At 48.2% G+C, this 68,825-nt stretch overlaps 3 protein-coding genes and 1 long non-coding RNA gene across 34 annotated transcripts; 2 read left to right on the top strand and 2 right to left on the bottom strand.

The window, feature by feature from the left end:
• Positions 1–11,984: 11,984 nt before the first annotated feature.
• ZNF687 (zinc finger protein 687) lies at positions 11,985–20,906 on the top strand. 7 transcript variants are annotated; one of them, XM_070607025.1, is made up of 10 exons: positions 13,663–13,753; positions 13,841–13,927; positions 15,235–17,360; positions 17,511–17,689; positions 18,103–18,279; positions 18,372–18,534; positions 18,691–19,023; positions 19,148–19,260; positions 19,478–19,619; positions 19,765–20,906. In XM_070607025.1, exons 3-10 carry the CDS (start codon positions 15,252–15,254, stop codon positions 20,254–20,256), a joined length of 3,708 nt encoding a protein of 1,235 aa, XP_070463126.1. In that variant the 5' UTR covers positions 13,663–13,753; positions 13,841–13,927; positions 15,235–15,251; the 3' UTR covers positions 20,257–20,906. The 7 variants fall into 7 exon arrangements, with proteins under 7 accessions (XP_070463124.1, XP_070463128.1, XP_070463127.1 ...); XM_070607023.1 differs by lacking the exons at positions 13,663–13,753; positions 13,841–13,927 and adding an exon at positions 11,985–12,201; XM_070607026.1 differs by lacking the exons at positions 13,663–13,753; positions 13,841–13,927 and adding an exon at positions 12,097–12,216.
• A 232-nt stretch (positions 20,907–21,138) lies between these two features.
• On the bottom strand, positions 21,139–47,717 carry PI4KB (phosphatidylinositol 4-kinase beta). 22 transcript variants are annotated; one of them, XM_008515007.2, is made up of 15 exons: positions 46,966–47,385; positions 45,864–46,060; positions 43,688–43,916; positions 43,325–43,462; positions 39,064–40,000; positions 34,272–34,316; positions 31,551–31,778; positions 30,446–30,673; positions 28,205–28,314; positions 27,563–27,667; positions 27,244–27,367; positions 26,231–26,496; positions 23,538–23,670; positions 23,154–23,274; positions 21,139–22,014 (listed from the first exon to the last, which is right to left on the bottom strand). In XM_008515007.2, exons 5-15 carry the CDS (start codon positions 39,970–39,972, stop codon positions 21,833–21,835), a joined length of 2,451 nt encoding a protein of 816 aa, XP_008513229.1. In that variant the 5' UTR covers positions 39,973–40,000; positions 43,325–43,462; positions 43,688–43,916; positions 45,864–46,060; positions 46,966–47,385; the 3' UTR covers positions 21,139–21,832. The 22 variants fall into 22 exon arrangements, with proteins under 22 accessions (XP_008513229.1, XP_070463135.1, XP_070463139.1 ...); XM_070607034.1 differs by having other exon boundaries at positions 26,231–26,481; positions 46,966–47,111; XM_070607038.1 differs by lacking the exon at positions 34,272–34,316 and having other exon boundaries at positions 46,966–47,381.
• On the top strand, positions 47,193–58,685 carry LOC139081429 (uncharacterized). 3 transcript variants are annotated; one of them, XR_011536525.1, is made up of 4 exons: positions 47,193–47,333; positions 47,846–48,042; positions 49,426–49,557; positions 58,504–58,685. It is a non-coding gene; the product is annotated as an uncharacterized lncRNA (long non-coding RNA). The 3 variants fall into 3 exon arrangements; XR_011536524.1 differs by lacking the exon at positions 58,504–58,685 and adding an exon at positions 50,217–50,423; XR_011536526.1 differs by lacking the exon at positions 58,504–58,685 and adding an exon at positions 50,204–50,418.
• RFX5 (regulatory factor X5) lies at positions 53,040–59,373 on the bottom strand. 2 transcript variants are annotated; one of them, XM_070607049.1, is made up of 10 exons: positions 59,259–59,373; positions 58,685–58,813; positions 58,401–58,434; positions 57,893–57,975; positions 57,513–57,632; positions 57,209–57,328; positions 56,987–57,068; positions 56,479–56,680; positions 56,139–56,239; positions 53,040–55,988 (listed from the first exon to the last, which is right to left on the bottom strand). In XM_070607049.1, exons 1-10 carry the CDS (start codon positions 59,303–59,305, stop codon positions 55,026–55,028), a joined length of 1,881 nt encoding a protein of 626 aa, XP_070463150.1. In that variant the 5' UTR covers positions 59,306–59,373; the 3' UTR covers positions 53,040–55,025. The 2 variants fall into 2 exon arrangements, with proteins under 2 accessions (XP_070463150.1, XP_008513217.2); XM_008514995.2 differs by lacking the exon at positions 59,259–59,373 and having other exon boundaries at positions 58,685–58,807.
• Positions 59,374–68,825: the final 9,452 nt, after the last annotated feature.

The following is a 68,825-nucleotide window of genomic DNA, read 5'->3' as shown; positions in this document are numbered from 1 at the left end:
CTTGGCTGTCTGTTCCTGCTTAAGTGTGAGGTCCAAAGGAGCTAAATGGCAGCTCCACGGAGGGGCCAGAGACCGTCAGCCGGTGGTCGCACTGTGTGGGGAGGGAGGGAGGGACCAGTCTTCAAGTTTCTGTAAACTTTTTCTCCTGGGCCAGTCATTATCCCCAAAAAGGAATTTCCCTATCCTCTTGCCACTCCTTTCAGAAGACTAAGAACTTTTAATTTTTAAGTTTTTACAAATTCTAAGGTTACAATTATTTTGTTCCTTTTTGTTTTTCCACACCTGAGCTCATGCGTAGAATGGAAAAATTCAAACTTTAGGATTTAAAACCTCACACATATGACTTTCCATTTTTCAAAATTGCATTTCTCATTTGCTCTAGTCTTCTCTCTCTTTGTCTTGGTGCTTTTCTGCTTTTTAATTTCTTTCTTTTTTTTTCCTAATAGTGTGATTTTTAAATGTTATTTACTTATTTGTTTATTTATTTTTTGAGGAAGATTAGCCCTGAGCTAACTACCGCCAATCCTCCTCTTTTTGCTGAGGAAGACTGGCTCTGAACTAACATCTGTGCCCATCTTTCCCTACTTTCTATGTGGGACGCCTACCACAGCATGCCTTTTGCCAAGTGGTGCCAGTCTGAACCCAGGATCCGAACGAGCGAACCCTGGGCCACCAAGAAGCGGAACATGCGAACTTAACCACTGTGCCACCTGGCCGGCCCTTGCTTTTTTATTTCTTTACTCTCATTTTGATGCGGTTTCTGGAGGAAGCAGAGATAAATATGTGTGCTCAATCCACCATATTTAACCAGAAGCTCCTTACTTCCTTAAGCCTCAATTACCTCCTTTTCCTAACTCATAAAGTGGTTGTGAACAATAAAGGTAGTAGTGCATGTGTGACAGGATGCTGAGAGAGATTCCTCCTGTTGTCTTGGCGTTTGAGCTGAGTCCTCAAAGAGAAAAGAGGAGCATGTAGGTACTCCACGTTGTAAAGAGAGCCTTTACTGGACAGACAAAAGAGAACAACTCCGCCAACAATGACAGTCCCTATCATCATCTTCAGCCTATACAAGATGAGACATTTGGCAGGGGAATGAGGGTCAGGGAGATAGAGTCGTTGGTCTGTTTCGGAGGGCTTTATTATTCCTCCTCCCTCATTCTTCCGGAGGTGAGCGGAGGCTACAGACCAAGTAAGAAGAGTACCAAGAGACTGGGGGTGCCTGCAAGAAACAGAGATGAGCATCATCTCACTCCTTGGCTGGATGTTTCTTGGGCAGTGGAATTTTTGTCCCAGTGCTGCCAAAGAGCACAAGCAAAGCACTATGGGAGAGTTCTGGACTAACCTGGCATGAGTTTACTGGTGTTTGGAAGATGTATATGAACACAAGGATGAGTGTCTGCTGATGGTTTGGCAACTGTGGCATGTTGGAGGTTGGCTGGAGCCAGGAGCTGGAATGGCAGTACTAGACGGCAGCCTGCACTTCCAGCATCTGGCGTGGTAAGGATGTGGAAGTTTCCCATGGACCAACAGGGCATTGTGGAAAGTACCCGGGCTTAAACTATCTGGATGGAACCCTGCCCAAGAGGGGCCCCTGCAGGGCAAGACAATCTTAATGGTAAGATGCTGTAGGGTAGAAGCTCAGGGTGTTGTGCAAGAAGTCAGCTGGAGCGTGCACTGTAAACATCAGTGAACCGTGCATCGTGGAGGGCCCTGTGCATCTCCTCAAATATCCCGCCCCTCGACAACAAAAGAAAGCCAGCACTTAGGCACCTGTCATACAGAGGGCTTTAACAGCCCCAGTCATATTAAACTTTACCCCTTTTCCTTTCTCCCACCATTCCAACCCTGGAGAAGCCAGAGGCAAGACGCAGAAGAAGATGAAAGAAGAGAGAAAAAATAGGCTACCATCCTTCGTCATTGCAGGTCTCCGTGCTGTGGGTCCAGCCTGAGCTGGGGGAGGGATGAGGCTGTGAATTGACTGCAAGACTGAAGTTTTAAAAATGGACTATTCAAGCCTTGTAATCCATGAAAATGACCAGAAACCCATGGGGTTTACTTAAGAAATGTGTTTCAGGGACGGGGAAGGTGGCACATGCAGCAGGGTTAAAGGCAGTGGTTGGTGCGGGCTGGGGTGGGGTAGCGGGGAGCTTTTTTGTACCTTATAGAGTTCAGATAATTCAATAAACCAGTTATAACTTAAAGTGCTAGGCACTCATTCAACAAGTGTTTACTGAGTGCCTATGCTGTGCTGGAAAGGCAATGCAGCTTCTGCCTTGTTTGCTGGAACACTTATGCTGGGGCCCTCTAAGTTAGCACTCCAGCTGCTCTGAGGCCACCATCTTGTGAGGAAGCCCAAGTTAGCCTACCCAGAGTACCAGTGAGAAGCCCTGAGAATATATGAAAAGAGTGAGGTGCCCAGTCAGCCCCTAGCTGCTCCAGTTCCGGCTGTGTGACTACAACCACATCAGAGACCCGAGCCTTTCTTGCTTTGGTGGGTGGACCAAAGCCTCCAGTTTTCTGTGAGAGCCTTGTCCTAGCCCAACCAGCATGGGCTCATTGGCCTGTGGCAGTGGGAGAGATCACAGACCAAAGGAAACAGTAAGGCCTCTCGCCAAACAAAGGAAGAGATCCGTGGACCACAGGATTTGGGGCAAGGGTGAAGCTTAGGTGAAATTTAATGAAGCAGTGTTCTAATAGGCTCAAAGTAAACAGGGATCTGTGTAAGGAGGTTACTATCAGGTCTGGACTGTGAAGTAAACACTGATGTGGAATACTGTGTCCAGAAACCCCTTATCTGAAGCTCTGCACCTGCGTTATAAATCAAGGGTGCTTGTCTGTCTCAACGTGACAGCGATCCTTCAGGCAAAAGGAGGATGATTCATTCTTACTGATATGCTTTCAAAGAGCAATGTTTCTTATAGTCTGTGACTTTAGAGAACAAAGTTTCTCAGTAAGAAAGCAGTAGTCACAGAAGAGGGTCGTTACAAACTTTGCTGCTCCATAACTTGGGAGAAATAGTGTTTCTTGTTAACTTTGCTGGCTTTCTGTGTCTGTTATCTCAGCTTGAAGAATGGCAGGGCAGAATTTTACTCTCCCAGTCGGAGCTGAGTTTTACGTTCTCAGGGTGTGTGGGAGACCATATTTTCGAGCGTGGGTGGGAAGCTGTTAACTATAAGGGTCTCTCTAGGATGATCTTGCCAGGGCTTCTCCTGGGGGAACCCCCAACTTCGGGATCTTTAGATCAGATTCTTTAAAGCAAACAAATTCCAGTCTCCTACTTGGAAAGTGTAGTTCTGATTGCTAGCATTCTGGGTACTCAATTGGGGAAAGGGCTGGGGTTCTCAGAATTTAGGATGTAAATTCTTTTTTTTTTTTTCTGTCTTTTTCTCCCCAAATCCCCCCAGTACCTAGTTGTATCTTTTAGTTGTGGGTCCTTCTAGTTGTGGCATGTGGGACGCCACCTCAGCATGGCCTAATGAGCAGTGCCATGTCCGTGCCCAGGATCTGAACGCTGGGCTGTGGAAGTGGAGTGCCTGGACTTAACCACTCGGCCACGGGGCGGCCCCAGGATGTAAATTCTTTTAGTCCTCCTGTTTTCAGGATATTTCTGCCCTCTCTGGAGCATAAACCTCCAGGTTTCTGCCATGGTCGGGGAGGGGCTCTCGAAGAGCTCCACGGAGTGGAGCAGGGGATCTGGGACATGACCCTCCTTACACTGATTTTCAAATAATTCTCCTATTTTTCCCTCCACCGTTATCAGCCCCTTTGGAGGCACCTGGTGTTGTTGATTCCTGATAATCATGGGGATTCTGCAGTGTAAAGAGCTTGCTTTTCAACTTTGCCCATTGACTTAGAATTCCGTTTTCTTGGGTCTATCTAGCGAACATTCATCTGCTTTCTAGCTTCCAAGATTTCACTATTGTTCTCTTTTCCATTTTTTGTTGTGAGCTTATGTCTCTTTAAAAATACCTTTATTGTCATTTCAGTATATTTCAGGAAGGAGCAAAAACAAATGAGTGTATGCGACGCACCCTCTGTACCCAAAAGTCTGTCTTGCTTTTGAAACCACATAAATTAGATATTATCATTATTGTCATATACAAGGAGTGCTGATTTAGCTTTATCCACAAGTTTACCATTTTTTCTCACCAATTCTTGCTTCACAGACCTTCTTTCTGAGATAATTTTTTTTTTAAAGATTTTATTTTTTTCCTTTTTCTCCCCAAAGCCCCTCTGGTACATAGTTGTATATTCTTCGTTGTGGGTCTTCTAGTTGTGGCATGTGGGACGCTGCCTCAGCGTGGTTTGATGAGCAGTGCCATGTCCGCGCCCAGGATTCGAACCAACGAAACACTGGGCCACCTGCAGCGGAGTGCGCGAACTTAACCACTCGGCCACGGGGCCAGCCCCTTTCTGAGATAATTTTTATCTTTCCAGAAGTAAATCCTGTAAAAGTTCTTACAGTGAAGATATGTTGGTGGTAAACTCTCTCAGTTTTTGTTGGTGTGAAAATGGGTTTATGTCACCATTATACATGCCAAGGAATGTGGACTCTGTCGTGCAGGCGACTGGAGAGGATGAAGGGTTTCAAGCATCTGAATATGATTAGTTTTGTTTTATAGGAAACATTGGGGTGGGGCAAGGATGAGGAATCTGTTGGAAAGAATATGGTGTTGGCTGGAACAAGAGTTGTGCTCGTGGGCTTGGGGGTGAATTTGAGAGATGTTGGGGAGGTGGAATTGACAGGTCTTGGTTGTCGCGGGTGATAAGGAAGAGGAATGAGTAAAAGACACTCCCAGGATTCGGTGTGTGGGTTAGTGGTGATAACTTTCCCTGAGATGCAAATCCAAGAAAAAGAGACTGTGTGGTAGAAAGCAGTGAATTTGGTTCTCGTCATGGGGCCTCGCAAGTGTCTGTGGTATTTCTGGGTGGCACTCGAATTCAGGTGGATGACCTGAGTGAGTGACACATGTGCAGAGTTGTTAGGCCAAGGTGATAAATGTCTGTGGATGAGGGCACCCAGGGAGAGGGTGCAGGTTAAAGAGGGAGTGTCGGGGTCCGAGAGTGTGAGGACTTCTAGGTTCTAAAGGGTGAGTCTACTGGATGAGAGTGCTGTGGGGTGGGGAGGACGAGGCTGAGGGGCTTGCGGCCGGACTCTGCATGCTCACATACTGGGTTTCTGCAGCTCACTGTTCCCTTAGGTGACAACAATCTAAAACCACAAGAAAGCTTTTTCCTTCTTTGTCACCACAGTCCCACCTACCCTAGAACAAGGCGGCTGCTGGGAAAGAAGAGAAATTTAAGCTCTAGGCAACAATATATGCCACCAACAGCACTGGGGACAAGCCAGATGAGTTGTAAACACAATAGCGAGGGCTTGATTGGTCAGGGTTCAGTACAAGAAACAAAATCCAATCTAGGTATTTTAAGGAGAAAGGAATTTAATTTGTTGAATCAGACGCTTACAGAGTTATTGGGAGGGCTGGAGGAGAGGGCTCTAGTCTGGGCTTCCAGGAATGATTCTCAGAATGTGGCAGAAGCGGTCTGCCAGGGAGGCTGCTATCCTTGCCACGATCAGGAAGTAGGGAGGATAGCAGGGGCTATTGGTTACTACTGGAACGATCTAGTTTAAAAGCACAATACTGGGGCTGGCCTGGTGGCATAGTGGTTAACTTTGCGCACTCTGCTTTGGCAACCGGGGATTCATGGGTGCGGATCCTGGGCATGGACCTACACAGTGCTCATCAAAGCATGCTGTGGAGGCATCCCACATACAAAATAGAGGAAGATGGGCACAGATGTTAGCTCAGTGACAGTTTTCCTCAAGCAGAAAAAAAAGAGGAAGATTGGCAACAGATGTTAGCTCAAGATCAATCTCTAGGGCCAATCTTCCTCACCAAAAAAAAAAAAAAAAAACAACACAACTTTGATCCCAAAACTCACACCATATGCAAACATTAATTCACATTAGATCATAAACCTAAATGGGAAAAGTTAAACAAATAAGCCTTCTCGAAAAAAAAGAATATCTTCTTGACCTTAACCAGGACACAAAAAGCACTAACCATGAAAGAAAAATTGATAAATTGGACTTTATTAAAATTAAGAACTTCTTGGATGAACTTTGAAAACATTCTGCTAAGTGAAAGAAGCCAGACATAAAAGGTCATATATTGTATGATTTCATTTATATGAAATATCCAGGTAGGTAAATTCACAGAGACAGAACACAGATTGGTGGTTGCCATGGGCTGGGAGGGTGGGGAATGGGAGCAACTGCTTAATGGGTACGGGGTTTCCTTCAGGGGTGATGAAAATGTTTTGGGACTAGATAGATGTGGTGGTTACACAACATTGTGAATATACTAAATGCCACTCAATTGTTAAGTTAAAATGTTAATTTTATGTTACATGAATTTCACCACTAAAAAGAAATAAGGACTTATGTTCACCAAAAAAAAATACCGTTAAAAGAGTGGAAAGGCAAGCATAGACTGGAAGAAAATATCTGGAATTAACATACGTGACAAGGGACTTGTGTCCAGAATATATAAAAAACTACAAATCAATAAGCAAACAAAACAAAACAAAACCCAAAACAACAAAACAATAAAATTCTGGGCAAAAGACTTGAACAAGCACTTTACAAAAGAGGAGATACAAGTGGCCAATAAGAATAATGAAAAAGTGCTTAACACCATTTTTAATCAGGGAAATACAAATTAAAACCACAATGAAATACCACAACATACCCATGAGAACGCCCCCAACTAAAAGGATTGACAATGCCCAGTGTTAGTGAGGATACTGTAGGGCAACTGAAGCAGTCATAAATTGCCGGTGGGAACATAAACTGGAATGCTTAGGAAAACTGCGCCTATCTACTAAAGCTCAACATACACATCCCCTATGACCCAGCTATACGCTCGAGAAAAAACAGAGTACTGTCCATCAAAATACAGGTACAAGAATGTTCATAGTAGTTACATTCACAATAGCCAAAAACTGGATACAACCAAAATGTCCATCAACAATAGAATGGATAAATTGTGGTTTATTCATAAAGTGAAAGACTCCATAGCATTAGAAAAGAATAAACTATTGCTACAACATGATTAGATCTCACAAACAAAATGTTGACAGAAAGAAGCTAGATACACAAAAATTATATATTGTATGATTTTATTTATGTCAAGTTTAAGAAGAGGCAAAAGAGGGGCCAGCCTTGTGGCCGAGGGGTTAAGTTTGAGCACTCGGCTTCGGTGGCCCAGGGCTTCACCGGTTCAAATCCTGGGTGCAGACATGGCACTGCTTGTCAGGCCATGCTGAGGCGGTGTCCCACATAGCACAACCAGAAGGACCCACGACTAAAATATGCAACTATGTACTGGGGGGATTTGGGGAGAAAAAGCAGAAAAAAAAAGAATAGGCAAAACAATCAATGATGATAAAAGCAGAATAGTAGTAACTATTGCCTCGGAAAGGCTCAGAGGGAGACTTTGGGGAGCTAGAAATGTACACATACACACACACACACACACACTCATGGAGCAGTACCTTCTGATTATACCACCCCTTCTTGCTGCACCCACCTCCGTCACTACTTCTGTACTGCTCCTATCATAATTCTTGATTTCATTATCCTTGTAAATGAGCCTTCCAACCCCCTGGCCTCTCAGTCCCTTGATCTCTCCTGGTCCATTCCTCTCTCCTGAGTGCCTGTTTCCTACCTTCTTTCTCCTCAAGTCTCTAGCTCCTCCTTCATCTTCAGTCTTAGGGGATGATCTGGTTTCTTACATTGCGAGCACAGAAGCAAGTGAAGAGATCTACAGCGCTCTCACCATGTCCTCTTCCTCTGCCTTCTCTCTTGTTATTATGGGTGAACTGTCCTTGTTCCTCCTTTTGTGAGCTAGATCCCATTCCTCACCTTTTCAAGTGTTTGGCTCCAGGAACTTTTCTCTATCTCTTTGCTGCAACATCAGTTTTTCCTTTTTACAGGATCTTTCCTACCAGTTTACTAACAGACTGCAATTTCTTCATCTTGAAATAGTCCTTTCCTGACCCCTTCCCCTCCGGTTACCACTTCATTTCTCTCCTTCTCTCCTTTGAAACAATTGTCTATAGGCACTGTCTCCTTTTTCTCCCTCTCCTCCATTCTTTTGAAACCACTACATGCAAGCTTTTCTTGCCACCAATCCACCAAATCTATCCTTATCATGATCACCCATGACCTCCATTTTGCTTAATCCATTGGTCAATTCTCAGGCTTCATCTTATTTGATCTTTTAGTGGCATCTGACAGTTTATCATTCTTTCCTCCTCCTCCTTGAGACACTTTATTTATTTAGTTTCAAGGACACAACACTCTCCTGATTGCCTCCTTCTTCTCTTTGCTATTCTTTCTCAGTCTTCTTTACTGGTTCCTCTTACCTCCCTGACTTGTAAACTTTGGAGCTCCCCATTGCTCAGTCCTGGGACTTTTCCTCTCTTGTATCCTCATACATTCCCTTGGTGATCTTAGTAATGCTGACCTGGATTTTAAATACTATCTATAAACTGATGACACCCAAATTTATATCTCCACTTAGATGCGTCATATGACTGAACATGACTGAAATTGAGCTACTGACCTCACCCCGGAACCCGCTTCTCCTGTAGTCTTCCCACTTCAGGAAATGGCGGCATCATTCTTCTATTTCCTCAGGCCCTAAGCTTTTGAGTTTCTTTTTCTCATACCCCACATCCAATCTTTTGAGACAGTAAGTCAGGCCACCATGTCATCCCACCCTGAGAATAAGCCAAAGTCCTTCCAATAGTCCCCAAAGCATCCCACGACCTGACCCTCTCCTCCCACCCCTTTACCTCTGTGGAACGCACTCCCACCTGTATTTGTTCCCTCTCCCTGGAACCTTCTTGCCCCAGATAGTTGCATAGCTCACTCACCAACTTTTGGCCTTTACTGAAATGCCACCTTCTCATAAAGACCTTTACTGCCCCCCCATCTAAAATTGCAACGTTCCCCACACTTCCTGTCCTCTTTCCCTGCTTTAGGTTTTCACTTAAAAAAAAGAACAATAGACTCTATTTCTTAGAGCAGTTTTAAGTTTATAGAAAAATTGAGCAGAAATTACAAAGTTCCCATATACTTCCCTCCCCCTAGTTTCCCCTCTTATTAACATCTCGTTACAATTAACAAACAAATATTGATTCATTGTTATTAACTAAAGTCCATAGTTCACCTTAGCGCTTTTGACAAATGTATAATGTCATGAATCCACTATTACAGTATCACACAGAACAGTTTCACTGCCCTAAAAATCCCCTGTGCTCCACCTGTTCATCCCTCCTTCCATCTGAATGCTTAGCAACCTCTTTACTTTTTATTTTTATTTATTTATTTTTTTGGAGGAAGATTAGCCCTGAGCTAACTGCTGCCAAGCCTCCTCTTTTTGCTGAGGAAGACTGTCCCTGAGCTAACATCAGTGCCCATCTTCCTCTACTTTATATGTGGGACGCCTACCACAGCATGGCTTGCCAAGCGGTGGCATGTCCACACCTGGGATCCCAACCGGGGAACCCCAGGCCGCCAAAGCTGAGCGTGGGAACTTAACCGCTGCGCCCCCGGGCCGGCTCCCTCTTTCCTTTTTAAACAGAACTTTTTACTGTCACCATAGTTTTGCCTTTTCCAGAATGTCATATAGCTGGAATCATACAGTATGTAGCCCTTTCAGATTGGCTTCTTTCACGTAGCAATGTGCATTTAAAGGTCCTCCATGTCTTTTCATTATAGCCCTGCTTTATTTGTCCCTTCAGCAATGCTCGTTTCTAACAGGCTTCCACATGCTTTACTTGTCATATTTATCGTTCACCTTCACAGGAACACGTTTCATGAGGACGGGGATTCTTGTCTGCTTTGTTCACTACTGTATCCCCAGAGCCCACAACACTGTTTTACTCAAAGATGGTGCTCAAGGGGCCTTCCGGGCGAGGGGTTGAGTTCGCGTGCTCGGCTTCCGCGGCCCGGGGTTTCACCGGTTCGGATCCTGGGCGCGGACATGGCACCGCTCATCAGGCCATGCTGAGGTGGCATCCCCCATGACACAACTAGAAGGACCCACCACTAAAAATACACAACTGAAAATACACAACAATATTGGTTGAATTAAGTTACTTCTTAAATGAACGAATAGTGCATCTAACTGAAGAACAAACTTCTCTCCAGAGCCCTCCTTGCAACGGAAACTGTGAAATACAATGGTTAACCCTCAGGACTTCAACTCCACTGCCTTTGACCTTGGATAAGTCTGCTAACCTAACCTAACCTGTCTGTGCCGTAGTTTCCTCCACAGTGAAATGGAGATAATAACAGTACCTCCCTCACAGGATTGTGGTAAAGATTAAACGAATTAATATACATAAAGTTCTTATAATCGGTCCCACACGTGTAGCTGAGTAGTAATTATTCCATACAGAAAGACTTAGAGAAGAAGGCGGGAATGGAACACCGGTTGGCTACACCGAGTACGCGACTCCCGAGTTAGTTGTTTAGAGATGGAAGAGCACTGTGAGCTGGAGTCACTGCGCGCAACCTCGAGAAAGAAGGCGGCGGAGTGGGCAGGCACTACTCTCATTTGCCCATCACTTTACTTTTACATAAACCCTTTTAATCTTCACAAAAACAATCATGTCAGGTGGGTATTATAAGCTCCACTTTACCCATGGGAGTACCGGTTCAGGGAGGTTGAGCGACTTGCCCGATGGAACCTATGGTAAGTGGTGACCCCAAGATTCCCATCCAGAAGTTGATTCACACCTCAATACAGTCGCTAGTAGCCACGCAAATTCTCAGGGCACGCGCGAGTCATGGGTGCAGGGGTCTAGTGACCCTTGGGCAGGGTACAGAACCACCTTAATAACTACATCCAGGTTGTGAGCGGCTGCGCGCGGCAGCTGCGGAAGCTCTCCGGCAGGCGAGAGTGTGCGCAAGGCGGCACACAGAGCTTGCAGATGAACTCCGCACGTGCGTGCTGATTAGAGTACCGGTGCAACTTATTTTCCGAGCAACCGCTCCCCTTCCCCCGCCTCCAGGGGGCGGGGCAACAAAGCGCGGGAAAGTCTGCCTCGACTCCACCCCCACCCCGTGCTGGGGGCGGGGAAAAGGAGAGCTCTTAAATGGGAAATAGATGCGTGCGTAAGGGCGGGGGGCGGGTTTCACCCTCCTCGTGCTTAGGAAGCCTACCGGTGTGCCGCTTTAAGATCCCTTTGGGAATGGCCCAGGCCACGCCAGCACTCCTAACGTCACCTCTCCCCTACTTCCGGTCTGTAAGCCAGTCCCAAGCTTCAGGAGCCGGTTCCCTCTACATTCCAAATCCCGCCTCCACTCCAAGCGTACCCGCAGAGGGAGGAGCTGTGGGTGACGTCACCGCCAGGAGCTGGGACCCGCGGGGACCCCATCCATCCAAATTATATGAAGGTTTAGACTGTGGGAAAAACGCGAGGAAATGGTCACCAGATGACGTAATGTTTTGAGTGACGTCCCATTCTGTGACTTTTGCACCGTATGACTGATATTGGGGTTTAGCTTGAGCAAAAAGCGCAAACCGATCTACCCATCCCAGGTCCACTCAGAGTCGGTGAGCTGCTTCTGCAAGTGTTCACCAAATAGAAGCTGAGAGTTCTTTAAATTTGCATAAGTGCACTGCAGGCTTCAAGGATCACGGCCAATAGGGGGTGAGGGGGCGGAGACGCACCTGGGATAGTCACCGCCTCCAGTAGGAAAGCAGGGAACCAGATTGGCTTCTTTCTAAACGACAGTGGCGGAGGCCAGTCGTTTTAGAGAAGCCCCAATGGGGCAAGTGGGCCCTGGCGCAACCAATGGGGAGAGGCATCTTCCGAAGGACTAGGCTCCTTGCCCAATGAGGCTGGGAAGACTGTGCGGGGTTAGTTGCGAGCGGCAGTACTTAAGGCCAACCCAGTGCGGGGTTGGGAGGGGCGCAGTCCTGAACGACGGGGGTATTGGCCAATGGCGAGTGCGAAAGCGGGCAGCTCAGACCGGGAACGCGGAGGGAGCTGAGGGAGGGGGAGGCTGAACGGGAGAGAAGCAGGAAGTAGCGGCGGCGCGGGGAGGGCGGTGGCGGCGGCGGCAGCGGCTTGAGCAGGGGAGAGAGCGCGGGGTCTCAGCCCGCACCAGGAGCGGAACGAGTAAGCGTGCCGGGGGTAAATACCCGCCCTTGGCCCCGCCCCCTGGGGGGGCGGGTAAATACCCCTGCCCCTCCCCCACTTGGTCAACTACCCCCTTCTCCGCGCCGCCCCCCTGGGGTAGCTTCTAGGGAGGCCCCGACGCCGCCGCCGCCGCCTCCATCCCTTGGGGCGGATGGCCGAAACTCCCCGCCTGTTGAAAGCACAGCCCCTAGCCGGGTAACGTGGAGGGAGGGTCGGAGTCCCCAAGTCCTGGCGCCCCCAGCCCAAGAGGCGTCCGAAGCGCGGCCGGGGACTGGAGGCTGCGGGATGTCGCGACCTAAAATGGTGTCCGTGTCCGGGGGTGGGGGCGGGGGAACTGGGCCAGGCCGGAGCGGAGTCTGCACCCCGACTGGACGCGGGTCAGCGTCCGGGCCCGGGCCGGACTCGGGCTCGCGCCCCGGGCCGCCGCGCGCCTTCTGCTCACTCCCCAGTCTCGAGAGAGCCCGGGAGTCCGCGCGAGGAGGAGGCTGCGCCGCGCGGGGAGGGCAGGGAGGAGGTGGGAGTTGGGACGGCCCCTGGCTGGACCGCTTCGAGTCACGCAGAGCCCGTCCCCTCCCCACTCTTCTTTCCACGCGCCTCCCCCGCTCCCGCGTAGTCCTGGGCCCGGAGGGGCTGCGCGGCAGCTCCCCGAAGGCCTGGCCTGGCCGAGGCCAGCCCTTCCCTTCGCATGCCGGTGGGAGAGAGAGAAGCGTCGCGCGCCTCAGTTTCCCCTCTGGCTGTTCCTGTGTACACCCCGCCCCCTCCCCACAGTCCCGGACGTGCTCCCCGCGCCGGCCCTCGGCAGATGGCAGGGACTTAATTCCGCCCGCTGCCCAGCTTGGCGGCAGCCTAATCGCCCCCGGCCGCCGGCCCCTCGCCCTTCTCTGCGCAGCAGGCCCCAGGCCAGGGAAAGGGCAGTGGGGCCTCCGCCCGACTTAGGCTAGTTCACCCTCTTCCTGTTCAGCCCCTTCCTTCGGCTTGGGGAAGAACAGAGGGAAAGGGAGGGCTGGAGCCCAAGAGACAGGGCGCAGCAGCCGCAGAAAGGCCTGGGCGGCGCGCGGGGGGGGGTGGGGGGGGCCTGGCGGCGGGGGGAGCCTCTTCTGCCTTGAGCTCTGCTGCTTGGTTGACTGCCCGCTCCTGGCTATCGGATGACCTCTAAGTCACTTGGACGCCAAAGGGGGAGTTGCTTGGGGGAGGCGAGTTTGCAGATGTTTTCTCATAGTCCCCACTGATCTGTGCTCCGCCAGCCCACTTTTCTGAAGGCCTGAGTGGAAGGTAGCTCAGGCCTCTCCAGGTCTGGAGGGAGCCAGGCAGAGGAGGGCCCTAGTGATCCATTAGGCAGAGGCAAGGAGTGGAGGGCTTTGTTTAAACCCAGAGCCTGCAGAATTAAGTAGGGGTGGGGGGAGGATGAGGGGAGGACTCCCCTTTCTTCCTCTAGTTGGTACCCTCTCCCTCCACCCCCACCTTGGTCCCAGCAATGCCAGCTGCCACCTGCTGGGACTATCTCCAGTTACAGGCTAAAGGCTGGAAAGAGGTGAGAACTGGCCTTGGGAAATGGCTTGCATCCTGGGCAGGGAATGTGTAAGGACAGAGCCTTCTTCAGTTGCTTTTTCCTAGATAGAGAAGCACTTGTAGCGAGAAGCTGGTAGGGAACAGACCTGAGTCCCCTGCAAGCTCTAGGCTGGCCTTCTTGTTAGTTTAGTGCCACGTAAGTCTTGTGGGATTTTTTTTTTATACTAGGCCAGGTTGGGGTTGGGCGAGACTTCCTGGGCTCCTGTTGCCAAGGGAGAATTAAAAGGGTGAGGAGTGTGAGTTGGGGGATAAACTGGAATGAAGAGCTCAGAGCAGAAATGACAGGGGTGAGGGGCCTGGGTTTTCCTTATTGTGGCAGCTGTGCTGGATAAGCTGGTACCCTGGAGTTTTAGCCCTGAGAGAGCAAGATGGGGAGGGAGGGAGGGAAGGAGGAGGGGTTGGCTGGGGGAGGGCCCCTGGAGGCCTGAGGCACTCTGGGGAAGGGAGGTGAGGGAGCAGCAGGTGTTTGTGACAGGAGAGGCCTGGGCTGGGGCCCTTGTGCCCAGGCTGCCGTCATGGTTTTCCCCTCTGTCTCTTCCCTTTGTCTCTTTCTGTTCCTGTGTCTTATTCTTTCCATCTTGGTCTCTTGGGCAATTTCCCTGAGTCCACTTCTCCCTGTTAACTAAGCTAGATCTCCAGGTGCCCGTGATGACCCCAAGTGCCCCAGACTTGACTGTACATGACCCCTAACTCTTGTCTCTAGTTTTCCAGTGCTTACACCTTCCCAGTTCCTCCTTAACCTGACATGTCCTTGTTTGTCCTAACTGTAATAATAAGTCGTGTCTGGGTTCTGATTCTCACGTTTACAATTCAGATCATGCTTAGAATAACCCTATGATATATGGATTACCTACCCCTTCTTTGAAACAAGAGAAGTAAGGCAGTGGAGTAACTTGCTTATACAGCAGGCCATTGATAAAGCTGGAATTAGAATCATTTCTTACATCTTGGCTTGAGTCACTGCCCCTTTGTACACATGGCTTTTCAGATCTCTGTGGACCCCTAGAAGATCCGTGAAGTATATGAATGGATCTCATGCTGCCATGAATGAGCCCTTAGACCTGACCATTGTGTACATCCTCCTCCTTTTAGTAGTATTGATTGATTCTGTGTTGGGCACAGGAGGGGCTGAGGTGGTTTCAACCAAGATGCTCACTCAACTCCCTCGGTCTCTATTACTCTTCTCTCTTATCTGTATTTCTGAGCAATCTCTCTTCGTCCTCTTTCTCTGGATCTTGATGTCTTCCCTGGAGAGTGCACAGTACCTCCCTTTCAATTTTACGGTTTGGCAAACCAAGCAACAGCTCTCTAGGTAATTTCTAGTATGGTAGAGGTGTACCCAAGTCAGAGTGCACGTGGGTTCTGAGAGGGGGTAGATCTGGAGATCCTGAGGCAGGAGGTCGAGAGGTCTCAGTTTCTCCCTCTTTTTCCTGTTTTCATCAGGTCTGGGACCTGCCACCATGGGGGACATGAAGACCCCTGATTTTGACGACCTTCTTGCTGCCTTTGACATCCCCGACATTGATGCGAATGAAGCCATCCACTCGGGGCCAGAAGAAAATGAGGGGCCAGGAGGTTCAGGGAAGCCAGAACCCAGTGTAGGGGGCGAATCTGGAGAAGCAGCAGTAGCCGCTGCTGGGGATGGCTCTGAGGTTCCAGCCCAGGCCTCTGACCATGGCCTGCCACCGCCAGATATCTCAGCAGTCAGCGTCATCGTCAAGAACACTGTGTGTCCTGAGCAGTCTGAGTCCCTGGCTGGGAGTTCAGGAGGGGAAGGGGCCCGGGCTGGGGGGGTGACTAAGGATGGGCCTCTGGGGCCTCGTCTGTTGCAAAATGGTTTTGGGGGCCCTGAGCCATCCCTTCCAGGAACACCCCACTCCCCAGCTCCTCCTAGTGGGGGTACCTGGAAAGAAAAAGCCATGGAAAGCAAAGCTCCACTGGACCTCTTTGCTCATTTTGGGCCTGAGCCAGGGGAACACCCCGATCCCCTGCCTCCCTCTGCGCCTTCCCCACCTCGGGAAGGGGCCATGACCCCACCTCCTTTCCCCTCTCCTTTTGAGCTGACCCGGGAGAATGGCCCAGCCCTGCTGCCGCCTGGTTCTCCCCCTCCACTGGGGTCTTTGAAGCCGGGCAGCTGCAGCCCTCTTAATGCCCAGGGCCTAGCCCGGCTAGGCTCGGGCTGTAGCCCTGAGGCCACAGGCATGCCTGCCAGCGCCTCACCTCCCCGGGTTGCGGAGATGCCCTTCTTCAAGCAGTCTCCAGCACACCAGAGCCCTCTTGCCTCCCCCAAAGTGCCCACCTGTCAGCCCCTAAAGGAAGAAGAAGAGGACGAGGGGCCAGTGGACAAGTCTTCCCCAGGAAGTCCCCAGAGTCCCTCTAGTGGAGCCGAGGCTGCAGACGAGGACAGCAATGACTCCCCTGCCTCCTCCAGCTCCTCCAGGCCCCTCAAGGTGCGGATCAAGACCATTAAAACGTCCTGCGGGAATATCACAAGGACTGTAACCCGGGTGCCCTCAGACCCTGATCCCCCTGCCCCCTTGGCTGAGGGGGCCTTCCTGGCCGAGGCCAGCCTCCTGAAGCTGTCTCCTGCAACCCCGACCCCTGAGGGTCCAAAGGTGGTGAGCGTCCAACTAGGTGATGGCACGAGGCTAAAGGGCACTGTGCTGCCTGTGGCCACCATCCAGAATGCGAGTACTGCCATGCTGATGGCGGCCAGCGTGGCCCGCAAAGCTGTGGTTCTGCCCGGGGGCACTGCCACCAGCCCTAAGACAATGGCAAAGAATGTGCTGGGCCTGGTGCCCCAAGCCCTCCCCAAGGCTGAGGGGCGGGCAGGGCTGGGGACAGGGGGGCAGAAGGTGAACGGTGCCTCAGTAGTGATGGTGCAGCCTTCCAAGCCAGCCACCGGGCCAGGTGCAGGGGGTGGCACCGTGATCTCCCGGACCCAGTCCAGCCTGGTGGAGGCCTTCAACAAGATCCTCAATAGCAAGAACCTGCTGCCTGCCTACCGGCCAAACCTGAGTCCCCCGGCTGAGGCTGGGCTGGCCCTGCCTCCAACAGGCTACCGCTGCCTCGAGTGTGGGGATGCCTTCTCTTTGGAGAAGAGCCTGGCACGGCACTATGACCGCCGGAGCATGCGCATCGAGGTCACCTGCAACCACTGCGCCCGCCGCCTGGTCTTCTTCAACAAGTGCAGCCTGCTGCTGCACGCCCGCGAGCACAAGGACAAGGGGCTCGTCATGCAGTGCTCGCACCTGGTCATGAGGCCTGTAGCCCTGGATCAGATGGTGGGGCAGCCGGACATCACACCCCTGCTGGCTGTCTCACCTGCCCTCGGACCTCCAATCTTGCCTGCCTTGGGCAAGGGTGACGGGGCCATCACCTCCGCCATTACTACAGTTGCTGCTGAGGCCCCTGTGCTGCCGCTATCAACCGAGCCGCCTGCTGCCCCTGCCACCTCCGCTTACACGTGCTTTCGCTGCCTGGAGTGCAAGGAGCAGTGCCGGGACAAGGCTGGCATGGCTGCCCACTTCCAGCAGCTTGGGCCCCCTGCCCCTGGGGCCACTAGCAATGTGAGTTGCCTTTCACAGCCCTTCCCTGGGAAGGGGACAGCCAGAAGCAGTGGGCATAAGATCTAGGAATATGTTGCGGGCTTGGTTAGGAGAAGTAATGGGGGACAGGCCACTCCTCACTGACTTACATTGTTTCAACCTCCTTGACAGGTGTGCCCTACCTGCCCCATGATGCTCCCCAATCGCTGCAGCTTCAGTGCCCACCAGCGCATGCATAAGAACCGACCTCCCCACGTCTGCCCTGAGTGTGGGGGCAACTTCCTGCAAGCCAATTTTCAGACCCATCTCCGGGAGGCTTGTCTGCATTTCTCTCGCCGTGTAGGATACAGGTGCCTCACCTCTCCTCCCCAGGGTATCTTGACACTTTCCCCCTGCACTTCATGGTCTCATGGCTCCCAGCACCAGCCTTTTAGATGGCCTCTCAGGGAGAGCCCCCTCTCTCCTGCTGAACCTTTCAGCCTTCGTGTGTTGGCAAATGCAGCGTGAGATGTACCTGCCTTTCCATCATTCCCCACGGAGAGCGGGGAGAGCAGGGCCACCTCTGGAGCTCCAGCTCTGCCTCAACAGGCCTCCATTGGGGAGTTGGGTCTCTGCAGCTCCCTTCTTTCTCTGCCTTGCTTGTGCTCCCTCACTGATGAACTTCTCGGGGTCCACCCAGTCCCTGAGAATGAGTGTCGGGTGGGAGAGTGGACGTGGAGATGCCCTGCACCTCATCACAGTGTCTTCCACTTCCTCCCCAAAGGTGCCCCAGCTGTGCAGTGGTGTTTGGGGGTGTGAACTCCATCAAGTCCCACATCCAGACGTCACACTGTGAGGTTTTCCACAAGTGCCCCATCTGCCCCATGGCCTTCAAGTCTGCGCCCAGCGCCCACGCCCACCTCTACACCCAGCATCCCAGCTTCCACGCGCAGCAGGCCAAGTGAGACATGGGGAAAGAGCATGAGGGCGGGCGGGCGGGGGTTTGGGCCTTGATGGGGCAGGGTGTCTGCACTGTCTTCTCCACCCACACAGGATGATCTACAAGTGCGCCATGTGTGACACGGTCTTCACTCACAAGCCCCTCCTCACCTCACACTTTGACCAGCACTTGCTGCCCCAGCGTGTCAGCGTCTTTAAGTGCCCATCTTGTCCTCTGCTTTTTGCCCAAAAAAGGACCATGCTAGAACATCTCAAGGTACAGGAGTCAAGGGATAGAGGTGGGGTGCTGAGCTTTGTCGACCTGGGGCCAGGGTCACATAACCCGAGGAAGTGGGGGCAGGGGAGAAATGAGGACTCTGGCAAAGCTAGGCCCTCCCCAACAACAGCCATCCCTTTTGTCTCCCTCTCACAGAACACCCATCAGTCTGGGCGCCTGGGGGAGGAGACTGCTGGGAAAGGGGCCGGGGGTGCCCTTTTGACCCCCAAGACTGAGCCCGAGGAGCTGGCTGTGTCTCGGGGAGGAGCAGCTCCCCCTACTGAAGAATCTTCTTCAACCTCAGAAGAGGAAGAACTACCCAGCTCCCCTGAGCCCCCTCGCCCAACCAAACGGCCTCGGCGGGAACTAGGGAGCAAAGGCATCAAGGGCGGGGGTGGGGGCCCTGGAGGCTGGACCTGTGGCCTTTGTCATTCCTGGTTCCCTGAGCGTGATGAGTATGTGGCTCACATGAAGAAGGAACATGGCAAGGTGAGTGGGCCCCCCCGGGGGGAGCAAGGGAGGCTGGGGGTGCAGCACTGGGATTGACCTGTGAGGTAGTGGGGTTGGGGTCCTGGAGCCTGGCTCTGAGATTGCCCACCTCCTGCTCTCCTAGTCAGTGAAAAAGTTTCCCTGTCGCCTGTGTGAGCGTTCCTTCTGCTCCGCCCCCAGCCTGAGGCGCCACGTCAGGGTCAATCACGAGGGTATCAAGCGAGTTTACCCATGCAGGTAACCCTTTTCCCCTCACCCCCTTCCTCTTTCTGCCCAGCAGGTGACCCCCTGCCCCTTCTCTGGTCCCCCAGAATACCATCCCACCCGCCTCTTGTCTGAGTGGACTGAAGGTTGAGGCCTCCAGCTGCTCTGGTCACCCCCCTCCTCTCGAGCCATGGGCCTTGGTCTTTGGGCTGTGCCCCTGGCGCCCATCCCGCCCACTCTCCCCCTCTAGGTATTGCACAGAGGGAAAACGCACCTTCAGCAGCCGCCTGATCCTGGAGAAACACGTCCAGGTTCGGCACGGCTTGCCGCTCGGGGCCCAGTCCCCTGGCCGGGGGAATGCCCTGGCTCGGGGCCCCGGTGCCAGAGCCCAGGTAGGCAGAGGCCCAGCCTACTGTGTTAGGGCCGTGGGAGTGGGAACCTGCAGGGTTATAGACCCTGGACTCAGGAAGCTAGGAGGGGATGCCAGGGACAGTGGGGGGTGATGGTGAGGCCCAGTTTCTTCACTCTCTTCTCCAGGGGCCAGGACGGAAACGCCGCCAGTCCTCTGACTCTTGCAGTGAGGAGCCTGACAGTACAACACCTCCAGCCAAGTCCCCCAGGGGCGGACCTGGGTTGGGAGTTCCCCTGCGCTACCGGAGCAGTGGCTCAGCGGAGCAGAGCCTCGTGGTGGGGCTGAGGGTGGATGGCGGTGCCCAGCAGTGCCTCGACTGTGGCTTGTGCTTTGCCTCCCCTGGCTCCCTGAGCCGGCATCGTTTCATCAGCCACAAGAAGAAACGGGGTGTGGGTAATGCCAGTACCCTACGCCAGGGGGATGGGGAGGAAGAGCCCCCGCCTCCCTCAAGGTCTGATCCAGAGGGTGGAGATTCACCCCTGCCTGCTTCTGGAGGCCCACTGACCTGTAAGGTCTGCGGCAAGAGCTGTGACAGCCCTCTCAACCTCAAGACCCATTTCCGCACACATGGCATGGCGTTCATCAGGGCTCGGCAGGGGGGCAGTGGAGACAACTAGGCCCCAGGCCTGGACTGACCTGACCCCTCCCTCTTCCCCGGAAGCCTGGGTCACTGCTGCTGCCTGGTCCCTGGACTGGGGAGTTTCATTGTAATTCACATTTTGTTCAACTCCTCTCCTCCTAACCCCTGAAGACGAAAAGCTTTTGAGGATTATAGTTATTTGCAGTCCCCCCTTTGGGTTTGCTCCTTGGGTCCTAGTAGAGTGGGCCCTCCATTCCTCCTTTCTGAGCCCAACACTAATTCTTCTCCTGCTGCAGACCCTCGTGTGGGACTGGGGGTGGGAGGATGGGACTTTCTTAGGCCTGCTAGACAGGCCCAGGAGGGCCCCTGCTGGGGCAGTGAGGGACACTCTCCTCAACCCCTGCAGGCACAGACTGTGAGCCTGGCCCTGCCCTTGCACCCCCCCACACCCCACCCTGGCACTCAAGCCCCCAACCCCTGCAGTGCCTTTCACTTGTCTTTTTTTTTCCCCAGGAATCCGTGGGGGGGGGTTGCTGGGGACGAGTCCTGTCAAGGGGGGCCCGAGGAGAGGAGGAGACAGGCTCTCAGGAATCCTTTATTCTTGTAGTAATAATAATACTAACAACAGTGGGGGAAACGGGAGGGAAAAAAACCAGACCATTAAAACTGCTCGTGGTTTAATCCCCATTCAGGCTCCTCTTTTTATGTGACTTGGACAATGTGGACTTGACAGGGATGGGGTGAGAGTCAAAACTGGGGAGGCCCGTCTCAGGGAAAAGATGGCACTGACAGAGACAGGCAGCGAGAAAGCAGGCTTCACCTGGTTCTGTGTGGTGTCTCTTGTGTCCTGGACACTGAGGCATCTGTTCACTCCTCACCCACCCCCCCCCACAAAAATACAACTCAGAAATGACACAGATGGCTAACTAAGGACTTTATTTCAAACAAAAATTAAGAATAAAAAGTTGAGAGCTATTTCCCTGGGTGTGGGGAAGGGATCAGGGCAAGGAATTCCCTGTGGCTAGGCCAGTACCCTCATATCCTGGAGGGGCTGTGCTAATTCCCTTCCTCGCCCCTGTGATGGGGAACCTCAGCAAGTGTGGGACCCTATGCCAGAGCCCACCTACCAAGGGGAACTTGGGCTATGGGTCAGTCCCTGGGAAGGGACAGAGACAGGCAGCAGCATGGCCAAAGGCCAACCACAGGATCAAGTCCTAAGTACCAAGAAACTACTCTTCCCCCCTTCCTGGGACCCAGAACAGATTAAGAGGATGGGCTGTGGAAAGACCCTCTCAGACCCTGGCGAGGAGAACAAAGGCCCCAGTGTCCCTCACGTTTATCACCTGTTCTCTGGAGGGCAGTGAGTCCTGGAGTCTGTCAGGTGGTAATACTGACACAACTGGGCAGGGAGTGCAGGGAAGCCCCAGCAAGTCTGGACCCCATGGCTGGCTCTCCCAACCCCCCAGCAAGCTCCACAGTTACCACATGATCCTTTGTATTTCTTGCCTTCCACTTCCCTTGGGTGGATGGTTGGGTGGGTGGGGTTTCCTGGTTTGGAGTTTCTCTGACAAGGACCCCCCACCACTCCAGGGCCTGAGAAGGAGGGTGTCATGTCACATGATGCCGTTGGTGAGGTACTGGAAGCCATCATAGAGTTTGGTGGTGATAGACCGCATGCTGCCGTCCACCATCTGCTCCACCAGCAGCTGGAGCTGCTCCTCAGTCATGCTCATGTGAAACCTCTCTTTGAGGTTGCGGATGGTGCTGGAGCCATGGAAGCAAGGAAGCTGAGAACCTGAGGGAGGCAGTGAGGGCAGAGGGTCACGGATGAAAAGGAGGGAGGGGCAATGGCGACAGCACAGCAAATACAGAATCAGGGGTATCTGAAGTGCCCCTTCCCTCCCACCTCAGAGAGATCCCTGACAGTGTGAATGCAATTCTGCCTGGGTGGAGAAGGGAGAATTGGGAGGCCCTGTCTTGAGCCCATCTTCATCCCAAACTCCTAAGTCCCTGTAGGTGAGGGCATGAGGGCAGAGAAGGGAAGAGGGCCACCACATCTCTCCCAGTAAGGGCTGAGGGACCAGAGTCTTAGGACCCAGAGGGAAGGCTGGGAAGACGTTCTAGGAGATGGGCGCTGAGCTGGTCACTTATCTGGTTGCAGGCCTCTGCCTATGCTACGTCTGACACTCACAGATGACCTGGGCCACCGTCATCACGGGGCCGGACGGGGATGCTCCTGAGCAACGGCGACAACCTGCGGGGTAGGGGCAGGGATGGGGAGGAGGAGGAGACTGGCAGCTCAGACTGGGTGTACACTGCAGCCTTGAGGAGGGGGATGGGGACAAGGGCCCAGAGGAGCTGGGAGAGGAAGGATCCTGGACAAAGACTGTAGATGGCAAGGCAGTGAGGAAACAGCACAGTGAGAATAGACAAGAGGAGAGACAGAGGAAATACTTAGCTCAGAGCAGGAGGGGTGAGTACCAAGACAGGGAAGGGGCCTGAGACAGGGCAATCAGAAGTCAGCCCAATGGGGAGGAAAGTAGTGGCTGGAAACACTGGAGTTGGTAAAGAGACAAATGATGGAAGGAGGAGACTGAAACTCAGAGTTGGACAAGAGATGGGGAGATGCGAAGGGACCAGGAGGCTGGAGATGGGACTGTTCTCTCCCTGAGTGCACCCAGGAGGTAGTTTTTGCTTCCTCTGACCCGTGCTACTCCGTGGACCTAGCTCTGTCAGGTGTCAGGAGGAATGTCCTGAAGGAGAAATGGGGTACTGGATCAGAGCTGGAAACCCTCTGGGAACTCCTGCCCCCAGTCTTGAAGTGGAATCAACTTTTTGGAAGTTCCATGCTCCAGGGCCCCAACATAAGTGGGAATCCTAAGGCACTATGGGCATCGCCCTAGTCCCAGACACCTGGGCTCTCCCCAGCCTCACCTTGCTGCATGATCTCCACGATCTGCACCACTTTATCCATGTGTTTCCGAGCAGCGATCAGCCCCTGCAGCATCAACATCTTGTAGTAGTTGAACATGTCACCATCCAGGCCGCCCATCACCTGGAAGAGGAGAAGAGTTGTGTGCGCAAGGGGGCTTAGCATCCCACAAGCCAGCCAGGACTCCTTCCTCCATGGAGGGCAAAGATGCCAAACTCCATTACTTCCCCACTCTCCTATCAGGCAGGAAGCCTCCCAGGACATCCAGCCTCACCCTGACTTCCTGCCATTTCTGTTCTGTTCATCCCTAATTTGGAAGGAACCCATCAGCTCCCCTCCCACGACAGAGAAAGAACACAGTGAGGCACCTCTCCCTCCTGACTCACGTCCACAAACTCTGTGGTCAGCTTAAAGGCTGACGTCTCAAAGCCCAGGTTTCGGGGTGAGCTGGACAGGATGAAGCCAAAGTCGATGTGGATGATGTGGCCTTCTGCATCCAAAAGGATGTTCCCATTGTGCCTGAGGAGGGGGCAGAGGAGAGGGAGGCAGTAGAAAATCTGACCGAGGTGGAAGCCTCAGGCTGCAACACACTGACCACCGGACACCAGGCAGGGCAGTCCTCTGCCACGTTTCCTACTGCCTATAACTCTGGGTCCAACCTCCTAGGGCCAAACGCTAGCAGTGGAAAGAGGAAATTAGAAAAGTAAACTGCTAACAAAGGCTCTGGGGTCTGAAATTGCTATTATTAGCAACTTAATAAGAGAGTTTTCCTCTCAATTTCCCAAAATCATACTTGTAGCCCTCAAAACATCCCAATCTAGTAGAGAACCCAGAAGCAAAGAAAGAAGACCTCTGCAGCTCAGCCAGCTGTCACGGAGGCTAAGCGCCTGGCTCAGTGGGAGGCTGCAAGTCAGAACATATTTACCTGTGTTTTATTTGTAATTCCTATCAGCCTACCGCAGATCAGAAGCCCCACCAGAAGGGAGCAGCAGGCTGAGCGGAGTTTAATGTAAAATAGTGTGGGGGCTTTGAGGGGTAAGTTTTAACTATCTCAGGAAGGAATTACTGCAGGCTGGTGGCAGGAAGAAGAGCTAAAGGGAGATAAATCCCAGGTCTTTGTGATTCCCACATGAAAGGCCAGTAGAAGGGGGAACAATTAACATGCTAAGCATGTAAGGCCTGGCCCATTCAGCATAACCGACCTCCTCAGCGTCAACAGAGGCTTTGTTAGGCTAAGAGCTCATGCTCTGAGGGCCACCTTCTCTGGGGTTGGTCTGACTGGCCAAAACGGGGGACAGAGAGAACTGAGTCCCACCTGAGTCCTTCCCACTCCAGGAGGGCATTACAAATATAGCAACAGAGGCTCGACCTTGTGAGACAGAAAGATTCTAGGAGATGTCCTAGTCCAACCTCTCCTTTTACAGGTGAGGAAACAGGCCCTAAGAGGAGAAGTGATGACTCACCCAAAGTTCCAAAGATAGTGAGGGGCAGTGTCCTTGTTTTCTTAACTGTTAGAATTAGTTCCAGCTGCAAAGCTGGTGGGGCCTCGCTCTGAAGCAGTTAAAGAGGCTTCAACCTGCTTCCAGGTTGGAGCCCATGCACTGTTGCCACTTCTTTCTAGGGGCTGATTCCACTGATGGTTTGACTACATCTATTCTTTTTTGAGTTATTATGAAGGGTTTTTCAGCTGCCTGCCCCTCCCCGCCACCCCTTTTAAAGGATGGACTCTAATCTTCCAAACACATCAGGTTCCTAAAGGAAAGCCCAGAGGCCTGCTTAGCACCTGCCTTTCTGCCACCCATCCACTCCACCCTGGGGCCCAGTTCTATGCTCTCTGGGCCCTGGGTTCAAAATCCTGACTCTTCAGGGACAGTCTAAAGCTTGTAACCAAATTTCTTATTAATAATTACATTTCCCTTCAGCCCTCAAATGCAGAGACTCCCCTGGGTTCACTTGTAGGGCTGGCAGCGTGGAATGAGCACAGGTTCTGAAAGCTCCCTAACCCTTATTTCCCTCATGAAGAAGGGAAATAACGCCAAACTCCATTACGTGTCTGACAGGGTTTCCATCTCGTTTCAATATAAGAATGTCAGGCCATAGCAGGGACTTAACAGATACTAGATTTCTGATAAACTGCTCTGTTAGCTCGATCTTAATGTGTCGCCATGTCACTGGGAGCCCTGGAAGCAGAGGCCACTTCCTTCCCAGGGCAGCTGCCCTATGCCCAGTGAGAGGTGCAACTCACAGGAGACAGTGTGGAGACAGTCTTGGAACGCAGGGCCTCAGTGGTGTAATTATCTTTGTACGATATGTTGTTCACCTATATGTGAAGTTGGGCCTCATAAAGGTCATGTGATAGTAGAAGAAATGACAGCTCTGGACAAAACAACAGATACTTAAAAGTTCTGGAAAGCGTTGTTGGAATAAGAAGGACAGTTCAAGACTAGGAGTTTCAACTTTCTCTCTCCCATGTCTCTCTTCTCCATCTTCTCCTTTCTGCTCTAGTAACTACCACTACCCTCAGGCCAGGCCTCAGCACCTCTTGCTTTGTTGCTAAAGGTCCAATAACATCCAACCTCACCCACAGTGCCACAGGCTGCATTCACTAAACATAGACTGGATCATGTCATTCCTCTGCCTGCAAAATAAAACTCCTCAGCCTCATAATGAAGGCCCTTCTAACTGGGCCTCAACTTACCTGTCTGAGGTCACCGCCTATTATTCTCCTGCCATGTAGTGCAGCCCAAGTTGTAATCACATCGAGTTGTCTCCTCTGCCTGGAGCACCCTTCTCCCACAACTTTCTCTGTCCTTATTCTCCTTTGTCCTTTAAGACCCTGCTCCCTCAAAGGCTTGCTCCTCTCATAAATCCTTTACTTCTCTGCCCCTTTACCTAGTACTTGTCAGTCTGCCTCCTTGGCTTAATGACATGTGAACACATCTGTCTCTGCTTAAAGCATTCTGTCTGTTTTATCCTTACATCTCGGCAATGGAAGGTGGTGATTAAATGAGAACTACACATGAAGATACAGAGGGAACCCTGGAGAAAAGATCAAGATGAGGGGCAGGAATTTACCTACCTGTCCTTGACTTGCAGCAGGTAGCAGACCAAGCAGTAGCCAGCGCAACTTTGCACAAAATTGCGCTGGGCACTGAGGAATGCCTCAGTGGTGTAACTGCCATGCTCCTGTAGGAAGTAATCGAGCAAGGAGAGCTGTGACTGTTTCTTCACCTGGTGGATGGACACAGCGTTGACCACTGGTTCAATCATGCCACTGTCAGCCGAAATCACAAGAATCTTGTATGGCTTGATCCAGAGGGGTACTCGCTCCTGTTCCCAAATGGACTGTAAGGAGACACAGAGGCACTGGGACTATCATCTTTCTCTAGACTGCGGGCAGAGGCTAAAATCCCTCTGCCTTCAACTTTGGACAGTGTCCTCCTTGGTAGCCTTGGATTCTATGCCACCAAGTGAGTGAAACCCACTGATCCCACTGAGGGGCAGGAAGTTTTGAAAGGAATTCCAGGGCCTAAAAGAAAACCATACTCAGAGGTGTGTGGGAAAAGGCATCTTATAGACAGAAGTCCAAAAAAGGCAAGAACAGGAAATCACACTGTCACCTCGCAAGCAGGGAGAGTGGGAGCTATTAATCCAAGTTCAAAGAATAGGGAAAAAGACTGAAAAGGAAGCTTCTCTAGAAAATGAAAATATTTATAAAAAGAACTGGATTAAACAAGTGAAGCTGCTTGCAGGTGACCAACCTAGGGGCTCAGGGGACAGACGTCTCAGCACACTGCAACCCACTTGCCGCAGATCAGAAGGGAGTTTTGATCTAAAGGACAAACCCCAGCACCCCCAAGTTCAGTATCAGAACAGGTGCAGTTCACAGAAGGGCCACAAGAGGTCAATGTGGAGCTGTTCCTGTGCTGTACCTCCTGGAAAGGAGACCAGCTTTAGTTTAATCTACCTTCGATTGAGACCTGGGCAAGAAGCTGGTCCCCAGCAGAGCTCCCTGCAGAACAACCTGTGTGGTCACCTCAGGTGGGCTGGAGCTGGGCTGAGGTCCCCTTCTTTCTCCCTCCCTTCTCTTACCTGCAGTTGCTTCAACACCTGGAAGGCCAGCAGCTCCTGCCGAAGGTCATCCCCACACTTGACAATGACTGACAGGAGCCGCCAGTTGGGGAGATGGCCATAGGGGGAGCCCTCTCTGATCCGCCTGTGAAGAGAGAAGCAAAGCTGTCAAAGGGTGAGAACAGAAACACAGCTCCTACCAAAAATCCAAATCAAACTCTCCACAAGGCAAGACTCAGAAGGCCAGGGAGGCTGATGGACAACATGGGTGGTGGAGTAAGTACCTGCAGTTGCGTCTGAGCTTTGAGAGGGGTATACAGACCACCCCCACCCAACTCACCGCACTTTCTCCTGCCAGGGCTCTTTGAGAGCAACTGCAGAAGGGTCTTCTGGGTCTCGTTTGAAGGCTGTGGGGGTGTGAGCCAGCTGCTCCGAAAGGCGCCGTCTAGCAGGAAGAAACTCTATCATTTGCTTGGAGGAGTTACCCCAGAGCCTCACGTCCCTGTCTATGCCAGCATTTCCTGCACTGTTTCCTTGGTTCTGGGCACACAGAGATAGAAACCTGGGCTGAGAGACACTCATGGATGGAAACACACCACTGATACCTTTTTGCTAAGCTGGTGGTTTGTAAGCATGTTAAAATGAAGACTACCAGGCCTTCCCCATTCCTCTACCAAGATTCTGCTCCAGAACAGGTGTGACTCTAGTATCTGCATTTCCAACGAGATCTTCTCCCTCTCCCTTGATTCTGACACATGTGATCCTCAGACGCACTCTTGAGAAACTCTGCTAATTCCTTCCTGTGGTGCTTTCATCCCTTTGGCATCCTTTTAAAATTTAATTTCCTTCTGTAGTAGCCCAGTAATTTCTCAACCTGCACTTTCACTGCCTCAAGTTTGGTGACCTCAGGACAAGGAGAGAGAAAAGGGAAAGACCCCGGCTGACAGGAAGGGGACAAAGAGATAACGTGGTCTGGCCATACCGGATGTCCCCTGCTGCAATGAACACAGGCTCCTTGCTCTCCTGGCTGGTGATGCTGTCCACGGAGAACTGGGAGATGTTGTCACAGCTGTTGGTGTGCACTTCAGGGAGCTGGGGAGAGCAGGGGATTGCAGGTCAGAAGAGCTAAGTGCAGGTCTCGCTTCTTCCACCTTCTTAGATCACCTGTGTGCTTGGCATCTCCATGTTATGAACATCCATCCCTTCCAAACTCTGTTCCCAAAAGCCTCCCCTCCCTGGGGCCAGCCTAGTGGCGCAGCGGTTAAGTTCTGCTCTGCTTTGGCAGCCCAGGGTTGCAGGTTCGGATCCCGGGTGTGGACTTACACACCGCTTGTCAGGCGTCCCACATATTAAGTAGAGGAAGATGGGCACGGATGTTAGCTCAGGGCCAGTCTTCCTCAGCAAAATGAGGAGGATTGGCAGATGTTAGCTCACGGCTAATCTTCCTCAAAAAAACCCCAAAAAGCCTTATCTGCTTACACACCATCCTGACCACTTGGACTCCAAAATGCCGATGCACTCACATAGACCCTCTAGCAGTGTTTCTCAAAGTGTGAATTTTGCATCAGAATTACCTGGAATGCTGCTAAAATGCACATTCTCATACCTCACCATCAATCTGGATTAGAATTACTAGGAATGGGATCTGAAGTCTAAATTTTCAGCAAGTTCTCCAGAAGACTCCCAAAGCATTCAAGTTTGCCAACCACTGCCATAACCATCACAGAAAGCTGAGCTTTCAGCCTGATACTGAGACCACTCCCCAAGGCTAGGGATGGGGTCTCCCTTAGCGTCCAGGACAGACCCTGTCCAGACTAGGTACCTCTGACCATTTCTTCTATCTAAGTCATTCAATCTTATCTCCCCATCTCTGTCTCACTATAAAATATTTTACCAGACTCGAAGGCCCGTATCAAGTCCCTTCTTGTCTCCTTCTTTTGTACCAGAGCATTTCTTCTCAATTCCATTTGTCATTTATTGCACACTGCCTTGTTGTATATCTTATAAATAGATTTTTTTCTTTTTTTTTTGAGCGAACATGCCGCCAATACTCCTCTTTTGCTGAGGAAGACTGGCCCTGAGCTAACATCCATGCCCATCTTCCTCTACTTTATATGTGGGACGCCTACCACAGCACGGCCTGCCAAGGGGTGCCAAGTCCACACCTGGGATCCGAACCGGCAAACCCCGGGCCACCGAAGCAGAACGTGCGCACTTATCTGCTCCGCCACTGGGCCGGCCCCTAGATTTTTTCTTAAATGTCTGTGTCCACTCTCCCCAGTTGGACTCAGGGACAGAGATTCTGTCTTTTCATAAAGTGAAATCTGGCTGTGTCACAGCCCTACATAAAACGCTGCTCTAGTGCCCTAGACTCCAGAATAAAGTTCAAGTTTCTTTCCACAGCTTATAGGGTCCTTCCTACAGTCTGGCCCATGCTGGCCTCTCTAGCCTCCTTCATCACTTCTTATCTCACACCTACACACGACAGCCATACAAAATTTCTTTCAGTTCCTAAAATGCGCCAAGTTCCCTCATCTTCCAGTCTTTGCACATGCTATTCCCTCTGCCTGGAATACTCTATCCAGCTATTTCCAACCCATCTTCAGGCCTTGGTTGAGATATTACTGCCTCAGAGAAATCTTTTGGGGTGTGTCCAACCCCAAATCTAGAGCAAGTACTATGCCTAACCTCAGGTGCTCCCGTAAGACCCCATCTTCTCCAGCACAACCTGGACCACACCATACTACAACTACCTGTTACCTGGTCTTATTCTCTCTCTCATTAGGTCATAAACTCTTTGTAGGCAGGGGGCTAAGTGCTGTTTACAAGCACACAGCAGTCAGGGCTGGCACCAAGCAGACCGTCAATAAATATTTCTGGAATGAATGAATGAATCTATGACTTATATCCTCTGCTTTCCTGAAACAGCTTTATATGGCAGGTGTTCAACAAATATTTTTACTAAATTTCTTTCACTTCCCTGGGCTTATAAGTTCCTCTTTACAACCTAAATTCCTCCTACAGGAAGACAAGCTCTACCTGAATCTATTCCAGAGCAGAGCTGTTCAGAGCGTTTCCCTCTCATATCCATTTACTACCCCCCCCACTCATTTGGGCACTTGCCTCAGCCTGCCTCAGGGTGTGTTGTCTTGTCTCAAACATACCGAAAGCTCCAGGAGAACAGGTGCTGTGCCCCAGTATTACCTCCTTGGAGCTCCCTCACCTCCACCTGCAGCTCGCCTATGTCGTCCACCGACCAGGCCTCATCATCGTTGTCATAGTTGGGCACAGTGCTGAAGCTGCCTGCCCGCTGCTCGTGGGTGATACCGCATTCAGGCAGGTTCTCTACAGACCGCGTGCTCCGAATTCGGTTCTCGGGGATCCGGGCGGGGACGTTGGTGGTGTCGAAGTTTTCACATTCAAGGACTTCCACATAGATCAGATAGGGAGCCTGGGGGAACAGTGAGAACAGTATCTGTAACTTCCACCTCTCTTCCCCAAATCTCATCTCTGTTAACATAGTTCTTCCTGCTGCCCACTCCTAGCTCCAACCCTCATCTATCAGTCCTCTGACACTATGAACATCATATTTAGGGCAGGAACTTATCCTATGAACACCTATATAAAGAATTTGGGTAAGAGAATGTATAAGGTTTCAAGATGTTTCACTGAGCTTCAAAATGTATAGATGATGCACTTGGGCAAAAGCATTCTAAACTATCAATTACAACCCATCAGAGGCCTAGAGGCCTCTGGGGGCTTATCCTAAAGACAGACAGAAAGACTGGGAAAAAGCTGGGCACTGTTCCAAGCAGGGTTCTAATCTTCCGTTCTTCTTTTGAAAGAAAAATCTGAACCATTAGTACTCATTCCAACCAGGAGACAAATTCAGCTAATTCTCTCCAGTGTGAATCAGGCAGCCTTCTCTCCTTCTCCCCACCCACTCTGATCAGAAGAGGTCTTAGAAACAAAAGATTTCTCTCCTCTCATTGCTGCTGTACCTGGAAAGCCTAAGCGTTAGAGGAGGGCTGGAGAAGAGCTACCAAAAGCACTGTAAGGACGGGTGGAGAGCAACTCTCTCCTGGGATATGGCAAGAGGCGAGCTGAAACAACCAGGCTCTTTGGTCCAGAAAAACAAAGCCCAAGATGGGGGACAAGAGGGCCCTAGAATCACAGCAGCACTGAGGTAAAGTCAAGGCTGACACACGCACATGAACTATGCAGGAGTCTAGGATGTTGGTGGGGCACCCTGGGCATATACGCAGACCCCGGACAACCATGGGAGCGGAGTCAGGTGAAAAGCAGGGTTTGGGCCAGAGTCCACCCACCTTGTCCTTGGAGTTGAGGACAACAGCTTGGGTGTGGGGCACGCGGACCACGTGGTGGTCAAAGCCGGCAGTAGGCAGCCAGACTCGGGCAGGGAGCTTATGGTTGAGCAGGGAGAGCTCTGAGATCAGCCGCTGTGTTTTCTGCTCTTTGGTGGGGAGCGTCGCCAGCCGCTTGCCAATCGCCATCAGGGACTTGATGAATTCTCGCTCAGGAGCTAGTCTGACGGGCTACAGGGAGTTGGGGTGAAGTAAAAGATGGTGAAGAAATCATAGAAAAAAGTGGCCCACCCACTCAGTCACTCCTGGCCACAAAGGCCAGGGATCTCAGTGTCTGGAGAACTCCAGGGAAAGAGCTACCTTTTCGCCCTAGTAGGAGACCCCACCCCACTCCTGTCAACTTGAATTGGGAGCAGGTAGAAGAGCAAGCTCATTCCTTCTCCTCAGGCTGTTTCTTGGGGGTAAGGGGAGTGTGAATCCAAGTCACCGGGAAGCAACCCACTTATCTCGGACCAGAGCTCCTCAGGAACTGTCCCAAGGCTTCAAGATGGGCAGGTGGACAACATCCAGAGAGGTTAGCCAGGGCACCAGAGAGATGAGCTGTTTACACCTGAAGTGCTTCACTCATCTCATGTCCCTCTCTCTACCTGGATCCTCGGCTGGGTCTCTGCCCAGAGGCTCTGCCTGGATCCTCAGCTGGGTTTCTGCCCAGAGGCTCTGCCTGGATCCTCGGCTGGGTCTCTGCTAGGGAGGGGTGCTCTGAGCCAATACCTCCCCTTTCAAAGGAGGAGGACCTACTCTATCCAAATGAGTTTTGCTCCTTTCCATGGCATCCCCCTGTCCACCTGATGATCTCTTACAAGGAAGGGGTCAATGCACATGCAGGGGATGAGAAGAGGATGAGCAGACTTGGCATTAATGAGGGAAAAATCAATGGGGAAAGAAAAAGCTGATGGAGGGAGGCAGGTGTGGGCAGGTGGGTGGAGAAAGCAACAGTTCCTTTCAGCCCTTGAAGATAGCCCTGAAGGCCTGTCTCTTTCAGGGATTCCTCCTTGGATCCTCTTCCCCTACCTCTCAGGGACTGGGCTCCCCATATTAGCTCCCTGCTGTGAGCCTGGCTCCTCTCGCTGGGTACTTCAGGCATTCCCAGAAAGGGCAAAGTCAGTCTGGGGAGTAAGGCAGGGGTGGGAAAAAGATGGACTCAGCTAGACATGAAGATGGGCTCTCTTCCCAGCCTACATCCTCTACCATAGGGGCATTCAGTCAAGACAGCCACCCAGCTCCCTGTCCCATCTCCCCTCAGCTAGATATAGTGTCTCCTCCTTTTACAGACATAGTATTCCACTCACCAGGCTTTTCTCTCCCTCTCTGTGTGTCTTGCTTAGTTTCCTGATTGAGAATTTCTACCCTCACTCCCCTACACTGCAAAAAAGAGCTTATTTTGAAAGCTGTGCAGTACCAGGCCCACTTCTGCATGTACAACAGAGCCAGGGTTCAAAGGAACAGCTCATCTCTCGGCTCCTACCCCAGAGGGGGCTGCCTGGCTGAGGGCCCCACAAAATAATGAAACAGGGTGTCTGAATCAGTCAGGAATGCTTTGGGTGTCAGGGTTGAAAATAAACAAAGATAGGAAGACAACAGAACTAGGCTTCTGTGATCCCTGGAAATACCCAGGGGCCTAATAGAGAAAGCAAGGAAGAGGAAATTTGAGACTCACTCCTTCATTCATTCTGATCCCCTAGTCCATCCACTCAGGTGGCAAATGGTCACTGTCCCAAGGACCCTCCACCCCAACCAATTCATAGTCACCTCAGATTAGAACGGCAGAATTCCTTCCCAACCTCAAATCAGCATTTGGCTGGGAGCCCCTAAGTTATGTGAGCATGGTGGAAATGTGACCCCAGGCCTTGAGCGAGAGGTTCTGCCACATGGGAGGAGATAGGAATCACGACTGAAAGGGGATCAGCACAGAACAGAGAAAACTGATTGGGTAGACAAATAAAAAATAAGATGTTAAAAAATCATCCAAACTCCCAGAGGGTCCAGCATTTCCTCTCACGTCTCTGCCCAGCAACAAGGTCCAAGACTCTGTGGGACCAGAGGGTCGGGGTTAGTCCAGAGGGAACAAGAAAGGAGAATGAGGATTAAGAAACAATCTGGGCAGTGAGCTGGGAAAGGGAAGAACTCAGACCTGGAAGAAATGTGGTTAAAGTTAAAAAAGAAAACTGGCTGCGAGGAGAAAAAACTTTCCTTGAGGCCAAATCCACCCAGCACAGGGCCTAGCATTTAGAAGACACTGAATAAATATTTGATGGTCTGATGGCAGAAGCCATGGGGGAAAGGGTTCTGGGTGGGAGAAACAGGATCCTGGGGGTTTCTGCCAAGCAGTTCTTGGCTCCAGCCCAGGGGTAAATTCTACCTCTCTCCCAGCTGTTTGCTGGGACCAAGAGTTGGATGCTGAGTCGCACTGCATCCCAGCTGTCTCTGGGAGAAGGATCAACTGAGCCTGATTCAGCCTGGGCTCAGGGCACTGGCAGCAAAGGGCAGGGGACTCTTCCAGCTCTGAGGGGCCTCATAGGCCTGGGAGGGAGGAGCTGATCTCCCAGGAAGAAAAGGCACCTTTTAACTCCAGCCTTGGCCTGGAGACTCAGAAGACCTGGGGACGGAGAGGAAATGCGGCCATGGGGGGAGCCTGCCACCCCGTCCCAGCCTGGCCCCACTTACGGAACTGAATGAATTATCAATACTCTCGGTGCTGGAGGAGAGCTCCTGGGAAAGGGCCAGAGGGCAAGGGGAGAAGGAGGGGGTGGGAGGGAGGAGAGAGAGACAAAGGCAAAGAATTTAGCTCCAACTTGGATCATAACTGCTTCTCTTGTGCAGCTCTACCTTTCTGCTTTAATAAAAGAAAGTCAACCCAGAAGCACCACTTGCCCAGATTCTTGACACTTGTAGGAGATGCTGGAAGATTAGCTCAGACCTTGAGGTCAGAAGGGTTGAAGAGACAGTAGCCTCTGCTTTTCACTTTCTTCCTTTGTATTCTTGCCTGCATAGGTCTTCCTTCTAGGACAAAACCCTTAAGCTGGGTCCCTTAGGGAAGTAACTCTGCTCTGTCAAGCTTCCCTGCTTTCTCTTTACCCACTCACATGCTCTCAAGCAAACCCTTCTCCGTAGAAACCACCAGAGAGGGACAGAATTTAACAAGTTGCATGGCCCCTATACTGGAAACCCCATGTCCCTCCAGCTTCTTGGAAACGTGAGGGAGGAAGCACAAGAGCTAAAGTTTCAGTGCTAGGTATATCTCCTCTCTAATCAGCCTCATTATCACCTGGGGAATCCTAATCCCAACCTTGAATCTGTGTGACAAGGGGTACCCAGACCCATAAGCATGAACCCTCTGGGCTAGATGCTGGTGGGAGTAAAGGATGAATAACTCTCCTATCTACCAAAACTCTGCAGTTTTTCCCAGGAGCCTATTTCACAGGACACTCAATAAACTAGAATTTTTTGACACAAGTTGGGGAGCAAGATCGTAGCTGAATCCATATGAGAAAGCTGAGTAGCTGAGTAGCAGCTGTCTTAGTCCCACCCCAAGGGATCTATCTGAACCTCACCCCATTCTCGTGTCTTACTGGTGTCTGTGAGCAAAGGAGAAGGGCTGGAGGTCAAACTCTCCTTCAGTGGCTCTGCTGCAGCTCATGCACAGGCCCATCCTGGGTTCTGTCCACCAAGGTCTCCCAGGGTGGGGAGAAGGGACAATACGTATGCACAACCCTCCAGTGGGGGAGGGGCCCGGGACTTAAGGGACAAAGTCCTGGGAGTGTCCAGGATAGAAAGGTAGCATTCACTGAGCTTCTACTCTGCGACCAGCATTTCAAGGATCTACTTAATTCAATTCCATGGTTTAAGTTCTATTCTAGCTGGTGGTCTTAAAGTCAGGTCTTTCCTTGAAGAATCTGGGGAGGGGGGCACTTTGAGGGAGAAGCCAAGCCAAACACTCTCCCGAGGTAATGACTCTTCTGCTTTGAGGCGGGGGCAAGAATTGAGACAGTGAGGATGCCAGAGTCTATTATGACTCAATGGTTCAATTTCTAGCCACGAGCTAGTTTGGGGAGGAACAGCAAGCAGGATACTGGCTCCATGAGCAACACTCCAGCTGATTCTCCCACAGATGGGTCCTGTGTGACTCATTAACAGCCCTGGGGGAGGGGAGGTATATCATAACCTGCTCCTCTCTCCTACTCCATGGACTTGAGTCACTCATACTGAGTCAGCTCCAAGGAGAAAAGCTGAGGCCAAGAAGCTGATATCACACCCTATCAGGCTGGAAGGCCCACTGGGGGCTTCCAGCGTGACATGCAGCAGATTTCACTGCACAAAAGATACGGTCCTGAAAAGACAAAGCTGATCTACTACAAGTGCCATTATGTGAGGCAGGGTGTGGAGTGGGGGTGGTACCCACATCACCCTCTGCTCCCTGTGCCCCAACTCTATGTCAAAATATTTACATTTGGTTACAAACGGGAAGGAAAACTGCCTGAGCAGAGTTCCCTGACTAGGCAGATAAAAAGTGCTTTGAAGGGGTGGGCTCTGGGTAGGTGGGGAGAGTGGTGGGGGTGATGGGAGAACTGGGTGCTAGAGCCCTCTGACTGTAGGGGAGAGTGTAAAGGACTCCTCATTAAAAGAAAACAGATGCCTCTACGAGATCTGGGCAGAGAAAGCTCTGCAGGGAGACTCGAGGGAGAAAGAGAGCCGTACAAGCAGCCCCTGCGACTCTTCTCTGAAGCCTCACTTCACCCTCCAGAGCTCCTCTACTGGCAGTAAGAGCGCAGGATTAAACTTAGAACCTAAAGGGAAAGCAGGAGATGGGGAGCAGAGTGTCAGGTCTCACCGAGAGACTCTCTTTTAGAGTCTCTGCTCAGACCTTAGACAATTACGTGCTTGTTTTAGTAAGCTGTACACTTCCTCCTTATATGCAGGAAACAACTTTTCATGAGAGTCACAAACTACCAAAAAACTGTTAGAACTAATAAATTCAGTAAAGTTTCAGGATACAAAATCGAGAGTCACAAACTCAACAGTTCCCTAGATAATGGGGTCTCCATATACCTTATAAATTCCTGGAGGGAAAAGAAAAGCATTTTATCCTCCATCCTTCACTGCCTCGAGCACAAGGTTCTGGCACAATGTACAAGCTCAATATCTATCTGTCAAGTGAATGAGTGTTGCATGACTGGGGAGAAAGAGAAAGAGAAGAAGGAAAACCAAATCCCTTGGTATTTGGGGGACACAGGCCTTGACAGATGTTTCCTCAAAATGCCACGGGGGCTGGCAGAGAGACCTCTGTGCTGAGACTCCAAGGCTTAGATGCCTAGTGATATTCATTTTTATTCTCTCTCCTCTGGCTCTCACATTTCCTGAGGAGCCACAGTGGATTCACGTGTCTCATTCTGCCAGCATCAGGTAACCTAGGAGTGCCAGGGGATGTGGCATCTCCTTCCTTACCTGGATCTACTGACCCAAGATAAAGGAGCCAGGTTGGGAAGAACGGCAATTGGACAAGCCACCCTGGAGGATTTAAGGAGTCACAGAACACCTGCCTCTTAGTGTCATCCCTATCCCATCCTGGGCAGGAGTTAGATGCAAGGAAGAGGGACCAAGGACCAGCACAGAGTAAGAAAAGCCCCAAGGCCTCAGCTTTTCTGGCCCTAAGATGAGGACTACAAAATACATCCAGAGAAAAGCCAAGCCCGACAAGAGGCACCAAGGGATTCACTTCCAGCCGCACACACTCATTCCGCTACAGGCTTGACCCCCAGAGGAGGAGCTCCCAAATCCTTCATGACCCTAGTCCACCAGATCTGGATGATTGTTCTTACTCCGCAACAACCTCCCTTCATGACCCTGGGCTTCCCTGTAAGCTCAACCAGAAATGAAAACAGTCCATTCTGGTTCACAGCACAGCCTCGGCTCTGCTTGTGCATGCATGTGAAAGCCTAGAGGGCCAGGGCCTAGGTCATTCTTCCCCAAATGGACTCTGACAGCTGAGGACCTGGGAAAGCAGATGCTAAGAAATAACCAAGACAGCTCAGTTCAATGACTAGGAGCACCAGCTGTGATCTGAGGCCTGGTCTGACATTCATTAGTTGAGAGACCTTGGGCAAATCGTCTAACCTCTCTAAGCCTGTTTCCTCAGTGGGAAAATAATACCTGTCTCTCAGGGTTGCGAGGATGATTTCACACGTAATGTACTTTTCAAATGTAAAGTACTTGACATGACACTTGGTACATAAGTGCTCAATAAACGTTAGCTCTTTTAGCTTCATGATTATTAAATTATCACAACAAAATGTTGAATTTCCAGAGAGAGCAGGCTCTGTGGTCTCCCATCTGCCTGCCTTCCCCCTTCCTTAGTCACTCTGACCTCCTTCTTGAAAGAAGTCCCATTGTATCAAAAATGTGGGTGGGTTATGTGTCCCACAGAGGCAGATGCCAGCACGATGGCTAATATGCATTTCCCAACAAGTGCAAATTCCTCATTCTTTTCACCCTTCCTTCCTAGGCTGGGCTGGCAGCCAGGATGGAGCTGGGCTGGTGGTGAGTCAGAGGTGGAGACTGGGGCACCATGGTCTGGCTGGGACACCAGATCACCGACACTTGGTTGTCCACTGGGCAACTTTCCCTGCTATCTCTCCAGATGTGGAACGGCAGGTGGGTATAACCTAGTGACACGCTCATCTCCTCCCTGCTCTGTATCCTAAATTAGATAGCCCCAACTACTGCTGTAACTTTTTCTTTTTAGCCTTCAGGTCCTTGTCTAGACACTAGGTATGCCTGAGATTTACTCTATACTAAGATTGCTTTCCTCTTCTCTTTGTACTTCTCCCAAATGATATGGGAAAGATACCAGAGGGACATCCCTTCCCCCAAGGAAAGGCAGGCAGGAGGGCATTCTGCAGATGCCTCGTGATAGGGAATGAACTTTACCTTTACGTCAACAAAAGCAGGATCTTCAGGGAGTTGGGGAGAGGGATTATGAGAAGGAGTAGCCAGGAGAATGGAGCTGAGGTTCTATTTAACATCTCCCTTCGCCCAGCACACACAAACTTCACACCCATAGTCCCTTTCCCTCCCCACGGTTGCTCTGAGAGGTTCTGGTAGATATTCCAGGACTCAAGTCAGGGTGGGGAGGGTGTCTACCACAGTTCTCAGTAAGTAAGTAGTTAACGGATGGCAGTGCAGTTTAGTAAAAAACATCAGATAGAGTCAGGAGTATCAGCCTTGCTATTAGCTATATGACCTGAGGCAAGTCACTTTATCTCTCTGGGTCCCCAAGTTCTTCCTTTGTAAAATGACGCAGTTGGAATACATGAATTCTAAGGGCTTTTTCCATTCTAACATTCCATGCTTTTATCGGTGAAATGAAACAGAGGGAAGGAAAGAAAAGGATAAAGTGACCCTATGTCAGACATCCTGTCTCCATGCCAACTGGCCCCTCTGTCCCTCCCAGGAACTTTACCTCATCCTCATTCTCCACTTTAGGGTTGCTGGCTGTTCGTTTCAGGTTGCTGCTGAGACTTATGCTGGCGGTGGCATCTGACTTAGAGCGCTGGTGAGTCCTTTTAGAGGGAGACAGCCCTGTATCAGGGGCGGGGCTCAAGGAGGGCAGCTCCCTCTTTCGGTGAGCTGGCTTCAGCTCATCTGAGAGGATCAGCTTCCGTAGCTTGGTCCCACGGGAGTGTCGTTGAGTGGAAATGTGCATGTCTGAAGAGTAGGCCCCGAGCAACAGGGCACATTGGAGGGAAAAGTTAATGCTCTGGCGGCAACGGTGGACTATGTAGGGCTTGATGGCATCACCCACGTCCTCATCCATGTGGATGTACATGTTAAGCAGCTGGGGCAGATAGAAGTCCACGTCCTCATTGCGAAAGCAGAAGAGCCGGTTGCCGATGTAGGCCTGCACTCCAGGCTCCTTGGAGTTATACAGGTATGAAATGGCCATGGAGATGTCAAATAGTTTTGACTCAAACAGCCTCAGCAGCCAAGACTGTTTGGCTGAGTTGTTCTGCCGCCGCCTTCTTGCTCCCTTGGTTGTGCCTGCGGCCACAGAGGCCCCCATCTCATCTTCCTCCTCCCTTATCTGGGCAGGTGGATCATCCAGGCAACGGATCTCACTGTCCACACCATCCCCATTGACCAACTCCAGTGGGGTGCCTCTGCTAGAGATGGCCACGCCTCCACGCAAAAGCTTGACTTTCTCCAGCACCTCCTGGCAGGCCTTCTGGGCCACCTCAGGGTCAATCACTGATAGTTCCCCGACCCCCTCCGTGATGACGCTTAGCAAGGAGCCCCCATTATTCCCTGGTGGACCAGGAGTCGGCTCAGAAGTTGGCTTCAGGAGAGCAGGCTCCACTACCGTGTCTCCCATGGCCACAGCCAGACTTCGAGCTTCCAAGCTACAGGAGGAAGGAGGGGGAAAGGAACAGAAAGGGAGACAGACACACACTGGTTAGTTGCAGCATCCTCACGTCTTCCTTTCATCATGAAACCTTCCCAGACACCTCCTCTCTTTTTGTCTCCCTGGACTCCTTCAAAATCAGATGAAAAGTCATTTCCTCCTAGGAAGCCTTCCCTGACTACCTCTACTTCTGGTCACTACATTTCTCTTCATTCTTTTCGCACTTAGTTACTCAGCTTAGCCTCTGTTTTCAACTTGTATTTGCAAAATGTTGCTTTATATGTGTTATGTTTATATAGGTTTGCAAATTCTTCAGGTAGACTGGAAGCAATTATTCCCTTGTCCCTAACTCTTCACATTCTTTTCTATCCTTGTGCTCTTCCCAGGTCTTCCTTTAAATGCCCGCCAATATCCTTTTTCTTTTCCTCTTTAAACTGTATTTCCTTACTCATATAACACTCCATATACAGGTCCTGAGCATCTCACCTTGATGTATCTTTCTAGTTATAGATACTTTCCTTTTATTTTTTTTCCTGCTTTTTTTCTCCCTGAATCCCCCCAGCACACAGTTGTATATTTTAGTTGTGGGTCCTTCTAGTTGTGGCATGTGGGACGCCGTCTCAACGTGGCCTGACGAGCGGTGCCATGTCTGCGCCCAGGATCTGAACTGGCGAAACCCTGGGCCACTGAAGCGGAGCGCGCGAAGTTAACCACTCGGCCACGGGGCCAGCCCCTATAGATACTTTCTTACCTTCCCTTTTAGAGTCAAAGTTCCCAAGGAATAAGGGCCAGCAAATACCATGCTAGGCTTCACTTAAGAAACAGCTCTGAACAAGCATCATCAACCCTGCTGAAGTTGTGCCATTTCTCTGCTTGTCTGACTTCATGACATTGTTCCCTCTTTCTCCAGTGCTGTTGCAGCTGAGTATAGTGGAACAACTCCTGAACTTGGAGTCAGTTGGGCTGGGGTTCAAAATCCTGGCTCTGCCATTATGAGATGTGTAAGCTTATTCAAGTCACACATCTCAGTTTCAGTTTCCTCAACTGCAAAATGAGAAAAATATACCTGCTTCTCATTGTTGCTGTGTGGAATAAATAACTTCACGTATGTAAAAAGATCTAGCACAGTCCCTGGCACATAGTAGTACTCAATAAATGCTAGTTGAATCTTAATCACCTAAAAGGTTGGTAAACAGTGTGTCTGTACATGTGTGTGCATACACACGCATATACTGTTTATAAGGGAGGTGAATTACAGTTACGCTCACTTGAAAATCTTCCGAAATAGTGACAACAGCCCTCTCCTATCCCAACACTACTTTCATCATTATCATACATAAACTGCAAGAACTGGAGGGGCTGTGAGAAGGCAACAAGAAATCAGCTTGGAATTCATGGGTCTAGAACATCCAAAGAACAGGGAGGAGCAGGAATCACAAAACTAAGAATCCCTCTCTGAAGGAACTCTCAGAAGGAAATTCAGTGAGAGGACACTGCTGACGAAAGCTACTGCCCTCCTAGAATGATTCTTCACAGCCTCCCCAAATTCAGATCAGGAGAATCAGTGCAGAACAGGAGGAAATTTCAAAGAAAGGACTGGGAGAGGCACACTGCTAATGTCAGATCAACCCAGCTCCAGAGTCTGGCTCTAGTTAGCAACGGGTTCAGAGGCCTCTTCACAAAAATGCAAATCGAGGGAGTGTAAGACACACTCAAGAATGTGAGCAAGAGGAAGGCAGAAGCTACTGTAGAGCTGGAAGGCAGGTAATTTCCAACTATTAGTGACATCACCTTGACCCTAGTGAACCTAGTTGCATATACTTTGGGTAGGGGGAAGGAGCCCTGAGATACAGATTCTCCAGTCACTCTGGAAAGCCCTGTTTTCCACTGCCACCCTTCCAGTGCCTCTTCTTGCACCTCTGAAATAGTCAAGGTTACTCTGATCTGCCCATTATTATGGAGTCTAGCTCCTGGCCTCCCAGCAGTCACCATTAAAGTCTTGCAGAAAGACAGATGGGAAACTCTTTTGTTCTCGGAGATTACCAAAAAAGGCTACTTCAGTTTATCTTTCTCCCAACTCTGTCAAGCAAGAAGTTCATGCCTGAATTTAATTTCCCTGACGCAGTTTGAGCTTGGTGTCAATAAAAAAGGTGGCAACTCTTTCACTATGCTCTCTCCCCAAATTAGGCAGTGCCCTCTAGCAGTAGAACCGGCATCGCTGCCTGTGTGGATCTGTCTCTACTTGCAACCATGGGTTGCACAGGGATCTGTCTCTACTCGCAACTATGGGATTAAAGGGAAGCTTTACTCATTCCCTGCCACACCTTTGTAGGGCACTCTGCACAACAAGGTCATTCTTATTCAAGGGGGACCACTACCTTTTAGGTCTACTTACAAACTAACACGATTGCCTTAATTGTTTTATACAACCAATTCTTTTTTTCTCAACCTCTCTGTGCTTGGCACATCTTTCCTTTTTCCTCTACTCCAGAGACTTCCAAGACACCAAATGCTCTTAAAAGCCCAGTTTTCAAAACTTCCAAGGGAAATGAAGTTCAGACCTTCTCCCATTCAGCGTTTCAGACCTCATGAGGAAATGTGGCAGATGCCTGCCCCAAGTGATCACAACTGGGATTATTACTAGCACCAGGAAGGGAGGTAAAGACACTATCATTTCTTTTATTCCAGGGCTCAGCTAGGAATCCCACATCACAGTATTCAGGGGACTTCTCCACTAAGAGATCCCCCATTTGGCAGCCTTTACTCCCCAAGGAACCAAACGATGTCAAAAGGTGCAGGAAAACCAGACTCCTCTCCTGTATATGCAGCTCTGCCACTAGAAACTACAGCTGGGTCTCCCTCTTGGCCTCTCTGAGCCTCTGGGACTGCCTGCATCTGAAGGAAGACATGGCAAGAAGGAGGTACTGAAGGAAATTTAGCTTGTTTTGGCAATTTAGACAATAAGAAATAGGAAAAGGATTCTCCAAAACCTAAATCCAGATACGGTCCTTAACGTCAATTCATTTACTTTAAAATGCAAAGAAAATATAGCTTTGATAAGTAACCCTTCAAATAAAGTGAAAGGACTAGAAAGCAGAAAAAAAAAAAGGAGGAACAGGTCCTATATTCACCATCCTTCCCCTTGTAAGTCAGAGAATAAGAAATAAGAAAAAAGAGAGAGAAGAAAATCCAAACCTTTATCAAATGACACCTATGGCTCTCAATGACATTCAGACAACTCCCAGTGTGAACTGTGGAGCCTAAACTGACCTTCTAGTGAGACTGGAAGGGAAATGAAGAGGGGTCCCCTGCCCCAGCCTACCAGCTGGCTTCTAAGAAACGGGTGGAGTGGGGGCACACTGACAGCTAACCGGGCTCCACAGCTTGTGTCTGGGCAACGTAGGGGCTCCTCATCTGAGCATCAGGGGGGTGTTCAGGGCACAGCAGAGCAGAGCAGTGGCTGCAGAGGACAGAGAGAGTTAGATGCATGTATTCTCTGTGACTGAGCATTTAAGTAAATGTCTGCAGAGGACTCAATCTGGCTTCCCGCTTCTCATCACCTCAAAAGATTCTACGCAAACAACCCTCTAGAGGCCTCCATTAAAGAACTTACTAGATTGGTCTCTGCTAGGACAGAACAGTAAAGAGCCCCAATTCAATCCCCTCACCCAGTTAATCACCATACCCTTCGAATCTTTTTCCACAGACTAGATAAATATGGATTGGTTCAGACCAATCCTCATGTTTTTGTATGTTCCTGTATCTTCACAGAATGGCCTTCAAGAGAGCATCTGATTTAGTGCTCTGCCTTCAAGCAGACAGGCGAGCTCAATTTTCCTCCTCCTTTTAAAAGATCCCTTTCAGATAGATCATGTAAGTTGGAAAAAAGGGTAGTGGAGCCAGTTATCTTCATCCTACAAGGTGGGCAGTTAAGAGAGACTGTTAAAAATTAATGCAAGAGAAAGGGAGGTCCAAATATGTTATTTAAGGTTTCCAGTAGAAATAAAAATAACATAATTATATATACAAGAGGTGTAAATCTTCTAAAGCTAAATCCTCTTTTGTAACAATTGATACATCAGGTAATAGAGGCACAAGCATTTTATCTAAAGCTATAGCGATAACCTTCAGAAACAAACACTGAGATAATTAAGAGGTTACCTCTAAAGGAGTAGGAATAGGACCGTTGATTTTCATCATAAACTCTTAAGTATCATTGGATTTGTTTACCAAGTACATATGCCTTTAATAATGATTTTTAAAAAGGAGTTGCTCTTCAAAAGAGACTCTACATCACCCTAGGCTGCCTGCTCTGCTGTTGAGAAGCTCCTCCCCAAGTCTTAAGGTCTAACTCAAACCTTTCTTTAAGGAGGTCTCAGCTCATCTTTCCCCTTGATCTCAATGATAAAGATGGAGATGGAGTACTACTTTTTCTTTGTAGAAACACAGGACCGAGCTGTCAAGCAGGCTCAAGCCCTCCTAGGAACCAGGTAATGCTTACCCAAGGCCCCAAGGCGGGTTGGCATCAGGGGGGAGGGCATTCTTAAGCTACGAGCAGGAGGTAGGGAGGGCAGTGGTCTCAGGATAGTTAAGTCAAGATTGAATCAGGCTGAGAACTCTGTGCAGGGCCATGGAGCTGGTATAAGCAGATTCCGGCCAGACAGCCCAAGCCAGCTCTGGAAGCCCCTGCTGAAACAGACAGGTGGCAAAGAAAGCAACCTGTATGCTCACCTCCTCTCTCTGAACTGTTCCTCCCTGCCGTAAGCCCCAAATGCACTTGGACTAGGCCCTCTCTTGTCTCATGCCAATTACTGAAAGGTTCCTCCCAAACTTCTTCCCCAAATCAAAGAATCCCAATTTGCTGCTTTGGATGGTGTTCAGCAAACACGTTCTCATGCAGTGTGGTCTCAGCTCTGAGAAGGAAGCAGGGAAACTAGGGAAAATATGATTTCTCTTTGGGAATGCTTCCAAGGAGTGAAGCTGCTCCTAAAAAGGGGGCTTATGAGTTGACTGCATTCTGGCTAACAATGAAGGAGACAAGGGACAAGTGCGATGAGGTGGCACGATTACTTTCAAACAGGCCTAGAGCCAGAAGGTGAATGGAACTTCACGTGCATTCTTCTCTATTGCAGGCCGAGAGAGACATGGCATAAAGGGAGCAACTAGTTTCCTAAGTCCCAACTCACTCCAAGTTCTCTTTTCTAGCCAGCTTCACCAAATGGCTTTTCCACAAACCTCATTTCCACCCAGAATCTGGAGTTGTGGATCAAGTACAAGAGGAACAGCACAGGTGCTCAGCAACTTAATGCAGTCGGGGAAAAAAGCAAGGCAGATGAGAGAAGCAGGCCTGGAGCTTGTCTCTCAAACTGACTTACTCCCATGGTTGCAGACTAGAAAGACCCAACAGAGAGACTAAGATGAAGGAAAATTCTCAGGACAACTAAACCACTACTAATAAATACCTTTTGTCTGAAGAATCCCAAAAGTTTTGTAAACAAATAAACCAAGTCTAATTTTCCCCTAACCCACATTCTGCTATTACCCTATTACTACACTGATGCCTATAGAGTTTTCCCAAAAAGGTCACTCTGGAAGTCAAGTGAAGAAGTTGCATGCTGAACCTAGGAGTCCTGATTCTGAATGTACAAGCTCTTTCCATTGTCTCATGTTCCTTTTTCCAGTTAACCTTCAACCCCATACCAGGCCTAAGCTCTTATGGAATCAACCAAAACTATTCTAGTAAGCCACAGACAGTAAACTGATTCCTCTTGGTTCTGGACAGGGGTGGGAAGACACTCTATTCTGTGAGCCCTTTAAGCCAAGCCCAAAATTAAATAATCCAAAACAAAATTTCTCACAACCTCATTCAGTCCTCATGAAGGCCTGTTCATCCTTCGTAGTGGCTGATTCTCAGTAGTCAACAAAGTGTAATCTGATAGGGATTCCTTCAAAACTCACTCCATCCTTCAGAAACACCCTCTGTCCAGAAAAGCCTGAGACAGCTGAGGCTCCCCCTCCTCCCAACACATTTTCTTCTTAGTTCAAGGTTTAGCTGATCCTGAAATAAGTCACATGTGGAGACAAAGAGTGTGACAGAGAACACATAAAGGCCATAAGGGAAAACAGAACCAAGTGTCACAAGGATCAGCAAAATCCTTGAAACTCGAGGGAGAAGGTGTCAAAGTTGGAAATCTTTAATGGGAAGGGACACTGTCAGACCTTCTCTATTCTACAGGAACAAATCTACAGAGGTGGGGGGATTGAGGAAGGGGAAAGGGAAGCTAAAGAAAGTTACAGGGATCACAAAGCACTCCTGAGAAAAAGCGTAAGGATTAAGGTCAAAGTAGAATGCAAACAGTACTCTGGAAATGATGAGGAGGGCCTGAGATCCCTTAAGGGGCGGGGAATAGGCAATTCTTGGAAGCCAGGAGCAGGGTGGGTGGGTGACAGTGAGGTAATGGAATCACAAGCAGCAAAGGAAGAGAGGGCTACGATCCTTAGCTCAGGGAAATGGGAACCCAGTCCTGGGGTTGCACAGAGACAGGGGAGGAAAGGGGCAAAAGAGGAAAGGGGATAAAGGCGGAGGCCAGGGGAAAGGTTTGGGGCAGGAGCACACACGACGAGGAAGGACAAACGAGGATGGACATTATCAAAGGCGTCCTGATGGGGAAAGAGTTCATGACTTAAGATAATTCGGGACCGAGGCAGCAGGGATAGAAGGGAGGGAGGGGGGAATCCCCGGGGCAGAGGGCGGAGCTAAACAGAAGAGGAAGCCAAAAAGCAGAGGACCCCAGGCTTGAGAGGAAAGGGTGGAGAAGGAACCCGGGGTGCAGCTGCCACCGGGAGGGCAGTTTTGTAGTCGAACACAGGCGTGGGGGCGGGGGTCAGCTGTGCGGGACAGGGTGGGAGAGGGACCCCCCCACGCATAGGGAAAGCAGGCCGCACCCGGTAGGAGTCACTTACCTCCGGGGGACCCCTGCGGAGGGGGTGCGGGCGGTCGGGGTCGGGCTGCCGACACCGCCGCCTCAGCAGCAGCAGCGACTCCCGGGTTCCATTGGCCGCCTGCGCTTCCCTGACAGCGGCCGCGGCGGCTGCACCAGGCCCCGGCTGCGGGGCTGCCCTCGGCGCCGCCTGAAGGGTCCTTCGCGCTGCCTCAAGTTCGACTGGGCCGCAAAACCTCCTCTTCCTCCCTCTGCACAAGCAAGACCGAAAAAAAATCCCCAGCAGGGCTCGATCCTTCTTCCGAAGCCAAGCCCTCCTTCTTGGGATATGCTTTCCGGCTTCTCCGACGCTCAGGACCCTACAGATCCCATAGTAATCTAAGGAGTCGGGTGAGCTGCCTGGAACATGCCTGTTCAGAAATAGAAAAGGGGGCGGGGAAGAGGGATTTGGAAGCTGGGGAGGGAGGAGAGGACGAAGGGAGGAGCCTACGGGTAGGAGGAGGGGCTAATCTTTGGAGGCGGACCTAAGAGAGAGCGTTTGAGAGGCTAAGGAAGCCGACAGGGAAGTAAAATTTGCTGGATAAGGGGCGGGGGCTCCCGTCCTAGAGTAGAGAGCGGCAGGAGGGCAGGCGCGCGTGGGTGTCGTGTTAGAGGAGAAGCACAGACATACTGCGGACTTCCCTAAGTACACGAACATGCAAATTATATGTAAATGAGCCCCTTTGAGTTAGCAACCCAGTTATAATTGCAGTCAGTGGCTTTTTCCTCTCCCCTGTTCCACACGACTCCGCTAGTAAACAGGCCGTGGGATGGACGCTGGAGGCCCAGCGGGGAGAGGAGAAAGAGAGAGAGCGGGCGGGGAAGATAGTCACCCTCAGTATCTTTTCCTATTCATCTTTAAGGACGATGCCAAGATTAACGCCCCTTCCCTCTCCGGGAATGGCGTGGTCCAACCGCGTCAATCTTTCGCCGTTAGCGGCGCGACTCGAGGCCGCGGTTCTGCCTCCGAGGTCACCACCTGTCTGGGCAGCATTTGGCCTCCAGCCTCCGGGACATCGATCTCTCCGGGGAGGGGGTGGACAGAGCCAGGTTGGGAGAGGTGAGTGAAATGACAAAGGCTTGGAGGGCACAACCCCTCCTCCCAACAAAACCATATAAAACTAAACAAATAAGCAAAAACACACCCTGTTCACGGATCTCTCTTATGGGTTTCGTGTACTTGTCTGTTAGCATTATTGATTGGGAGCCCTCTCCCTCAGAACCTTAGTTCCAACCCTCATGGGCCTTACTTAATATTCTACATTGAGGCTAGTTATTTGGGCCCAGATCTTGGATGCCACCTTCCCTGCCACTTAAAGGCTGTTTGATTTGGGATGACTGATTTCACCTGTTTGAACCTCAGTTTCTATGTCTTCAAAGTGGATCCAGGAATATTAACACTTTCCGGGGGTTTTGTGAGGATTTAAAGAGAGGAGAGATTACTACCATAGTACTCTATTACTATTATTGGGACAATAATATAGGATAGATGATGAAAGAAAAGAGGTGCTTCTGTGTTTAATTGGGAGGCAGAATAAAGAGTAATAGCTTGAAAATATCTATGTAAAACATGCAATATGTACAAAAGTAAAACAAATGGGGTACCTAATTGCTGAAGGAACATACGGGAGTATGGTTAATTAATGCAGAAGGCCTAGCCACTCAGTATATGGTGAATGAATGATGGGAGGTTTCTCAAAAATATGATCCAGCAGAACAAAAAAGAGGGGAAAGATTTCTGAAGGCTAAAAAATTGTATGTATGTTGAAGAATAGAAATGGGAATTTGCTCAAATCACAAGAGGGCAAGCTGATAAGCTACGTTAAAGCAGGAGTACAGTAATGAAACATGAGCAGAGAAAGAAGCCCAGAGTGCCAAAGATAGTTTAAATTTGTCACCACTGGTCTGGAGTGGGGAATCACCAGTCCACCTGTCAGGCCCAGCAGCTCTTGGCCAGCTCCCAATCAGCTGTCAGGCAACTATCAAGAGGTGATGACCCTGCTTTAGCCTAGAGTTTAAAATGTCACACATCCAGCCCCTCAAGGGGTAGGGTTGCAAAGGGCCGTAAGACCAGCTTTTTGAAACATTGTAAAGAGATGTGACGGCCCCCCCCTTTTTTTTTTTCAGTGAGGAAGATTGGCAATGAGTTAACATCCTCTTGCCAATCTTCCTCTTTTTGCTTGAGGAAGATTATCCCTTAGCTAACATCTGTGCCAATGTTCCTCTATTTTGTATGTGGGTCCCTGCCACAGCATGGCTGCCAATGAGCGGTGTAGGTCCATGCCCAGGAACTGAACCTGGGCTGCTGAAGCAGAACATGCCAACTTAACCACTAGGCCTCGGGGCTGGCCCCAGCTCCTGTTATATTTTAACCACTTTTGTGGTTAAAGAAATTAGAGTGATTTTTTTCCCTGAACCATAGTTACTATGGGCTTTTTTTCAGAGAAAAGAAAAAGAAGCTAGCAATTGTGCCTCGAGCCCCTACTGTGTATGAGTACAAATGCCTCATTTATTCCTCATTACAACCTGCGAAAGAGATTTTATCCCGTTTTATGGAAACTGAGCTTCAGAATGGGTAAGTCATTGTTTTTCAAAATTGTTTTCCTTTAACCCACAGTAAGATATACATTTTATATCATGACCACTGAAGAACACAGAGATATGTCTTCGCTGAAATAAAAGTTTCACGAAACAATACTTACCATGTGTAATGCACTCTGATATTTTTTATTCTATTTCATTTTTTTTTTCCTGAGGAAGATTAGCCCTGAGCTAATGTCTCTGTTGCCTATCTTCCTCTTTTTTTGCTTGAGGAAAATTAGCCCTTAGCTAACATCTGTGCCAATCCTTCGCCACTTTACATGTGGGTCACCACCACAGGATGAGTGACAAGTGGTGTAGGTCTACACCTGGGATCCAAACCCATGAACCTGGGCCACCGAAGTGCAGCATGCCAAACTTAACATGGCCCACTGTGCCATGGGGCCAGCCCCTTATTTCACTTTTTAAACATACTGTTTTACATCCTGCTAAATCAGTCTTACAACTCACTAATGGGTTGCAATCTACAGTTGGAAAAAACTGGACTAAATAAATGTTCAAAATCATATGGCAAGTGGTAAAGCTAAGATTTGGAATGAAGTTATGCTCTTTCCAGTAAACAAATGCCTCCTCATGAACATTTCTTAAGAAATTCTGCATTATATATCTGTTATGCTTAGCTTTATCTCATAGGATGGAGCCAGCAGGATGATCCTAGACAAAGATGGAAGTAGGCCTACTGAGGAACCATACATGAGACAAAACACTAAGACAAATATATGGCATTAACTCCCCTGTTCAGTATGTGAGTAAATGTGGCAACTGCTTTGATTTCTAAAGAAAGTTGATTGTTATCCACAAAAAATAAACAAAGTTATTTATTTGGGGTCATAGACTAGACATGTGAGTTTCTCTTGGTTTAATAGCAAAAGATTATTTCAAGTTTTAGTAAATTATAAATTATCTTTAACTTATGATAGGGCTTAATTTATGAAATGAAAAAAGACAACATGGGGGGAAAGGTAATGGGACTGGGGAACAGGGTACTGACGAGAAAGAGGAATGGCAGAGGAAGGAGTAGGGAGTCCCTGCATCTTAGTTTAGCCCTTCATCTCATGAATTGAAGATTGCCTGAACTACAAAAGGGTAACTTGTTTCACGTTAGATTTTTAAAATAGGGTAAAATTTTAAAATAGGCTACTTAAAAACCCCATAACATTCAGGCAAATCTCAAAATCATCCAGTGGCCTGGTCTCCCACAGTGAATGGGTACATCCCCAGAGCCAGTCGTGGTGGGGACAATATTTCCTTGATGCTTCTATCGATTCTATCACCAGTGGTTTATTTTCCCATATGCGTTATCACCTCTACTATGTCAGCAGCCTGGTCCAGTTCCTCATCTCCTCCCACATGGATAAGGGCAAAAGCTGCCTGGCTGGTTCCTTTTGATTCCAGTTCCTCCATTCTCTAATGCAAACTGCATACCTTTCATTCATTCATTTATTCAATCAATAGATAACCATAATGGTTGTATATTCTTCTTTTACTTTATTTCTCACTATTGTTCATACACATCCCTTCTGCCAGACAAGTCTTTCACATCCCACATCCCCAAACCCCTGCTTTTCCTGGAATGCCCTCTTTTTCATCTATCCAAGCTCTACTTACCTTAAAGGCTTAACTAAAGCCTACCTTTTCCATGAAACCTTCCCAAATTACTTAGCCCAAAGTGATCTCTCTGAATTTACAGCTCTTATGCAGTAAAATGAGTATGATTTTGTTTTTTACTGTAAGCCTTTTGTTATTCTGTCCTTGCTTTATAAGTTAGACTTATCCAGCTAACTCCTACTCACCTTTACTGGGAAGGCATCCCTGAACCCTATCTGACCTATACGCTCTTCCTCTGGGCTCCCACAGTTCTCTGTGCTTACTGCTAACATAACTCACACTGTGCTGTGATCATTATTGACTTGAAAACAAAGCCTAAGTCAACTAACTTCTAACAAGTGCCTAGCACTTAAAAAACAAAGAAAATATCAAAACCACAGTAATGGACTCCTACTTCTGGCAGCATGGATAAGAGAAAGGGCTCACCCCGTAAAATACAACTTGATCCTGGATAAATTAACATAATGTTTAGCATATTGCTGGGCTCATTAGAAAGTAAGAAAAATAAGTAAAGGAAGAAAAAATAACATTAAGCTGAAATCTATATGAAGAATGAGCAACATGTTGAAGGAGAAGCAGGTCTGCCTTGGGGACAAACGCCAATATCAGTATTGTGAACAGAAACTAAACTTTGGGCCTAGCCAAGGAAGGGGAGAAAACCCAGGGCTTCTGAATTCAACCCCAGGACTCTTGAAGGGGCTAACATGGTCCCAGGCCAGGAGCACCTTTGGCTGCTGGCAGAAGCAAATGCAAATCCTTTCTCGAGGAAGGTACCCCCAACTTAGGCCCTCTAGATTCCCATAGATTAAGTTTAACAAAATATGAGCTCAAAAGTCAAAAATAAAAAATATACAAGGAAGCAGGCTACCATGGGCAAGAGTCAGCAGAAAACAACAAAACAGATTTAGACCTCTAAGATAAGTTACAGAATCTAAGATAATCTCAACAAATTTCAAAGAATTGGTATCATGGAGACCACATTCTTTGAGCACAAATGATTAAACTGAAAATCAGTATCAAAAAGGTAAAATTTTAAATATCCAGACATTTGGAAATTCATAAAACTTTTATAAGTCATGAATCAAAAAAGGTCATAAAGGTAATAATAGTCTAAATATTCCTAGAACTAAATAATAAGTACTTTACAACAGAAAAACTTGGGGAATGTGGAAAAGCATGTCCTTAAAAACTTACAATAGAAAAAAAGACACCTTGAAAATTAATTAGATAAGTGTCAAAATTAAGATGTTAGAAAAGAACATAAAATTAAATCTAAAGAAAGCAGAAGAAAGGAAATACTATAGATAAGATCCGTAATTAATGAAATGGAAAACAACTACATAAGGGAGAGGATCAAAAAGCACAAAGTAGTAGCTAAAGACAGACAAGTGAAATAATAAATTTCTGGTGCAACTGATCAAGGGGAAAAAAGGGCAGGCACAAGTAAACAATAGAAATGTAAAGGAGGTCATGACTACCCAGAGAGCAGAGGCAAAAAGGAAAATAGAAATTTCATTAAAAAAAAAAAAAAGACACGGAATGCACAAAATCCTAGAAAAACATTTTACCTAAATTGACTCAAGTAGAAATAGAAAGCCCAAATAGTCTATGATTATTAAAGAAATTGGATCAATAGCTAAAATTTTTCCCACAAAGAAATGCTAGGCTCAGATGGCCTAACAGGTGAGTTTTACCAAACTTTCAAGGGACATTTCATTTCAATCTGATGTAAACTCTTCCAGAGAATAAGACAGGAGGGGACAGTCCCACCTCAGAGAGCGTACAGACCACAGGGACCATCGTAGGAGTCTTTTTAGATATCTTACTAAAAACAAAGGCACTGACATGTACAAGAAGTTCATAGAAGCATTGTTGTAATAGCAAAAAACTGGAAAGAACCCAAATGTCCACTGATAGGTGAATGTATAAATAACTTGTAGTTTATACATTTGGTGGAATATTATACAATTGAAGGTGAACGAATCATAGCTATCTACAACATGGATGAATCTTAGAAATAACGTGAAGTGAAAAAAAGCAAACTGCAGGGCACTAACAGAGTATAAAATTTTTGTAAAGCTAAAAAGCAAAACTGAACATTTTTAAAAGATATATACATTTATGATTAAATACACATATATAGCAGTTAGTTAATAAACACAAAATTAAGGACAGCAGTTACCTCTAGGGAAAGGCAGGGAGATAGGATAGGGGAGGAACACAAGAAATTCAATGGTATTTCTAATGTTTTTATGGGTAAATTGGGTGATGGGTCAATGATACTCATTTAATTACGGTGCTTCATAATTTATTCATTTAAATATATTCTTTATAGATATCAAATATTACATATTATAATTTTTAAAAATCTGCTGTGGTGGAAAGAAATGAACAAATGCATGAAGTCTCCCTGAAAGAAAATCTGTATTTCTTGGGAAGAACCAAGATTCCCTGACAGAAGCTACCTTATGCAGAAAACAAAGTAGGTCCTCAATAAATATTGGTTGGCTTACTGCTGTCCCCAAGGATACACCTGGAGGGTCTGGACTCCCTCCCCACTGGTGCTCCCTGACATGCAGAGCCACCTCCTTCTGTATACCAGCCTACACCCCACAATCCTGGCTAAGTCCTGACACATGTATGACAAGAAACTGACACCTGGTGGATCCAGAGTGAATTTAATAAAATGACTAGGAAGTAAATCTTTCACTCGGTGAAAGTGACAGTAGGGTGGGGGATAAGGAAGCAGGAATCAGGAAGAAACTAAAATTCAGAAAACAGGAAAAGGAAAGAGCTCCATCTCTGAACTATAGGTGAAAAAATTTAGACTGTCATCTAGATGAGACTAAAGAGATATTCCCCAAAGTAGAGTGACTTCCCTCTCATTCCTTCTGAGACTAGAATGAGAGGAAAGAACTTACAGTTGCAGTAAGGAAAATGCAAGACTATGAGGAAAAAAGGAAACAGGTATAGCTAATCTCAACCTAGCAAGCTAAAACCACATGTGCTTCATAGTAGTGGCAGGTGTTAGCTGCCTTGGCAAGAACTCCCCTCCCCCCACCTCCCCCAGTTTCCATTTGGGGATGGATGTGATTCTAAGGGAGGCTGACCCCGCCCTTTTTTCCACAAGTGCAGTCCTTGATGTAGACTAAGCAAATTAGCATTTACCAGCCCCTGGCCGCAGTGATTGGTTAGGGGTGGACATGTGACCCAGGCTGGCCTAATCAGAGTAAATCTTAGGGTTTTTGCTAGGATCCCCGGCACAAAGATGCTCTCTCTTTCTGGTTGGACATAAATGAGGAAATGTAATACTAGGAGCGCTGGCAGCCATGAGGTGGCCCAGGCTTAAGATGAAACTACAGAAGGTAGAGTAGCGGGAAAAAGCCACTCAGGTATTTAGAGACATACTGAGCCACTGGATCAGCTTTACTGGAGCCAGTACTACCGCTGGACTTTCCAGTTACATGAGCCAATAAATCTTTATTTTTAAGCCCGTTTGAATTAGGTTTTCTATGACTTAAAACCAAAAGATTCCTAACCTATACATTCATCATACTTATTCCATCCCTATCTTCTCACAGGATAGCACAGGGGTCCAGGTAAAATGGTCACTACAGATTTATTAGTGACTCTAAAGCCAAGGGTATTGAGCTGGAAAGGTCAGAGGCAGGAACCAGGCACTGAGTAAGACAGGGTGCCTCAGCTGTCTATACAGAAGAGCATGAATTCTCTTTGGAAAAGAAGAGCCAAATGAGAAGCAAGTGCAGAGAAGGGCCTCTACCAGGCGGACAGGTAGAGTTAACATATGCATATAAACACTTCCCCACATTCCCATCATGGGGGTGTTGCTTTGGGGTCTTTCCGCTCATGGGATAAGGAACTTTGAAGCACATGCCCCTTTAAGTCTTTATTACCCTGTGCTGCAGTGTCTAACTCTCCCTTTACCAAATGAAGAGCCTCTTTTTGGCTTCTGCCCTTGATGACACTCACTTTTGGGGTGACAAGAGGAATTTTATCTTCTGCTTCTTTGGCATGCCGGGAACTGGGGCCCCTTCCTCCTCTGGAAACAGCACCGACTTCCTGACCTTGGGCAAGCACCATCCCTTTCTCAGCCTCTCCCATTGGCCCTGGCCTCTCTGACCCTCCAGCTGACCCTCCAGAGGCCCATGTTTCCCGTGGTAACCTTGAGGACTGGGCAGAGTCCATGGCAGCTGCTGACTTGTCAGGGGTAGAATTCCTTTCTTTACTTCCACATGATTTTTTTCGGGGGCGCCCCCGTTTTCTTTTGCCATCACTTCCTGTATCCTCTATATCCTGCTTTGCTGCTTTAGCTGGTGGGTCATGCCCACTGGCCTCATTCACAGGTACTTCAGCTGTCCTCTTGACACCCTTGTCATGAGGTCCTGGGTCACCACCTATGCCTACCTCCCTATTCTCTGTGCCCCGTGGCTGAGTGAGCCCTGCAGGTGGAGCTGGCCCAGCCAGAGCAGGAACAGTTGGTAAGATCATATTAATGATGGGCACCGCTGCCTGGGGTCCCCCAGCCCTACTGGGCAGAGGCAGCGTAGCCACTTTCAGAGCGCTTGAAGAAAGCCTGGGGGCCAGGATGGGTGGAGAGACTCGGATTGGTGGAATGAGCGAGCGAGGGGCCCGGGGCAGAAGCGGAGGCAGCCGGGCCACCAGGGCATTAACCTGCGGGTTATTGGCTGCTGGGGCTGGGCTCTCCACTACACCCTTCTTCCGCTCTCCGCGTGTTGGGGGGCCAGCCCCAGCCCGGGGTTCCAGCTCCTTAGGAGGCTAAAAGTAAAGAGAGGAACACAGTAAGTGGGAAGACTGGACACTGGAGGAAACACAGGTCTAGACGGTGAAAAAGTGCAAGGCCCACTGGGGGAAGGGTACACTAAGCCCCCAGCCTAGGGCACCAAGGTCGGGGCATCAACTCCTTACCTGGGCCATTCTCTCTGGTTTCTTATGGGCTCCACCCTCTAGGTTCTCTACACCATTCTTGGATTTAGATGACCGTTCTCGAGGGGCATGTTCGTCCTCTTCTGCAGAGGTGCCAGAAAAGGTAATAAGGTGAGGGTGAGGAGGAAAGAGAATGGAGGAGTGAGGCGATTCTGATTGACTGGTAGAGGCAGGTGAAAGAAGGTAGTCTAAGGCATGTCCTAGAAGGGTCTCTGGGAATAGAAGGCAAATCCAAGGTGTTTCTATCCTAATATGTGGGAGGGCCTCTGAAGATGAAAGTGGCTGGTAGGGTTTCTCAGGACATAAGAGAGGGTCCACCCACCAGCAAGCCCCACGGCCTTGAGCACATGTGCATGTGCAGATCGGGCAGAAATGAGATGCTGCTGTAGCAGGAAGCGGGCGACCTCAACGATGGAACTGAAGGACCGTTTCAGGATTCGCTCTGCCCAGTCACAAGTGAGGGCACAGGCTGCCTCGACCAGTTCATCCCGAGGTGCTGGGGTTACTTCTGGGCCCATTTCTGGCTGCAGTGGGGAAGGACATGCCCAATCACACTCCAAACTTAAGGACCCTTGTCCCCTCCTGGACACCAGTGTTGACCATAGTAAGTTTAGACTGGGGAATGGGAGTTGCTTCTACCATCCCATCCCAGAAACCCACAAATTCTCTTCATTCTCTGCCTCAGCCATAGAGTAGGCAGAAGGGTATATCTGATATACCCAGAAGCTATGTGCAGAATGACTTAGGCTGTATCAGCCCTCAAAACATGACCCAAAGACCTCTGACTTCTACCTAGGAGAGAAGAGTGCAATCAGAAGGTTGTTACTTACACTCTCAGAGCCCTTTAGGTCAAGTCCAGGCAAGGGTGGCATAGATACCAAAGTCTTTCTTCGTATGCCACTGTAGCAATATCTGATGCAAGTTAAGGAGTGGTCAACACATGGGGATCTCCAAGCCCCTTTGGAAGGTTCGGCCATTTCCACTCCTGGCTCTCTACTTCCTAAAGTTTCCTCCCCAGGTCTCCCAGCCCCAACCTCTCCAGTCAAGGATACTTGGACTGGCCCCGGCCACCAAGCCTTCGGGCCTTGATGTCGGGGAAGATCTCTCTGATGATTTTGCCAAAGTTGGCTGTGCTGAGTGGGCGGCAACAGGCAAGGCTCTCACAGTACTTCCTGAGTAGGGGCAGAGTGGGAAAATATTCAGAGAAGGAGGCCATGGGTGGGTTCAGAGGGTCCCTGGGGATCAAGTTTGGGAAACCCTTCAAGAAATCAGGCTCTCTCAAGGTGGGGAGCTCTTTAGGGATGAGGGGGTAGTCCTATGCCCACCAACCCACCCACCTACTCCCTATCCACCCACCGATAGGCATCATAAACGCTTTGCTTTGGCAGACAGGTGTCAGTATGCTCCTCTAGGTGGTTGCGGATCCACCTATAGGCATACATGTATTCCTCATTGCTGAGTGTACTTGGCTCTGAGCTGCAAGAGAAGAGAAAGGGACAAGCATGACTAAGATCCCAACAGTTGTCCTGGTTCTATCCAGAGTACCACTTCAGTAGCACTGGACCAAATCAGTCCACCCAGAACCTACCTTTCCCTGGTAAACCAAGGCAGAACAGGGACTTTTCTTCTTGATCAAGGACAGCCATTATGAGTATTCGTCCTATTCCCCTACTCCTTCCCAGTGAGCCTTTAAGAATCAGCACCTTTGACATCTGAAACTCTAGCACCAAACCTACCTTTTGTCTCCAGTACTCGGCCCTGAGGGGAGCTGAAGGTAGAGATAGAGCTTGTCGTTGTCTGAGAATTTCTGTACATCTTGCTGGGGTAGGGAGGAACAGAGGCAGGAGAAATAATAAGGCCAAGAAGGACCCAAGGTAGGACCCTCTGACCCTTACCAAAAGTCTTGCTGACTTAGAGCCTGTCAGACTGAAAAAGGACCTTAGAAATGATTTGAGGCTGGTGCTCACTGTGCTCTGAGGAGCCCTTATGGGCTACCACAGTGAGAGGGGCAGCGGAGGGGATCAGCTCTGATTTTATTTCTCCTGGGCATCTACACAAGAGGTCACAGAGAGATGAAGTGAGATGCTCAAGGTCAAATTGGTAGCAAGTTGCAAAGCCCGTTATCTCCTGATAGTGTAGACAACACTGCCTCTCCCACATAAAACTTTCATTGACCTATATCCTTAGCATCCCCATCCTCCACCAATTCCATCTCTCTGTTGCCCTCTTCCCCAAAATACTTACCAAGATTCCCTCTACTTTGTTCTGCACGGCCTTGCTGTGGAGAAGAGGAGAAAACTGGGAGTCATACTCAAGATTTTTCCCCTTCCCTGTGTCTGATTGCTAGGCAGCAGAAGAGGACTGAAATGCCTAACAGGTGCTCAAGAACCGCTACCATGATGAAGACTCTCCCCCTGGTCAGATGTACTTGTTTGGGGAGAGGCTGTTCATCTACAGAGGAAGTGAAGTGCTACAGGGATCTCTACCCGGGTCTGGAACAAGATTTGGAGGTGGTGGTGAATACTTACGAGATGGTACCGCGGAGCCTCTGAAGAAGGGTGGTAGGTTCCCCCGCCTCTGCACTACCTGAGGAGGCCCTTCCCCCAGTCTTCGGGCTCTTAGCATCAGGTTCATCTTCTGCCATCCCGGCATGAGGGCTAGAGTTGAGAGGAGGCAAGACAGGAAGATTTAACATCCTTTCCCTTGGAGGCCCCAGGGCATTCCTCATCTCTCTACCCAGAAAGAGCAACAGAAGGAAAGCCTCCGAATTTCCCGAGTGGTCTTTTTCTCACCACTTGCCTTCTCCAAAAATTAGAAATTATTCCATTACTTCTCCAGGCCCATATATACCCCCAAAGAGCTTTGCCATCTCCATTCTATCTGCCCCACCTTTCTGCAGTCTCCTAAATGTGGAAAACTGTAAAGGAAGAGATAGGGGGATTGGGAATCCACGTTAGAAAGAAATTTTCATTTCTGCCTCTGACCCCATACTGCCCTCCTCCCCGTCACAAACAACAATAACCACCACAAAACAAAGTTCTCTAATTTTCTAATATACTCCTCACCACTGAATTCTCCTGGGAAGTCAGAAAGGATACGAACATATTCTGCCCTTCCAGGCTTGGAAAAAACTGGGCCCAAATTCTCATTACTTAATCTCGCCATGGCTTCCCCCGCTGCTCCCTTCCCCACGCCGCCGGCCCCTACGTCATCTCCCTCAACACCCCATCCTGCTGCGCGCCCCCACCTCCCTCCCTTCCCCCACCTTTCAATCCTGGGTTGCTGCAAAGCGGGGGTTCAGGGTAGCGGAACTCCAGGGCTGGGCGTAGGAAACCAGGTTGGGGAAATGGGGTCCCAGATTATGGGCACGTGCACATGGGTGAAGAAGCTGTTGAAAATACAGCCAAAATCTTTTTCTGCTCTCCTCCCAACTCGTATTGCCCCCTCCCTACCTTTGAACAGTCGCCTTCCAACAGAAGCAACAATAAAGGTAAGGGAGGAAGAGAAACTACCTCGTAGCCACCTTCACTCCAGCCCAGCCCTACGATCCCGGCCCAGCGGGCTCGTGCGTTGCTTTATTTTCTTTTTTCTGAATGGCTGGCACGGCCCCGATCTGCCTAGATACTCGGGCCGCCTGCTCTCTCATTGGTCGTTGCTGCCACCCGGAGACAGAAGGCGCTGGGCTTGCACCGGCGGCGGCTAAAGTCTGCCTGGTAACAGAATCTGATTGGTCAATAGGGGAGGGAAAATCCAAAGTTGGTCTTATTTGAGTCAAGAGGGGGAAGTCCGGGTTAGGTTTCGGTTAAAACTGGGGTCGGTTGGGACTGCCGGTCCCAAGAGGTTCTTCTCTTAAAGGGACCGCAGGATGAAAGACCGGGCGGTCGGCTTCCTTTGGAGCTTTTTCTTTTGCCCTCTCATTCCGTGTTTCAGTTTTGCTTTTGGTCGTCAGAGCTACTGGAAGGAAAGAATCAATGGATGATAGAATAACTAGAAAATTATGAATAGTAGTGATGGAAGTTTGCTGTAAATTCACGTAACCCCCTTGTGATGAAAAACAAAGTTGAACCATTCCGCCCCACCCCCACCACTCGCATACAGGCACTTAAACCTGCAAACAGGCTCGCGTTCCTCATTGACAGGCGTCGAAACCTCAACAACTGTACCACATTAAGCTAAAATGCTCTTAGTATTCCTTGGTTTCCCGTGTGTACTTGATTTCCTTCCAAACAGTTGCTAATGCATTTGCATCCCCACAGTTCTGCACTCAGCGAACACGAATTTTGACTGACTCCCCCAGGGGATGCTGGACGCCCATATGAACTTTTTACCGTCAGAGAACATTGTACCGAATAGGTCGTGGGTTCTTCCCCCCCCCCCCCAAAGATTGGCACCTGAGCTAACATCTGTTGCCAAGCATTTCTTTTCTTCTCCTTCTCCCCAAAGCCCCCCAGTACACAGTTGTATATTCTAGTTGTAGGTCCTTCTGGTTGTGCTATGTGGGATGCTGCCTCAGCATGGCTTGATGAGCCGTGCTAGGTCTGAGACCAGGATCTGAACCGGTGAAACCCTGGGTCGCTGAAGCAGAGCACGTGAACCCAACCCCTCGCACACGGGGCCGGCCCCAGGAGTCTGTCTTCTCTATCTCTGTCTCTCTGGTCGTCACACCACCCCTGACGAGCAGTGCTAGGTCTTTGCCCAGGATCCAAATTGGCAAAACCCTGGGCCACAGAAGCAGAGTGGACAAACGTAACCACTCGGCCACAGGGCCAGCCCCTCATGGGTTCTTAACCCTTTTTAGTTAAGGTTTTTTTTTTTTTTTTTTTTTAGATTTTATTTTTTCTCCCCAAAGCCCCCCCGGTACATCGTTGTACATTCTTCGTTGTGGGTCCTTCTAGCTGTGGCATGTGGGACGCTGCCTCAGCGTGGTTCGACGATCAGTGCCATGTCCGCGCCCAGGATTCGAACCAACGAAAGGCTGGGCCGCCTACAGCAGAGCATGTGAACTGAACCACTTGGCCATGGGGCCAGCCCCCTGACAAATGATTCTTATCTGGAATTTATAAAGACCTCCTACAAATAGAAAGGTAAACAACCAGCTAGAAAAACGGGCAGAGGAAATGAACAGGAATTTCATAAAAGATGCAGAAATAGCTCATAAACATATGAAAAGTTGTTCACTGTCTATAGTAGTCAAGAAAATGCAAATTAAAACCACAATAAGATCCATTTCATACTCACTGAACTGGCAAAAATTTAGAAGTCTGGCAACATTAAGAGTTGACATGGTTGCAGATCCACAGGGGCTCTCATTCACTGCTGGTGGGAGTGTAATTTGGTATAACCATTTTGGAAAATAGTTTGGTATTATTTGGTAATGTTGCATATGTGAATATCTTATGAGTCAGCAATCCTACTCCTAGACATATGCCCTAAAGACACAGGCAGTAAGGTTTATGTAGCATCTATTAGCAAAAACTGGAAACAGCCCCAATGTCCATCAAGTAGAATGATAAATTGTTTTTATTCATGTCATGGAATGTCATAGAGTATAAATGAATGAGCCACAGCTACATGCGTCCACATGGATGCACTTTAGAAATAGTGAAAGAACTAAAACAGAAGAAAACATACAGTGCAATGCAATTTATAAATATGTAATGACAGGCAAAACTGAACAATATATTGTTTATGGATAAATACATATGAGATAAAAAACAAATGAAAAGCAATAGAATTATTACCACAGGGGCTGGCTCCATGGCCGAGTGGTTAAGTTCGCGCGCTCTGCTGCAGGCGGCTCAGTGTTTCGTCGGTTCAAATCCTGGGCGGGGACATGGCATGGCTCGTCAGGCCGTGCTGAGGCGGCATCCCACATGCCACAACTAGAAGGATCCACAACTAAGAATATACGACTATGTACTGGGGGGCTTTGGGGAGAAAAAGGAAAAAAAAATCTTTAAGAATTATTACCATAAAATTAAGGATAGATGTTACTTCTGGTGGGCAAGGGAAAAGAGGTTTGGGAATGGTTGCTCAGCAGCCAATAAATAATGTCTTCCATAAGATCTAACTTAATTTGTTTTCTAAAAGGATGGTCAGTCATTTCAAAATATTTATCATTTTCTTCTTCTTATAGCTGTTTCCTCTTATAGTTTTATTACATACTTTTGTCATATACTAAATTCCCTTTTATAACTGGGCCTATTTCTGGATCTTATTCTCTTCTATTGATTCTATTTGTCTATTTCTTCACCCATATCACACTATTTTAATTGATGTAGTTATATAGTGTGTTTTGTTATCAAATGCTGAAAGTTTTCCATTATTAGTTTTTTTACTTTTTAAAAAATTATTCTTACATATGGAAGATTATATTTCTGGTTCCACATACTATTCCAGAACCTTGCCACTTCCCCATCAAGAGGTGGAATCTATTTCCTGTCCCCTTGAACCTAGGAAGGACTTTGTGACTGTCTCAATGCTTACAATGTGGTGGAAGTGATGCTGTATGACTTCCAAGTCTAGGTTAGAGTGGATGATGCAGTTTCCTCTTTGTTCTCTCTTGTGACACTCACCCTTGGAACCCAGCCACCGTGGTGTGAGGAAGCCAAGCAGCCACATGGAAAGGCCATGTGTGGGTGTCCTGGCCATAGGCCCAGCTGAGGTCCCAGGTGACAGCATCAGTCCCCAGTCACGTGAGTGAGTGAGCTGTCGGATGATTCTAGCCCCTAGCCTTTAAGCTGCCCTGACTGACACTGAGTGGAGCAGAGATAAGCTGTTCCCAAAGAGCTCTGTCCAAATTACAAATTTGTGAGCAAAAACAATGTTGCCGTTGATTTAAACTACCAAGTTTTGGGGTGGTTTGTTACATAGCAATAGATAACCAGAACACTATGCATTTGCATTTTTCCAGACTACTTTTAGAAACGGCTTGTCAAGTTTCATAAGAAATCTTCAGCCCTCTGAGATAACATGCTCTGGTAACTATCCTCCGACACGCGCTTCCATGTTCTTACAAACACAAGTCCACCTTAACAGAAGTTTTTGTTGAATTTCTTCTTAAAAATTGGGATTATACTATTCTGTTATACATATAAGTCTGCAATTTAGTTTTTTAACTTAACAAATGTTGTATATATTCCTCTTAGTCAGGTATTGTTTAGAGCAGAGCGTCTACTAGGCATCAAAACCAGTAAGCCAGGGAAGGGACTCCTAGTAGCATGCTAGAGAATGGGCAGGAGCAGATATTTAGAGAGTGGAGCCAGGCAATTGAACACTTGGAAGATGCAAGAAGGAGGATGGAAGATGGTCCTCACTCATCTCTGAGATGAGTGCATTTGCCTGAAGTTGCCTTTAAAGACTTACCCAGTTTTAGTGTGTGGGAGGGTTAATCACACTTAAAGGACCAACAATGGAGTGGACACCTCCCAACACTCTCTCGTGTCCTTTGTCATGGTGGATTGGGGCTACAGCTTTTCTGCGGATGTCCTTGAGCTCAGCAAACTCTCTAGAACCTTCCAGATGGCCTCATAGGCCAACTTGTGGAGCTGACCATGGTGCTGGCAGCAGATCCTAGATGATATACTACACTACACTTTCCACATGGCACACTCAGCTTTGCTATTTTGCTCCTAGCCTGGTGCTGGGGCATGGGGTGGAATCTTCACAAGCACAAAGACAGAGCTCTTGTCAGGCTGGGTACCGCAGGGATTGGGGAAGATTGGGTCACAGATTGCTGGTGGCTGGGTTGTTATGACAGGAGGACCTCTCTTGTTTTTGGAGTATCTGTTTCAGTGATGTAGGGCCAGACGTAGTGAGATGTGGCCATGATCAGGATGAAAGTGAAGAGGATTTTTAAAAAGTTTTTATTATGAAAATTTTTCCAACATACGAAAGGGAGAGAAATGTGTAATAAACCCCCACATGCACATACTCATCATCCTGGCTTAAGAATGATCAACGTCTGGTCAATCTTGCTTTATCTATATTTCCTCCACTGTCCAACTCACCCACTTGAGATAATTTTAATGCAGACGTTCATTATATCATTACATCTGTAAATAATTCAGTATTTGTGTAAATATTTCAGTATGTCTAAAAAATAAGGAGTTTTAAAAACATAGCCCCAATGCATTATCACACCCAAAAAATTAAAAATAATTTCTTAATATCATCAAACATCCAGTCAGTGTCCAAATTTCTCCAGTTTTCTCAAAAGGTGAATTTTTCTGTTGATATGTTCAAATCAGGATCAACAAAGTCCACATATAGCATTGCATTTTGTTTTGGTTGATGCATTTCTTAAATATTTCTACTCTATAGGCCCACTCTCTCTTTCTCTCTCTCTCTCTGTTTCTGAATTTATTTATTGAGGAAACGGTTCATTTGCTTTATAGAACTCCCCACATTCTGGATTTTTTGATTGCATCTTTATAGTGTTTTTAAACTTAAAAAATTATCTTATTGAAGTCATATTAGTTTATAACACTATGTGACTTCAGGTGTACATTGTTATATGTCAGTTTCTGTGTAGGCTGCATTGTGCTCACCACCAATAGTCTAGTTTTTATCTGTCACCGTACATATGTGCTCCCTTACCCCTTTTGCCCACCCCACCACCCCCTTCCTCTCTGGTAACCGCTAATCTGTTCTCTTTATCTGTGTGTTTATATATCTTCCACATATGGGTGAAATCATACAGTGTTTGTCTTTCTCTGTCTAGCTTATTTTGCTTAACATCATACCCTCAAGGTCCATCCATGTTGTTGCGAATGGGACAATTTTGTCTTTTTTATGGCTGAATAGTATTTCATTGTATGTATATACCACATCTTCTTTATCCATTCATCAGTTAATGGGCACTTGGGTTGCTTCCACGTCTTTGCTATTGTGAATAATCCTGCAATGAACGTAGGGGTGCATAGATCTCTTTGAATTCTTGATTTCATGTTCTTTGGATAAATACCTAGTTATGGGCTAGCTGGATCATACAGTATTTCAATTTTTAATTTTTTGAGAAATCTCCATACTGTTTTCCATAGTGGATACACCAGTTTGCATTCCCACCAGTAGTGTATGAGGGTTCCCATTTCTCCACATCTTTTCCAACATTTGTTATTTTTTGTCTTAATTATAGCTATTCTAACATGTGTAAGGTGATAGCTCATTGTAGTTTTGATTTGCATTTCCCTAATAATTAGCAATGTCGAATAGCTTTTCTTGTGCCTCTTGGCCATCTGTATATCTTCTGTGGAAAAATGTCTGTTCATATCCTCTGCCTATTTTTTTGCAGCGAAGGATTCACCATGAGCTAACATCTATTGTCAATCTTCGCCTTTTTTTTCCTCCCCAAAGTCCCCCGGTACATGGTTGTATATCCTAGTTACACATCCTTCTAGTTCTTCTATGTGAGCTGCCACTGGAGCATAGCAACTGACAGACAGATGGTGAGATTCTGTGACCGGGAAACAAACCCGGGCCACCGAAGTCATGAGAGTGCCAAACTTTAACCACTAGGGCCATCAGGGCTGGCCCTCCTCTGCCCATTTTTCTATTGAGTTGTTTATTTTGTTGTTGTTGAGTTGTATGACTTCTCTACATATTTTGGAAGTTAACCCCTTGTTGGATATATGATTTGAAAATATTTTCTCCCAGTTGATGGGTTGTCTTTTTGTCTTGTTCATGGTTTCCTTTGCCTTGCAGAAGTTTTTTAGTCTGGCGTAGTCCGATTTGTTTGATATTTCTTTTGTTTCCCTGCCTTAGTAGACAAGGCATTCGAAAAGACGCTGCTAAGACCAGTGTCAAAGTGTGTACTGCCTATATTTTCTTCTAGGAGTTTTATGGATTCAGGCCTTACATTCAAAACTTTAATCCATTTTGAGTTAATTTTTGTGTAAGATGTAAGATAGTGGTCTACTTTCATTCTTTTGCATGTGGCTGTCCAGTTTTCCCAACACTATTTATTGGAAAGGAACTTTCCATTTATTGGAAAGGAAGTTTCCAATAAATAAGGAAAGGGACTTTCCTTTCACCATTATATGTTCTTGGCTGCTTTGTCGAAGATTAGCTGTCCATAGATGTGTGATTTTATTTCTAGGCTTTCAGTTCTGTTCCATTTATCTGTGTATCTGTTTTTGTTCCAGTACCATGCTGTTTTGATTACTATAGCTTTGTAGTCAGGGATTGTGGTACCTCAAGCTTTGTTCTTTTTTCTCGGGATTACTTTGTCTATTCGAGGTCTTTTGTTGTTCCATATAAATTTTAGGGTTTTTTGTTCTATTTCCATGAAGAATGTCATTGGGATTCTGATTGGGATTTCATTGAATCTACAGATTACTTTGGGTAATATGGACATTTTAACTATGTTTATTCTTCCAATACATGAGCATGGAATATCTTTCCATTTGTTTATGTCATCTTCGATTTCTTTCAATAATGTCTTAGTTTTCAGTGTATAGGTCTTTCACCTCCTTGGTTAAGTTTATTACTAGACATTTTATTATTTTTGTTGCATTTGTGTTTTTGACTTCTCTTTCTGCTAGTTAGTTATTAGTGTATAGAAATGTAACTGATTTTTATAAGTTGATTTTGTACACTGCAACTTTGCTGTGGTTGTTAATTATTTTTAATAGTTTTCTGATGGATTCTATATATAGAATCATGTCGTCTACAGATAGCAAGAATTTTACTTCTTCCTTTCCAATTTGGATACCTTTTATTTCTTTTGCTTTTCTAATTGCTCTGGCCCAAACCTCTAGTACTATGTTGAATAGGAGTGGCGAGAGTGGGCACCCTTGTCTTGTTGCCTCAGAGAGATGGCTTTCAGTTTTTCACTAAGTATGGTGTAGGCTGTGGGTTGTCATACATGGCCTTTATCATGTTGAGGTACTTTCCTTCTATACCCATTTTATCGAGAGTTTTTGTCATAAATGGATGTTGGATCTTGTCACATGCTTTCTCTACATCTATTGAGATGATCATGTGATTCTTATTCCTAATTTTATTAATGTGGTGTACCACATTGATTGATTTGCAGATGTTGAACCATCCCTGTGTCCCTGGTATAAATCCCACTTCATCATGGTGTATGATACTTTTAATGTATTACTGTATTCGATTTGCCAATATTTTGTTGAGGATTTTTGCATCTATGTTCATCAGTGATATCAGCCTGTAATTTTCCTTCTTTGAGTTGTCCTTGTCAGGTTTTGGTATCAGGGTAATGTTGGCCTCACAGAATGAGTTAGGAAGCATTCCATCTTCTTCAATTTTTTGGAATAGTTTGAGAAGGATAGGTATTAACTCTTCTTTGAATGTTTGGTAAAATTCTTCAGAGAAGCCATCTTGTCCTGGACTTTTGTTTTTTGGGAACTTTTTGATTACCGTTTCAATCTCTTTACTTGTAATTGGTCTATTCAGATTCTCTATTTCTTCTTGATTCAGTTTTGGGAGGTTGTATGAGTCTAAGAATTTATTCATTTCTTCTAGGTTATCCAATTTGTTGCCATGTAGTTGTTCATAGTATTCTTATAATCCTTTGTATTTCTGTGGTATCCATTACAATTTCTCCTCTTTCACTTTTAATTTTACTTATTTGAGCCTTTTCTCTATTTTCCTTAGAGAATCTGGCTAAGGGTTTGTCCGTTTGTTTTATCTTCTCAAAGAACCAGCTCTTAGTTCCATTGATCCTTTCTATTGTTTTTTCAGTCTCTATTTCATTTATTGCTGCTGTAATTTTTATTCATTCCCTCCTCCTGCTGACTTTGGGCTTTGTTTGTTCTTCTTTTTCTAGTTCTGTTAGGTGTAGTTTAAGGTTACCTATTTGAGATTTTTCTTCTATTTTGATGTAGGTCTGTATTGCTATAAATTTCCCTCTTAGTTCCACTTTTACTGTATCCCATAAGAGTTGGTATGTTGTATTTTCATTTTCATTTGTCTCTGGGTATTTTTTGATTCTCCTTTGATCCGTTGGTTGTTCGGTAACATATTGTTTAGTCTCCACATATTTGTGACTTTCCCAGTCTTTTTCTTATAGTTGATTTCTAGTTTCATAGCTCTGTGGTCAGAAAAGATGCTTGATATGATTTCAATCTTCTTAAATTTATTGAGTCTTGCCTTGTTTCGCAATGTATTTTCTATCTTTGAGAATGTTCCATGTGCACTTGAGAAGAATGTGTATTCTGCTGGTTTTGGATGGAGTGTTCTATATATATATCTACTAAGTCTATCTGGTCTAGTATTTCATTTAATGTTGCTGTTTCCTTGTTGACTTTCTGTCTGGATGATCTATCTGTTGATGTAAGTGGAGTATTCAGATTCCCTGCTGTTATTGTGTTGCTGTCAATTTTTCCTTTTAGGTCTGTTAACAGTTGCTTTGTATTCTTTGGTACTCCTGTGTTAGGTGCATATATATTCAGAAGTGTTATGTCCTTTTGGTGGAATCTCCCTTTTATCATTATATACTGCCCCTCTTTGTCTCTCATTGCCTTTTTTATCTTGGAGTCTGCTTTGTCTGATATAAGAATGGCAACACTCACTTTCTTTTGCTTGCCATTTGCTTGGAGTATCATCTTCCATCCCTTCACTCTGAGCCTATGTTTGTCTTTAGAGCTGAGATGTGTTTTTGGGGGCAGTATGTTGTTGGGTCTTGTTTTTTAGTCCATCCAGCCA

Source organism: Equus przewalskii, unplaced genomic scaffold, assembly GCF_037783145.1.
Source record: "Equus przewalskii isolate Varuska unplaced genomic scaffold, EquPr2 ChrUn-10, whole genome shotgun sequence".
Taxonomy (NCBI): Eukaryota; Metazoa; Chordata; class Mammalia; order Perissodactyla; family Equidae; genus Equus; species Equus przewalskii.
The sequence above is the reverse complement of the archived record's forward strand: the minus strand, read 5'-3'. Positions and strand labels throughout refer to the sequence as shown.

Bases quoted from the DNA above. Each gene is read 5' to 3' on its own strand.
- ZNF687 (XM_070607023.1), top strand. From the start codon at position 15,252: ATGGGGGACATGAAGACCCCTGATTTTGACGACCTTCTTGCTGCCTTT. The intron at 18,280-18,371 runs GTGAGACATGGG...CCACCCACACAG, and splicing joins TTCCACGCGCAGCAGGCCAA to GATGATCTACAAGTGCGCCA. The intron at 19,620-19,764 runs GTAGGCAGAGGC...TCTCTTCTCCAG, and splicing joins GCCCCGGTGCCAGAGCCCAG to GGGCCAGGACGGAAACGCCG.
- PI4KB (XM_008515006.2), bottom strand. The intron at 30,674-31,550 runs GTGGGTGGACTC...CTGTTCCCCCAG, and splicing joins TCCTCAACTCCAAGGACAAG to GCTCCCTATCTGATCTATGT. The intron at 28,315-30,445 runs GTGAGGGAGCTC...TGCTCTCCCCAG, and splicing joins TAGGCGAGCTGCAGGTGGAG to CTCCCTGAAGTGCACACCAA.
- RFX5 (XM_070607049.1), bottom strand. From the start codon at position 59,305: ATGAGAATTTGGGCCCAGTTTTTTCCAAGCCTGGAAGGGCAGAATAT. The intron at 58,814-59,258 runs GTTCGTATCCTT...TCTCAACTCTAG, and splicing joins AGCCTGGAAGGGCAGAATAT to CCCTCATGCCGGGATGGCAG. The intron at 56,681-56,986 runs GTAAGTAACAAC...TCCCCACTGCAG, and splicing joins ACCTAAAGGGCTCTGAGAGT to CCAGAAATGGGCCCAGAAGT.